The sequence below is a fragment of the Lolium rigidum genome, chromosome 5, assembly GCF_022539505.1.
Source record: "Lolium rigidum isolate FL_2022 chromosome 5, APGP_CSIRO_Lrig_0.1, whole genome shotgun sequence".
NCBI classification, from domain to species: domain Eukaryota; kingdom Viridiplantae; phylum Streptophyta; class Magnoliopsida; order Poales; family Poaceae; genus Lolium; species Lolium rigidum.
Genome location: NC_061512.1, coordinates 235,368,096 through 235,427,680, shown reverse-complemented (window position 1 = coordinate 235,427,680; position 59,585 = coordinate 235,368,096). Strand labels below are relative to the sequence as shown.

Sequence of the window (59,585 nt, the reverse complement as noted above, 5' to 3'; positions counted from 1 at the left end):
ATTGGAGTATTGACTTATACAAAGGAGGTACAACCCAAATTTGCACATTTTAATCCTAAAACCTCCAGGGCAAGTTCTTCTGTCACTTCACTTGGTCTTCCAGGGCTGAAATAACCACTTTATATACATTGGTCGGTAAACATAAGTCGAGTACTCATCCAAGTTGGTAGCTGCACAACTAATGGGTACATTACGGCAGCACCATACCTCAAACGGGGTTTTGCCGTGGCACAAAAATCAACCCATCTTCCCCTAAAATCTCTTGCTAGTCCCGTCCACTAACATAAGAGAGGGCCGCATCACCTGCATGCGAAAAAATAAAGAATGAGATCGATCAGAAGAAGAAGGCCACAACAATGGGCTCGCATGACACATGAGCATTTGAGGTAATTAAAGTAGGCACCATGGACCAACGTGAGAAGAATCGATGGAAATATCCATCCAGGAAAAAGGTCCTCAATTCCAGCACACTGACCAAGCCCGCGACATACACTCCAAGTCCGTACCAATAGTAAGAAGACTGGGTAAAGAAAATCCCAACAAGTAGAGGTAGGCTCATGAAATATGACGATTTGGAACAAGCATATTAACCGCCAACAAATTCTCATGCCCACCTGAACCTAGACCAACGCGACACAAAACACACATCTAGCTACCACTCTGAATCTTTCCATGACAACGACAATATACACCATGATATCCTGCACATCATGTATAAAACAACTGCATGTTAAGCAGTGACTTCAAAATCACAACATTAAGCACAAGAGACTACCCCATAGCAGACCGCAGCTCCACGTACTTATGGAACGAACTCTGCAGGTTCTCGTCGAGGTTGCTACATAAGACAAAGAACAAGTAGGGTACATCATCAACAAAGCAGTTGTTAACTAATTAGTAGGCGTTCTTTTTACAACATCGGCAATTAGTGAACAATCAAAGAGTTTGGTTACAACATCAGTTGTTAAGTGTGAAAATTAAAACGGCCAAGCCATGGATTTGTGAACTTACTTGACATCAGAACCCTCGTATGCAATCATCTCCGGCCTCCAAGTCGTTCGCCACCAGCTTCCTAACGGACAAGGTGTCGATCATGATCTCGTCAGGTAGGCGATGCAGGTGAACTCGAGGCTTGGGACGTCATTCTTGGAGATTGTGACTCTTGAGGAGAATGCTGGACTTTGTGGGGCCTTCCCGCCATCTTCCTGGTCATCGTCTTTCTCATCATCATCCTTGTCCTGGTCATGCTCTGCCTAACATCTAGTGATTAGGATCGGCATGGAAACCAGAATTGTGCCACTTCTTGTCGGTGATTTTGAAAGGGAAATTCTTTCGGATCTCCTCAACCTGTTTAAGATGGAAAAAAGAGATTGCGAAAATATTTCAAAAATACTAGCATGAACAGTACAATTGCTCAAAGAAAATTCAAGCGAATTTACCAACAACTCGACACTCCTAAAATCAACAAGCAACTTTCTCAATGTAAACTTGGAAGTAAGAAAGTGTGACAAGGCCAGACAACCCAATTATTTTCATACTCTCATATTTTCTCTCTAAAAATGAGAGTGCACTATTTTACACTAAATCATGCCAAGTTAAATGGATTAGACAACAATTGAAACAAATTCCTAAGTTTCCTACACCTTTAAGGACTTGAAGTTTACATTGTTGCATAAATCACTTTACATGACTAGAAAAAACAATGCTTAAGCAAGAGGAGTGAATTACAAAAACCAATGACCCACCTAAAGTGAAATCTATCGTGACCATAAAAAAACTGCAGTTTCATGACATGTGACTTCAGTTGTTTGAATTTACTTTAAGCAAAACAGGAATATGCTATCCCTATATGCATCTTCAGCACAGAGAAACACATTATACGTCTTAAGAGGATTTTTTGCTTCAGCACCTTTCTACATGCCAAAGTATTAGAGTATTGAATAATACAAAGTAGAAAGAACCCAAATTCGCACATTTTAATCCTAACAACTCCATGAAAAGTTCTTCCATCACTTCACTTGGTCTTCCAGGGCTGAAATAACCACTTCATATACATTGGGTCGGTAAACATAATTCGAGTACTCGTCCAAGTTAGTAGCTGCAAAACTGATGGATACATCACATCAGCACGAGACCTCAAACGGGGTTTTGCAGTAGCACAAATCGACCCATATTCGCCTACAATCTCTTGCCAGTCTCATCCACTAACATAAGAGAGGACTGCAGCACCTACATGCGAAAAAAAAAATCATAATGAGATTGATCAGAAGAAGGCCACAACACGGGGCTCGCATCGACACATGAGCATTTGAGGTAATTAAATTAGGCACCATGGACCAACGTGAGAAGAATCGATGGAAACATTCACCCAAAAAGGTCCCCAATTCTAGCACACTGACCAGGCCAGTACTAGGCTCAAAGTCGGTACTAATAGTAACAAGACTCGGGTAAAGAAAATCCGAACAAGTAGAACTAGGCTCATGAAATCTGAACATTTGGAACAAGCATGTGTACCACCAGCAACAGGCATGAAACAAAAATAGTAATGCCCACCTAAATCTTTCCAGGACATAAAACACACAGCTAGCTACCACTCTAAATCTTTCCAGGACGGTGACCAAATATAAGATGCTGAAGTGTGATGATACATGGCTACTAAGCACCAAAATTAATAATGTATGTCATTCTCGTTTGAGCTCTTACAAGATAGCATGCCAAATCAGTTTCTCAAATCACCATCAGTACCAACCATACCAAAACACTAGGGTTGGAGAGAGTGACATCACCTCAATGCAGCACTCGCAGGACCTAGTCATCCACAGCTGGGCAGCAGGACGTCGGTGGCAGCAGCGAGGTCTGGACGTCTTCTTCAGGCCCATCAGAGTCGTGGTACACTGGGATAATGACAAACCATTTGTCGGCAACTTTCCTGTAATGCCATCAAGACAAACAATAATAAGTATCACGAGCAAAGATTCAGAACAAGAATAATTTGGATATCTAGCACTGTGCATAGCCGATGCATAAACATCTGGGAAATTGGTATAAACCCAAAAACATGTCACTGAAATCGCAAGACGGAAATCATCGTATAAAACGTGGCTTCAAAATCAACACTGAAAGAGCAAGAGACTACCTCATAGCAGACCGCAGCTCCAGGTACTTGTGGAACACCCTTCGTCGAGGTCACTGCAGAAGACCAAGACCAAGTGGGGTACCAGCATCAGAAAAGCAGTTCTTAACCAATCAGTAGGTGTTCTTTGTTAAGACAGAGGAATGTACAACATCAGCAAGCAGTGAACAATCAACGAGTTTGGTTTCAACATTAGCTAAAACAGTCAAGCCATGGATTTGTGTTCTTACTTGAAATAAGGATCCTCGTATGCAATCAGATCCTCCTAGTCATTCCCCACTGGCTGCCTAACGGACAAGATGCCTATCATGATCTCGTCGGGGTAGGTGGTGCATGTGAACTTGAGGCTTGAGACGTCATTCTTGGAGATAGTGACTGTGAGGGGGAATCCTCGACTTTGTGTTGCCTTCTCGCCATCTTCCTGGTAATCATCTTTCTCTTTGTCATCCTCGTCCTGGTCATGCTCCGCTTAATCTCCAGTGATTAGGCTGGGCATGGAAACCAGAACCTCAACCTTCTCACCCTGATAAGTTCTTGTGAGGGTGATCTCGTTGTGCCCCATCTTGTTGGTCATTTTGAAAAAGAAGTTCTTTGGGATCACCTCAACCTGTTTAAGATGGAATAATGAGATTCTGAAAAACAATTCGAAAATCCTAGCATGAATAGTACAATTGGTCATAGTGAATTTAAATGAAGTTTTGGTCAACAACTCAACACTCATAAAATCAACAGGTGACTTTCTCAAAGTAAATTTAGAAGAAAGGAAGTGTGACCAGTAGGCCAGACAGCCCATTTAATTTCCTCTCTCAAACTCTCACATTGAGAGTGCACTATTTTACACTAAATCATGCCAAGTTAATGGATTAGACACCAATCAAAAGAAAATTGGTCACTACACCTTTGAGAAGGACTTGAAGTTTACATTGCTGCATCACGGTCATCTAGATGACCAGACAAAACAATGCATAAGCAAGAGGAGTGAATTATAAAAACTAATAACCCACCACTAAGTTGTTTATAGCAACTGCAGAATCGTCAACAACAGAAGTGAAGTACGTCATGAAAATAAAAAAAATTGAAGTTTCCATGACATGTTCTTCAATCGTTTTAATTTACTTTAATTAAAACAGGAATATGATATCACTTTATGCATCTTTAGCACAAATTTCAACTGCCCCACGCCAACAATAAGCATATGGGCAAAACTAACGTCGCTTATATATGCCAAAATAGCGTGGCTTCTCTATGCCAAGTTTGAACCTGGCAAAAATATACACATTCATCAGCTCAATCTGAGAGGAACTCGGTACAATCACAACTAGATGACCGTGGCATCACACAACAGACAAGATAAAGGAGTGGAACAAGAAACTTACAAAAAAAGCCATGTAGTCAAAGAACGAGGCCACCCTCTAGTCATGCATCAAAAAGAATAGGGGAGCAAACAGTAAAGCTCACATATGTATGTAATTCAGACATAATATTTACACTAGGCACAAAAACATACATGGATAATTACACCAAACGGTCCAAGAATCAAGGAGAGCTAGGAATACAATCAAACAGTGCCAGAACTCGTATATTAGGAATCAATTATATCCAGGGACAATGGTAGATCAAGTTGTTCCAAGCTAAAAGTTTCCTCATGCATCAGGCAGTAAAGTTAGATTAAAAAAATTGGCAACAAAACGGAAAACCAAACAGAGATAGCAAGCCAAATCAGTTTCTCAACTTATAAGGTGCAGATAGATACTGTTGTTCAAGATACAAAATCCTTGCAGATTAAGGAAGGGACAAGCACACATTATATCTGCAACAAGATTCTCGTCCGAAAAGCAAGATAGTTGCAGCAAGCCAATTATACAGTGATCTAAATCAATCAAATATCAAAGCCAAACAATACCAAACAGTGCTATTCACAACTAAATGACAACATTTTCAGCCTACAACACAAAATCATCTATTACTAGAAAATACTAGCACCAGGACAATAACCATGCCCAGATGTTGACATCTTCGCTTAGAAAATAGGTGGCCATTGATCATCATCACCATAATTAAAATCGGTTCATCACAGAGCAGATGCGAACCAGAGATCGAAAGGGTAAACCAGTAGCTCACCAGAGAAGTTGTAGACGAGACCGAGCATCATCACCACCACTATTGCGGCATGAACTCGTCGCACAAATTGACGGCCTCGAATCCCACTGTTCGAGAAGAGAAGCTATTTGATGAAAAAGACCCTCGCATGTCTCAAAACTGATCTGCAATGGAATACCATCCATGTCAGTGTAGCAAAAACAGTACTACACATCAAACAAAGTTAAGACAACGAGCGAAGCCCTTAAACACTTTAATTTTATTGTCATTAATCTCATCTATTGGCTAGCACTACCAATACGTAAAGCACACAACCGACATAGGAGCTCAACACAAAAGCGACAAGATCTACTATGTTAAAACCAACAACAATATCGTAAGCAACAGCATTACGTTTTTTTTTAAAGCAAGCTGATGTTGCAGATGCACATCTTCAGTTTAAGAAAAATTGAAGACCTCAAATATTGCACGCCATATAAATTGCATCATCGACAACACATTCTAGTACAAGAAAAGCTCCACAAATAGTTCAACGCCATGGCCAGACAAAGGGCATCTCAATTCTCAGTACAAGACATCAAAGACAAAATGATTGCAACATGTGTCTACGAGAAAGAAATATCTATCTGTAGCATGGAATGGACTCAATAGTAATGACACATGCCATTCATATTTTCTGCCCAGCTTAAGCATGGTTTGTAGGAAATTTTCGACACCTTAGCATTACAAGGAAAGACATGAAATTCCTGAAATGGTAGGTGTTGTTGGGGATCTACAGGGAGGGATATGATGCATGCCATTCATATTTTCTGCCCAGCTTAAGCATGGTTTGCAGGAAAGTTCCAACAACTTAGCATTACATGGAAAAACATGAAATTCCTCAAATGGTAGGAGATGTTGGGGATCTACAGGTCTTGGGATAGGTGGAGCTGACCAAGCTCAGAGAGGAGCCGAGCATCAATGCCATCATTTGTAGCTTTGGTCATCAGTCTACAGAAATTCAAGAACATTTAATATATGTTCAATTACCAAATATGGAATAACTAAGTGCATGTATTGCAGAAGCACCATCATAATCAGTACACCATATAGTCGGGTTGAAAAATAAGTAATAAAAAACAAATGGACTGCTCACGGAAAATGTGATTACCTAGGACAGTACCCTCCTTAACAACAGCTCTTCCAACATTTAGAGCATCTGTGACCCTATCTTTTTTCTCACCAACTTCAGCTTCACTAGCTCCACCAATCTGCAATATAAGTGTGTATGTTGGGAAGACAGAAGAACATAGAAAAAATGGACTTGACAGTTAAACAATACTTCAAAACTAACAAATCTTGAGGACAACAACACTCGAGATAACTTTTCTGAATGCTCTTAAGACTTTTCTTTGTCAAAAATGGGGGTGTAAGCTATCAAGGAAATCCACACATAAAAGGATGTAACTTGTATTGAAACAACAACTTGAGAATGATATCCATGTTGTCTTAACTTAAGCTGAGAGTCAATATGATGATTCTTATGAGTACCTCTCTTCTATATGTAGGTTGCCAACAACAAGAGCTATCACCAAGCTAGTAATAGAACTGGTAGGCATAAATGCAACTAACATCATATATCATAGTTGAATACAAACCTACATGTCATGCAAACATGCCAGGATCCAAACAGAAACCAAAGATCACTGACATGCATCATCAACTAATTAACTGGTACCCGATTGAATCACCCTAACCATAAAAAAAAGTAGAGCAAACCGCCGCGGTAACACCAGATTGAACATGACAACACACAGGTACACTGAGAATATTCTAACTCAAATGACGTTCACAAGCACACATTTATGATTCATCAATATCATGGTACAATTGCTCGCACAACACGAGAGAGGCAGCGCGGCGAATTGAGATATACCAGATCGTAATCATGAGGATGCAAAGCTTCATGGAGTCGTTATAGAGTGCGAGGAGCAAGATAGGTGTCTAACATCTGCACACAAATGCCAGGGGATACCATCAGTTAAGGCTACATGGGAGGGGAGAAGCTGGGGTCTTCAGCTATGGGACCTCGAAACTGTAGTGGAAGAGTACCTGCTGCGACACAGGCGATGTAGAGAGTTTCATGGGCATCCTCGAGGACTACATCGGAGAGCCAAACCCTGCATGTAGCAATAGTATTATGTCAGCGCATGTTTATGTCCATAGCTCCGATGTGTCACACAAGAACAAATATATACATGAGAATTCAAGAAAAAAATCCAATGAAGATATTCGTTAAATAAATAAAAATTGAATTATGCTGGAATGTATATCAGTATATGATCCTTGCAATTCGTGTGAACAATATATATGTGAGGGAAATGCTCCCATGAGACCTCTCTGGTTCATCTAACGTAGCAAATTATATCCTAAAACCTAGAAATGATTCATGACAAGACGGTACCAAAGAAAGACATTGGCTATCATTAATATTACCTGGTGGAAGGCTTGAACTAAACAAGCGTCACGGTCCAGTTGTCCCTCCACCTTCCCCCGGAAGACACCTACTTTTGCTCCTGGAAGACCACCACCAGGAGCTTAAGGGAGGTCGGTGTTGATGTCATTCAACGTTTTCTGCACAGGGCGCAAGCATGAGCATGAGTACTATGAGCAAATAAAATAGGATTATTTGCCTACATAACATTCTACGCATGAGGAAAATACTATATGTTTTGAACCAGGAAACGTACAAGATTCGAATAGGCACGGCCAAGATAGATTGTGTAAGTTTTCTTTTCTCCTCTTAATAGTAATGTGAAAATTACACTCAACAGTTGATCTGTAAATTTTGTGTTATTGTTTTACAGAGAAATAACTCGTATTAATAATATATTATACTCTTGATGCAATAGAGAACAAAACATAGCACTATCAGTAAAAGGCCGCTTTCAATGACAAGAATACTATTTTCACCTAGCATGAAAGCAACAACGTTAACTTGAGTATTTGACCATAGCAAGTGTAGATTTCCCGGCCAATTAAGAGCAATTTATTTCGACTTAGCAGGTGTACTATGCCAAAATAACCCTAACTTGGCTATCACTTCACATGTGTGTAGCATTTTAGAATATTTTATAGTAATTAAATTTAGATTTAAATATCCATGCGATTCTATCAATCTAATCTCTTAGATCAGGCTGATCAAAACTCAATTTAATGGTGTGGGGATGGTCTATTACTTCCAAAACACATCCATTTCATCAAGCATGAAAAACGTATGACAATAATAACTCACGAACAACACCAGCTTACTTGAGTCCGCGCAAGATACTATACCATCTAGGTACACTTGCTATGTTGAATGCTTACTCGGTCAATTGACTAACTTAATGAAAGATAATACAATTTATCTAATGCCAATTTAGAGGTCAATTTGCATATTATTCTAATCTACATATGAAAGTCAAGATCACAAGGCCGGGATTTTAAGATGATCCGAATCTACAAAATCATGCCAAGGATTCAAAAAATGTGAGTAGATCACATGGCAAGTGACCAGATTAAAACTAAACTTCAGAACGAACGCAGGTTCAAGAAACAAGTGATCATATTTAGACACAACATTGCATCTATGAACACTTAAAGTCATACAGCTAATTGCAAAAATCGGACCATCAATAATCCTAGACGGGCTTGTTTTCACTGCAGCTATTGAGATGTAAATGCGTCAGAAAAAGATCGAATAGTAGAGAACAATATCCAATGGAACCAGTCACGAAAAAAAATGATGGCTAGCTTTACAGGAATATTAAAATGCCCGGTCCCCGTTGTCTCAAAGACTGAAGCCTGAAGCTAGCATTTTGAAAAGGTCAACTAGAAAAGCAAATTACAGTCATATCAGGTTCAATTACACAGAGAACATTTTCAAATTATAAACTAGAAAAGTAACATAACTAACAATGAGAATTGGACGCCATATCAGGTTAAATTATATAGACAAGGGGCAGTGCAAAAGAATCCAAGAGCTCTGACTACAAAACTATGCTAGCAAACACATATCTCTAGAAATTCCAAGAGCTCTGACTACAAAACTAAAATTTCCCAGTACCACATAGAAGCACTACCTCACGGTGCAACAAGCACTGCCAACACACAGTTTAACACATGAACCCTTTCAGAATTCAAGATGAACAATTCAATGCAAGATTCAGTTAAGTATGCCTGCATATTTAATGATTAATACCAAGATGCCAAACCTTTTTAACAAGTTTGTTAGAAGAATCAAAATCACCTACAACGGTTCGCCATTCGTCCTGTTCGCATACCGAGCCCTCTTCCAGGCCATTGCTTACGAGAAGTACCCATCCTCTAATCAGGCAGGCATGGCACCTCCTCCGAGACACACACCTCTCACCAAATTTATCATCCATGTTCCTCTTCGTCACCACACGTTGTTGCCATGCTCCCTCTATGCTGAAAGGTGTTGCAGAAAAATTCAGTCAGTACACAACCAACTGGATACAAGGCAGAGGGTATGATGATTAACTCTCAGCGGCAACAAACAAACACAATAAATGGCACCATCAACTAACACAGTGTAAAATATGGACATGTGCTATTATGTTGTACAAACATGTACATACATCCAGACTTGCATATCGTTTCACAAAAAATCCAGGCAAGATTTTTTTTACGGAACTCTTACTATTTCTTAGCCTATTCCTTGCATTTGGCAAGGAACAAAAGGCGGATCACCATCTGTAGCAACCATACATAGCAAACCGTAAGGGTTAGAGAGATTGGGATTACCTCGCCGCCGTAGTTGCCATCGAGCAACAGGACACGAGGACGGCGGCATCCTCTTCGGCGACACCAGCAACGGCCCACATCAGCTGCCAATGTCAAGACAAAAACCCGAGGTTACGGTAGGAAGGAAGCCACGTCCAAGGGTAGCTGCAGCACGTTAGTTCTCAAACCTTAGTGAAAACTGAAAACAGATATGACTAGTAATAGCTTCAGACAAGATAGAAGTTCCATCTCTGGATGAGCGTGATGTAAGCAGAAAAAAACAAATTAATCTGTTGCCTATGCAGACCAAGTTTTCAAGTTAAATAGATATCCCGACTCATATTTCATCAATAGGGGAAAAAAGCAACAAACATAAACTATGCGTGCAATCAGGAGTCCAAGACGTACTTCAATACCTTGGGAATAAAATAAACCTCACTTCAAACTTGAAGCTATGTACAAGTAAGAATCTGGTTGCAAAAAAAATGAATCTTTTCGGGGGCGACTTAAACGACACAGGTTAGAGTTTTTTCCTGCAAATTCGTGGCCTAACTCAAGTAATCGCCTGCAGGCCGTACAGGACGAAACCCAAACACCATGGCACAAGAGAATTGTGCATAATTTACGCTGCTACCAAGTTCAGTCAACATGATAAAAAAGCGGAAATGACAGACATAAAGATAAAAAAAGATACTGAATTTCAAAGGAATGCCAGTCGATGGGTAGGAGGAGGAGAGGGAGCTCACCACGAGCAACACCTGTTTGGGGAGGCAGCAGCGGACGAAGTGGTGGTCGGCCTGAGGAGCAGCAGTTCGGGTTCGTGGCGCGTCGGCATCAGCACCTCAGGAAGGCGACCACCGGCCTACTGTCGCCATTCCTGCGCCACTCCCGCCGGCAAGAGGAACGGTCGCGTCACGCAGGTCGTCCCCGACGGCGAGGCACCAGGTCCGCCCGTGGAGTTCCACGGCTCGGTCGGCCACCACCAGGTCTCCTCCTCCGTGGGGCGCTGCAGGAGAGGAGGCGCCGGTTCGATTTGAGTCCATGGCGTCCTTGCCGGAGGTCGAAGCGAAGGACGGCGGTGGGGGAAGCCTGCGCCGGCGGGTCGACCTGCTGCGGGAAGGAATGGGGTGGATGCTGAGGGCCGTGCCGGAGCTTGAAGTTGAAGGGGAGGGCGGCGGCACAGGTAGGGATTGGCGACGGCGTCAGGGAGATTGGAGGGGGTCGCGCCATGGAGATTTTAGGGAAGGCGCTGCAATTATGGGGAGAAAACAGCCCGGTTTGCTGCTAGTCATGAGTCATGACGATGCAATTTTGTTTTGTTTTGTTTTTGTTTTGAGAACAAGTACTCCATAGGATTAGCATTACTTCATCATTTACGGCTATTTCAAAGGGATCCATGGCTTAGGCCATTGCTTCGCATTCTCTCATTAATTGCCTAACTAAACAAAGGACACCCACTAAATTAGGGAGGAAAATATTTCTTTCCAATGCATGCTACTCGTCTATCCATAATTACACATCAGAATTAAGTGACAGATAATTATGGCCAGCAATTTGCGGGGAAGATAAATCGATTGAAATCCCACTTTTTCATTCACCAGTGTTCCATCCATGCATGAGATGAAAAGGCTCTCGGAGGCACCGCACACACCTTCACTTGTAGATCCAGATAAGGTACCACATATCTTGGACGCATGATTTCCATATAATCCGCTCTGTGGCTCGCTATATCTCGTTGTTAACTTTCTAATCTAATAACGAGCCCATGGCAAAGAGAATGGAGTTTGGACGCAAAAAAAGTGCGCATCTTAGCACATGGTCTAGGCTCCAGCGGTCCTCCCACCCAAACTCGTCGCTCCGGCTGTGCTCCTGCCCAAATTTGGACGGTGACGATGGCACACGTACTTTCTAGGGTTTTCCCGCCGAAACTTGCCCTAGCTAGTGTTGTGAGTTGTAGCTTCCGCATGTGGGTTGCGGTGGAGGCGACTCCGGGGGCTAGGGTTTTACAACATGCATGCAACATGAATCTACACATTGTCATAGAAAGAGAGACAAAGAGTGTGTGTGTGTATTAATATCTACCTATGCTATGTTATCGCCGTTATTTTATGCTAGCTGGCACGCATGAAATAAAATGGCTACCGGAGGTATGAAGCCTATAACCGTCACGTGTGTCGACGATCATGTTTCACGTGAGATGACCGGAATGAAATCCGCATGTCATGAGATAAGGGCTACCAAAGGAAGGCGACATAAAAACAATAGGGATGCCACCTCATGTGTCGTCATTGTAGTCTCCTTCCATCCAACATATATGAAGTATTTAATATTTAAAATTATTGATCATTGTCGATATCAGGTAATCCGAAGATGCACCAAGTTTGGGGTCGCCCAAGCGCCTGTGTTGTTGTCGCCTTGCACCGACTACACAACTGATTATATAATAGCAACACAACAACACACGGCGGAAACAAAAAATTCACAAGCAAACTCAAGGTCATTAGCCAACTTTATAATATGCATATAATTACTTCATACTACCAGATAAAGCACTAGTGGTATAGCTCAACGTACACAATCAAGAAACAACTTCATAAGTCGCGCCAGTACTCATGTACTTTGTAACGGAGCTTAAGACTAACAAATCAGGGGAGCTCTCACTGGATTTGATGGTATAGAGCTTAATATACACGAAGAAAAAGAATATCAATACAAGGGGCACTTGTGCATGCACTGGTGATGGGATGGAGGCTTGGAAGTCTCAAAGGAAATGGATAGGCTTTAGACCATGCCAAAGTAACAATTGGACAAGCAAACAAGTAGCTACTGCTCGGGTACATGCAGCAACAGCCAAAGTGTAGGCAATGGTTGAAGAAAAAATCAAATGAAGACCAAATGACTGCTAAGCTATCTACGAGGTCCACTACCTAAATTTATACAAGTCCAGATCATGTGATTAAGAAAATGACATGCAAAATAGGGTATTGCAACAATTTAAACAAAAACCCAGCTACCATCATTAATACCAAATTGTCATATCAAACCCACAAGATCCCAAATTTCCATATGAAGCTAGATGGTCGTGCTATCACATAGAACCTAGAGTACGAAGGAGAGGAGCCAGAAACATTAGCTAAAAACATGGAGTCATAGTACAAGAAGAGCACCGCTGCCATTGCAAGTCATGGTGAGCTCATCGACATCTCACGAATAGATTTGCACCCTTGCAATCGACACCTAAAGTGAACTTACATGCAAAACCAGCTCAACTTTCTCTAGGTGCAAAAAAAAATATCTTTGGATGGATGTATACAAGGGAAATTTGAACCATGGAGTACTATTATGAAAATCTAGAGTAATATAGAACAATGTAGCCTGCAGTAGCAACTCGGAAAGTATGCGCTAATACAAATTTGTAGTGAGCATGGGGTCGGTTCTAGCGCATGAGAAATGGGGGGATTTTAGACCTGTGGGTGGCGATAGGTTCTAGCCTGGAATAAGTTTAATCCAAGCATCAATGCGGAGTTCAACATCGAAACACGAAACGATCTAGCTAGGAGATCACATAGTACCAATTGGTATAAGAGGATTACACGATAATCTTTTTGGTACTTTATAGTATGATATAGCTACTATCTAGCAACATTAACCATTGTAGGTAGGCAGATCTGGAAGCATACATAGAAGTACCACAAATTTACCATCGCAATTCTGCAGTACATATATACCATACCAAATGAGCATAAGTGTGAACAAAACAGTATAAGTCAGAGGGAAACAAACCTGGTACCTTGGTGGTGGACTCGTAAGCTCATTGTATTATCTAAGAGGCCGTAAGAACTTGTCCACTACGATGCCCGACTCACCCTGCCTCTCCACATCGCACTCAAAGAGCAGCCTCCAACCAACATCACCGCTCCCTTGGTACATCTCCAGTCACTCTACTATGGAGACTACTCCCAGCCACAAAAACTAAGGTTAAAATCAATACTTAAGAAGATGGATAGCAATTTATCACAAACGAGTAGGATATAATCGATATTATCTAGAAGTCTGGGACTAACACAATGGTGAAAAGAACAACATGAAAAAATATTTTACGCATGAAAAACATTACACAACTCTAAAGTGGCACATACTTGTTTTACAAACATGCATGACTATCCCGTAGGGAGATTCGACACTTATAGCGAAAACTCCCACTTCAAGGATACCGACCCCAACTTTCAATATGCATTAAGGTTAGGGTTTCCAATATGGTAATTAAAATGCATGCATCTACAACCGTGATCACCCCGGAGTCGACTTGACGGTGCCGCTGTATTCATGGAGTCAATGCAAGGATATGGTTTTTCCCATATTCATGCGTGGAACGTAAGGAACAAGTTAGAGTTTTTCTTCCACAAAATAGAATAGTTAATGACTCGACAAAATCCTATCTCACATCTATGATATTCATCCGGAGTTCCAAGGGGTTGGATATTTCACATTTGCACAAGCAATGGTACATGCAATCCTAGCTAGGGATTTCATGTCCCCTAATGTGGGGCTTTCAAAAACCTAGTGTCGTCATGGTTCATGCCGCCATCTCCAAAAACTCCCATTTTGGCGGACCAAGATGCCTCGGTTCAAACCCTCACATGACCAGAATGGTATCTATACCATGATTCCATTTGGGCGATCAATCGCTTGATTCACCGGCCACAACCTCGTGTTATCTACATCTAGTGAAGCTCAGGTCGAAACTTTTGTACTCTTGTTCGCCGCGCTCCCGACACTCCTTCTGTATATCTCGTCGGACTTCTAGACAAGGTCTTTTATTACCAATTTCATGCGTGTTCCATGGACTGATGGCGCCTTGCTAATACATCAGTTGCCGGACCCGCATGCCTCAATTGACGATCAGATCGGTCCCCCCGTCGCCTGCGCCTATTCGCCCTTTCGATGTTAACTCCGACGACCTGACCTAGTGACGCCTTCGTCGTGATTCCTTGACCATTTCAAGGCATCTTCGTGTCATAAAATTAGGTCGTTGAGTTGTCCGTCACATGCAAATATAGCATATCCCTCAAGAGGGAGAAAAAGAGAGATGAATATGGCATACGGGTACACGGTTTTCTCTTACCAACTTAATTTATGTACTCCCTCCAATTCAAATTAATCGACTTCACTTTGTTTAAATATGGATGTATCTAGTCACCAAACGCATCTAGATACATTCGTATCTAAACAAAGTGGAGTTAATTTATTTTTTTATGGGAGGGAGTAGAATGTGTAGACACGCACAGCTAATACAAGAGAGAAATTATTTGATCAAAGACGCGTAGAGGACAAAATCAAGTCGTGTCGGTAGGAGTGGTAGCGAAATATTTCCCGCCCAGGATTTGGCCCGAAAATTATTGCTTTGGGCCGAGACCAAAATGTGGCCCATTTTTCTTTTAGCTCTGAACAAAGCTACCGAACGAGACGCCCATTCTCCTGACCGAAACCCAAACGCCGCCGCCCCGTCTCCCCCTTACCACGAACCTCCTCCCATCCTCCGCCCCCACCTTCCTCCGTCCCAGTTCCGCCCGCTCGCGAACCCCTCGTACCAGATCGACCGGCGCCTCCCAAGACTCGCCGACTGGAGCAACGGCGCCGCACGGGATGGGCGTCTCCTCGGAGGAGGGGAACGGAAGTGGTCTCCGCCCGGGACGCCGCTGCTCACCGGAATCCTCCGCCGCTGATGAAGTCCCCGACGCCCGGCGTCTCTGCGGTAGGCGCATGATCTGAAGTGACCGGGTGCAGGAGGCATCCACGTCGTCCACAGGGTCTCCCCCAAGCACCACCGCTGCTACCTCGACACCTCCATCGTTCAGGACCTCGCCACATCCAAAGGTCGATTTTTTGTTCTCTGTTCCTCTGCATTATGCCTCCATTAGAATCGTGTTTATCACCAGGGCTTAATCAGAGTCCTGTAAGCGTTAGGCTTAATTTAGCAGCTGCGGCTTAATCATCGTTAGGCCTCCATTAGAGTCCCCTGAAACATCATGTATGCATGATGAAAGGGACCACTGAAACATCATATCTGAGAGATAAATTTCCTGGATTGACATTTTGATTCATGCTACTGCCTGTAACGTATTTGAATCTTTTTGGCACCAACAAATGTCAAATCTTTCTGTATGCGTGAAATGGTGAGGAAACTTGGTAACCTGTAGATGTTGGAGTGCTGCCATGGTTACAGTAGAATCTATACTTTTTTTTTTTGCCAAACTAATGACAGCAGCAACCATTAAATTGTTTCTAGTGTCCCACTAGAAGCAAGTTGGTTTTGCTGGCAGCGTCATATATTGGCTCCACGAAGCAAAGCTAGTTGTGCATTGTATGTTGATTATAGGTGTAGGGCGGTTGCAATCGGCGCTGAAAATGCACAAAGTACCCTGTTGCCAATGCCAGTTGCTTGTATATCATTTCGTAGATGGACATGTTTCTGTTTGTGCCATTTTCCAGTATGTGTTTATGTGTATGTGCTGTGCGCGGTGCTGGATATATACAAACCAGTAGCTTAATCGATCTTAGTTGTGTGCAGTTCATTTGTGTTGTACATTAAAACACCAGTGTCGTGTATTTGAGCAAGCAGATTACGCGAAAGGTGCTCTAATATAGCGAAAAGCGATTGATAGTATTAGTGATGTGTCAAGCAAGCAGCTAGCTCACATTATTTCTACTCAATCCAGATGCAGTTTATGGTCGGGATGAATAACGTTTCTTCTCCTTTTTTCCAATTGCAACCTGTAGTAGCATGGAATGATTGATACATTCAGTCATGATAGCATTCATGTGATTTTGATGTGCATTTTTTCTGTCAACTAGCAAGAAGATCATTGCCCTGTGGATGCCACCAGTTTACAGTTGAAATTCTCTCCCTTTATTGTTCTGGTTTGGCCAAACCAGGATTCCATGACCGCGAATTACTTGTATGCGTGATGAAAGGAACCACTGAAACATCATGATATCTGAGAGATAAATTTCCTGGGTTGGCTTTTAGATTCATGCTACTGCCTGTAACGTGTATTTGAACCTGTTTCGCAGCAACAAAGGTCACTTTTTTCTGTATGCTTGACATGGTGAGGGAACTTGGTAACCTGTAGGTGTCGGATTGCTGCCTTGTTTACAGTAGAAGCTCTACGTTAAACTCTTGCCAAAAATCACAGCAACCATTACATTATTTGTGGTGTACTACTAGAAGTAAGTTGGTTACGCTGGCATGTTCATATTTGGTTCTGCGAAGCAAAGCTAGTTGTGCATTGTATGTTGATTATAGGTGCAGGGAGGTTCCAGTCGGTGCTGAAAATGCGGAAAGTACCCTGTTGTCATTGCCAATTGCTTGTATATCATTTGCTGGATGACATGTTTTTCTGTTTCTGCCATTTCCCAATATGTGTTTATGTGTATCTGCTGTGCACGACTGCACGGTGCTTAATTGATCTTAGTGTTGTACATTGAAACACCAGTGTTTTGTATCTGAGGAAGCAGATTATGTGGTGTGCTATTTGTGAAGGTGCTCTCTGATATAGCGATGGATAGCATTGGTAATTGTTAAGCAAGCCGGTAGCTCACATGATTTCCACTCAATCCATGCAGTTTATGATCTGCATGGATAATTGGTGCAGTGCATTTGTGTTGTACATTAAAACACCAGAGTTGTGTATTTGAGGAAGCATAGTACCTGTTTGTGAAGGTGCTCTAGTATAGTGAAAATCGTTGGATAGTATTGGACTATTGGTAATGTGTTAAGCAAGCTGCTAGCTCACAGGATTTCTACTCAATCCATGCAGTTTATGATGTGGATCAATACTGTTTCTTCTCTATTTGCCAATTGCAACTTGTAGTAGGAGTAGTGTATAATGCTTGATATATTGTTTATGTTGATTGATGCATTCAGTCATGGTAGCATATCTTGTGATTTTGATGTGTACTTTTCTGTTAGCTAGCAAAAAGAGATTCTTATACTGTGAGTGCTGCCATTTTAAGGTTGAAATTCTCTCTTTTTGGGAGCCAAACTAAGACTCCCATGACAGCAAATTACTTGGGTAGTTTGCCAACAGCAGTAATTTGGTGGTGTTGCTCAGCGAAGCAGAAAAAAATGTAGTTGAGGTGGTTTGTGCGATTTAGAGCACATCTTGTATAGATAAACTAGATCTTATCTTTGCTGTTGTGCTGGTTCTGGTTATAGAATATGTAGATAAGAAGAGAGCATGCTCCTATACTAAGCATGAACTGTTCTTCAAGGGCAAAGAGGAGGACTAAAATGGCAGGCAAGCTGGAACCAGTGTGGAAACTCACAGCTTAGCGACAGTTTGGTACCAAATATCCATGGTGTGTTGTGAATGAAATTGTCTGTTTGGTGTGTGCATACATATATGTGTGTGTTTCCCTGGGACTAGTAGTATCTTTCGAGTTACAATAAAAAAAAAGTTGTAGCTTGAGCTCCTACGTTATTGGTGAATCTTGAGATTCCAGTATTGGGTAAACCTTGTTGTTGCGTTTGATGTTGTACTAGCAGCATATTACATCAGGTGTAGCATGTAGTAGTAGTTATCTTTTTTGTTTTACATGGTGGACACAAATGGCATAGTGGTTGGCTCAAGTATTTTGGATGCATGAGAAGTATTCCCTCTCGATACAAGGTTTAGGCTAGCAAGGCTATTTGAAACAAACACAAGGATGAACGGTACAGCAAAACTCACATAAAAGACATATGGTAAACATTATAAGACTCCATACCGTCTTCCTTGTTGTTCAAAACTCAATACTAGATGTTATCTAGACTCTAGAGAAACCAAATATGCAAACCAAATTAGCAAGCTCTAAGTATTTCTTCATTAATGGGTGCAAAGTATATGATGAAAGAGTTTAAACATGAGCACAACAATTGCCAAGTATCTCAACTTACAAATAGCCACTTCTCATTGAACGTAGAAACCCTTCTGTATGTTTCACACAAATCTTATTATTCAAATCATAAGATTTACTTACAAATAACCATATTTCAGTCACGCTAGAAATGACAAAATCAGCAGCAGAAAAGAAAAGGGCAAAGTCTGGCTATCTTACTACTCGTGGTACATCATTATCACTCGGCGTCTTCTACCATGTCCACGATGATCTTACCGGTGGCATGGCCGCTCATGCTTTTGGCCCAGCCCTCGTGCGCCATGCTTACCGGGTAACGCGAGTCGACCACCGCCCGGATCTTCCCCTGCACCACCAATCCCAGCAGTGCGTCCATGTCCTGCTTCTTCGGCGATACGATAAGCGGCACCAGCCTCTTCTTGGAGAAGCACAGCCAGTGCAGCACCGCGACGGCGACAGACGCGATGCGCGGGGTGAGGTCCACCACAACGCCGCCTTTATCAGCCAGAACTGGCTTGAATGCCGACCATGGGAACCCCTCCGCGCAGTGCACCACCGCATCGTGCTTCCGTTCGGACGGCCCACGCAGCGACGCTCCCTCCGGCGTGCCGTAGTCCAGCGTCTCGTCGGCGCCGAGGCCCCGAACGAGGTCCAGGTTGCGCGCGCCACAGGTAGCCGTGACGTGGTGGTGGCCCGCGAGGCTGGCCAGCTGCACGGCGAAGGTGCCAACGCCGCCGGAGGCCGCGGTTACCAGCACGTTCTTGGCGGGGCCGTCGCCGGCGTTGAGGCCGACCCCGGCCGTCCTGAGCGCCATGAGCGCGGTGGCCGCCGCGATAGGAATGCATGCGCCTTCGACTGCCGACACCTCTGGCGGCCTCAGCGCCGCGTTCGATGCCGACACCACCGCGTACTCGGCCAGGCCGCCGCTACCCTGAGAGCGCCAAACAACATCAGTAAACAACCAAACCGGAGCAGGCGAACAAGCCACCTCACATTGCATACTTGCGTTTTCTTACCGGGAAGTTGACGGCGATGATCTTGTCGCCTGGCCTGAAGCCGCTCACCCCAGCGCCCAACTCCGCTACCTCGCCGGCGAGCTCGCAGACCGGGGTGAAGGGGAACTTGCTGGGCAGGAAGGGCCGCCCGACGCCCTTCTGGAACCTCCAGTCCAGCGGGTTGATGCTGGCGGCCTCCACCCGAACCAGCAGCTCGCCTTTCTTCGGCGACGGCACCGGCACCTCCACGTGCTTGAGGCCCTCGGCTCCTCCGCCGTACTTGTCGTACTGTACGGTCCTCATCGTCCTCGAAGAAGATGGTGATGACATGGCCGCTCGCCGGAACAGAGTAGGTGCTGCTGCCGGCTACAGATTATCTATCTCCGGTAATGGAAGTGTCCAAGTGCCGTGATGATTGTCAATGTTGCGGGTGCGCGGACGTACTTGTACATGGCGCCGGTCGAATCGATCGAAGGCCGTGTACTAGTACGTCGCTTGATTTGTTTGACATGGCGACCCCCGATTGACGACGCGTCCCTGAAGAAAGCGTACGTGGCCGGGCTCCTCGCCGCACGCCGGTCGCCGGCGTTGGATCGCAGCGCGGTCAGGCAGTGACAAGTCCGTGTGATCGAACGCCACAGCACAGCATCTGGACAGAGGAAAATTCACCCCGGCCGATCAACCACTACACCGCGCGCATTCGCACCTGCGAAATCGCCGGCCGCCGAATTTTCCTCCGTGGCTGACCATCTCCGTCACTACTGGTACCTACAGGCCAAGAGCGGCTTTGCATCCAAATCCAATATGTCAGCCCAACCCTTCTCCTGCATGGTTGCAGCTTCTCCTCGACCAATGGACATTATAAGAGCATCTCCACCAGTCCGCCTCGTCAGTCCGCCTCGGCACGGTTGATATGGCGCATGAGGCGGCGTGGGCGTACGACGCCGTCGCCTGGCGACTGTGCCGCTCCCGCCGGACCATCAACTTTCATGATGTCTTCACGCGGGAGCAGGCGGAGATGCTCGCGCCGCCGCCGCCGGTGGTCACGCGCGAGTAGCACCGCCGACAGCGGGAGCTGGAGCAGCGCCTCCTCATCGCCGAGCGCGACAAGGCGATGCGCCTCTAGTGGGCACGCCGCTTCCCCGAAGACGTCGCCGCCACGGAAGCCTTCTACGCGCAGAAGGAGGAGGAGAAGGCGGCAGCGAAGGCGAAGAAGAAAGCCAGCCGCGACAAGCGCCGTGCCGAGTCCGCGGCGAGGAAGGAGGCGAGGGCCGAGAAGGCGGCGAGGAAGGAGGAGGAAAAGAAGAATGGCGCAGGGCCGTCCACCATCATCCTCTCCTCCTCCTCCTCCTCCTCCTCCTCCTTCGAGTGGACGACGACGCCGGTGTCGGAGACGACTCCGAGCACCCACTCCTCGGACTTCGACTGAGAATCGGACTAGTAGTTAAAAAATTAGTCAAATTTCATATTTTCGTCCTCTATGTCGCGCTGTATCGTTGAACTTTTAAAATATTCGTATTTTCGATCAAATTTTCATAATTTGTTTGATTAATTTTGAAATGAACGGCCGAATTTAACAGTTTGCGCCGCGCCGCGCGCTGCAAAATAGTGCCTCCGGCGGAGGTGCTTTTTCTCCGCACCAACGCGCGCTGCAAAATGAAGCATCCGGTGGGGTAAAATTCGGTATCACGCACGCCAGCGGTTTACAGCGCGGCGAAAAGGAGGTTTAGCGCGCCGGCTTTTTGCGCGCCTTTTGGAGATGCTCTAATTCAACCAAAAAAATTTAAACAAGCGTACTGACGAAGGCTCATCTACAGAACGGATTCATCCAGCTTGACCTCTCCCATCTATGCGTCCCAAACCTTTTTTTTAATCCGGCGTGTTCGGTCCCGAGCCCATTCCGGCTACATAGGGGACATGGCGGTCACTCCCTCCTTCTCCGCACATAGAAGGTGTTCGATCGTTTGTCTGGTAAGCGCCGCTAGTTGTTGTTCGTTGTCCCATTGCCACCATGTATTTATAACTATTTATTTTGCCTCATAGACATGGATAGCGGCGACAATGATGACACAGCCTGCAACGATGACGTTGGCGAGCACTTGACGATCATCGCTTACCTTCAAAAAATGCTTGATGACGCCGAGGAGGAGAAGAAGAAGATGTCGTGTTGTGGAGGTTAAAGGACGGCAAGAAGAAAGTCAAAGCCCACACAAAGGTTGGAGGGACGTGCTATGTGGCACAACGACTACTTCTTCAACACTGCAACACATGCCGACAATTTTTGGCGACGCTATAGGATGAGCAGGGACTTGTTCATGGATATCCTTCATGGCGTGAGAGAGTTCGACCCTACTTCAGGCTGAAGCATGCCGCCGTTGTCACGGTTGGCTTCTCGTTGATCCAGAAATGCACCACCGTCATCATGAGGATGGTTGCATATGAAGCACATGCTGATGCACAATACGACTACCTTCGTATGAGTGAGTTCAAGTGTACGTACAAGTTTCGCCGGGCCATTATGGGAAAGTATGATACATGTTGTTATAGCTACATAGTTTTAATTCCGACAATCCATGCTTCCTAGGTCTCCTTTATGTTGTGACAGGCCCATATATTTGGGTCCGAGCATCCACGCCTCACTTGCCTCATATATGCATCCATTTTTTTCTACCAAGAGATAGTTGCAGGTCGTTGATGAGCTCCCTCAGATCTTCGTCGACACCTTCCTTGCTACTCGCAGATGTTGCATGGTCTCGTCGATGCTCCTTCTCGAAAACATTTGTCTACACATCGGTGCCCATGTTCAAGCATACGTCATTCGTGACCTCTCTATGAACCATTGTTGTATATGGAAGCAAATTCTGATGTCGCTAGAGGCAAATACTATTTACTATGGATGCAAATTTGATTCTTTTTGTACTAAGCAATAACGATATAGAAACATGTATTTGTTTCTTTGGAAGTAAATAATATTTTCTTTTGAAGTACATTCTATGTTTTCAATAAATACTGACAGATATTTGTTTCATTTGGAAGCAAATTGATGATACATTGAAATAATTCTCTGATCTTTCAAACGATATATTTCCAATGCCAGAAATAATAATTAGGAAAGCAATCACCGGTTGCCTTTGAAGCAAATATTCTTGGTAGAAATCAAAATTTAGTTGCACAGGAAATAAAGTTTACCAAAACTGGAAACGTTTTTTTACATGACTAGAAATATTTTTCTCCATATAAATTAAGGAAAATGCTTTGGATCCGTCGGAGGCTGCTCGCCGCACGACGGTCGCCGGCGTTGGATCGCAGCGCGGTCAGGCAGTGACAAGTCCGCGTGATCGAACGCCACAGCACAGCATCTGGACTGAGGAAAATTCACCCCGGCCGATCAACCACTACACCGCGCGCATTCGCACCTGCGAAATCGCCGGACGCCGAATTTTCCTCCGTGGCTGACCATCTCCGTCACTACTGGTACCTTTTTTTTTTAGATAAAAGGCCAGAGGTGGTCCGACTTTAAATTAATAAAGCCAGCGAGGTTCCAGGTAGCATACAAACGGCTGCGGCATACAGCTTAGCCAATAGTGCAAAACATAAACACACACCCCGGGGGCGGCACCCCATAAAGACCGCTCTAAGAATGACTGGAGAGATTACGCCGCGGTCTTGGGCTTTGACTTCTTGGTCTCACGGACGCGTAGAGCTCCCTCAGCTCGCTTGTCAGCTGTCTGAGATCCTCCATGTCTCCTGGTTTTGCCTTGACGGTCCAGAGCTGCAGGAATATACAAATTTTGTAAATCAGGTTAGCGGAGTTGTTTATCAGCTTCTTCTCAATGGTAAGCTTATTGCGCACAGTCCAAAGGGCCCAAGACTGAGCCAGGAAGAGGATCCAGAGAAGTCTCCTGGCCCTCCCAGAGAAACTAGAAAGGATGGCGTGGAACTGGGAAAAGTTGGCTGGGCACCAATTGCAACCCAAGACACTGCGCAGCGCGCTCCAAGAAAATCTTGCCATCGAACAGGAAAAGAGGATGTGGGATGAGTCCTCCGGGGCGCCGCAGAGTGCACACGCCCCCGAAGCAGAGCCGTTTCTGCCCGCCACCAAGAGACTGGAGGGGAGCCTGTCAAGGATGAGCAGCCAAGAAAAGATCTTGATTTTGAGCGGAACCTTGGCCTCCCACACGTCCTTGTGGTATGCAACTGTCGCCCCTTGCGAAAGTTTGTAGTACATCGACTGGACAGAGTAGAGACCCGAAGGGGACAGGTGCCAAACCACCTTGTCTTGCACGTCAGAGGCTGAAAAAGTCTGGAGTTGGGAGGTGAGCAAGTTCCATTGATTCATGCCCTCTCGGTCCAAGGAACGACGGAACCTGATGTGTGGGCCGCCCGGGGCACACGCGGAGGCAACCGATTGGTTTGTGTCCTCGCAGACAGAGAATAAGTAAGGGAAGGAGTCTTTCAAGGGTTCCCGCCCTATCCACCAGTCCGACCAGAAGCGAGTGCGGCGGCCATCGCCAACAGCATGCTTGGCTCCGAGCTTGAAATAGTGTTTGATCTTGTGGATACTCTTCCAGAACTGGGAACCACCTTGGCCAGAGCCTGAGAAGAGATCAGACGCATCCGGATACTTGGCCTTGATGATTTTGGACCAGATGGTGTCATCCTCGTTGTACAGCTTCCAAACCCATTTGAGGAGCAGCGCAATGTTCATTTTCCTCGTACTGAGGAGGCCCAAGCCCCACATGGCCTTGGGCCGGCACACCGTGGGCCAGTTAACCAAGTGATACTTGCGCTTTGCCCCTGTACCTTCCCAGAAGAACTTGGAGCGATGAGAGTCGAAGCGGGCGTGGATCCCCTCGTGGAGAAGAAACAGGCCCATGGCAAAGATAGGCGTGTTGTCAAGGCAGGTATTGGAGAGGATGAGTCTCCCACCCGAGGTGAGTAACCTACTCATCCAGGGTTCAATACGGTCAGCCAGCTTCCTAACAAGATAAAGCCATTGTTCGAGGCGCAGTTTCCGATCAGAGATGGGCAAACCAAGGTAGAGGAAGGGGAAGGACCCCAGCTTGCAGTTCAACTTGTTGGCAACCCTGATCTGTTCGTCTCTAGGTTGGCCCATGACTATGACTTCACTTTTGTGGTAGTTAATCTTGATACCAGACATGTCTTCAAAGCACATCAGAAGGAACTTGAGGTTGGCAATGTCTTCCTCCGTGTTTTGGATCAGGATGAGGGTGTCGTCCGCGTATTGGAGATGAGAGATGCCTCCAGGGAGTAAGTGAGGGACTACTCCGTGGATGTGGCCCGCCGAGCCAGCAGCAGATAGAATGCCGGACAGCGCCTCCCCAATGAGGTTGAACAGCAGCGGCGAGAGAGGGTCCCCTTGACGCACTCCCCGTTTGTTTCTAAAGTACGGACCGATCACTCCATTGATAGAAATCGCAGTCTGGCCCCCGGACACAAGCTGCAAAATCCTGTGAATGTAACCTTGGTTGAAGCCTTTGGCGCGGAGCACTTCCTCTAGGAAGCCCCAGTTGACCCTGTCGTATGCTTTCTCAAAGTCAAGCTTTAGCAAAATCCCTCCTAACTTTTTGACGCGCAGCTCATGGACAATCTCGATAAGGGCGAGCGGGCCTTCCAGAATATTCCTTCCCCGAATGAAGGCCGTTTGGAAAGGGATTGTGATTTTGTTGGCGACGGGATCAAGGCGGGAAGCATAGGCTTTGGAGACTATCTTGAACACCACATTGATGAGAGCAATTGGTCGGAACTGGGACACCAAGTCAGCACCAGGGACCTTGGGGATCAGCGCTAGGATCCCGAAATTCAGTCTTGAGATGTCAATGCGCCCCATCACAAAGTCGTTAAGGATGTGGAGGACTCCAAGCTTGAGCCAAGGCCACATGCGCTTGAAGAAGATTGGAGGGAATCCGTCTGGGCCCGGGGCCGTGTTGGATTTCATGTCAGCCACAATGTCCTCGAGCTCCTTCTCCGAGAAGGTTAACATGAGCTGCTCGTTGCCTACAGGCCAAGAGCGGCTTTGCATCCAAATCCAATCTGTCAGCCCAACCCTTCTCCTGCATGGCTGCAGCTCCTCCTCGAGCAATGGACATCATAAATCAACCAAAAAAATTAAACAAGCGGACTGACGAGGCTCCCAGCTATGCGTCCCAAACCTTTTTTTTAATCCGGCGTGTTTGGCCCCGAGCCCATCCCCGCTACATAGGGGACGTGGCGGTCACTCCCTCCTCCTCCGCACATAGAAGGTGTTCGATCGTTTGTCTGGTAAGCGCCGCTAGTCGTTGTTCGTTGTCCCCATTGCCACCATGGATTTATAACTATTTATTTTTGCCTCATAGACATGGATAGCGGCGACAATGATGACACAGCCTGCAACGATGACGTTGGCGAGCACTTGGCGATCATCGCTTACCTTCAAAAAATGCTTGATGACGCCGAGGAGGAGAAGAAGAAGAGGTCGTGCTGTGGAGGGTAAAGGACGGCAAGAAGAAAGTCAAGCCCAGACAAAGGTTGGAGGGACGTGCTATGTGGCACAACGACTACTTCTCCAACACTGCAACACATGACGACAATTTTTGGCGGTGCTATAGGATGAACAAGGACTTGTTCATGGATATCCTTCATGGCGTGAGAGAGTTCGACCCTACTTCAGGCTGAAGCATGCCGCCGTTGTCACGGTTGGCTTCTCGTTGATCCAGAAATGCACCGTCGTCATCATGAGGATGTTGGCATGTGAAGCACATGCCGATGCACAATACGACTACCTTCGCATGAGTGAGTCCACTGCCATTAAGTGCACGTACAAGTTTCACCGAGCCATGGTGGGAAAGTTTGGCACATACACATCTTCATATTTCCAGTTAGTATGATACATGTTGTTATAGCTACATAGTTTTACTTCCGACAATCCATGCTTCCTAAGTCTCCTTTATGTTGTGACGGGACCATATGTTTGGGTCCGAGCATCCACGCCTCACTTGCCTCATATATGCATCCATTTTTTTTCTACCAAGAGATAGTTGCAGGTCGTTGATGAGCTCCCTCAGATCTTCGTCGACACCTTCCTTGCTACTCGCAGATGTTGCATGGTCTCGTCGATGCTCCTTCTCGAAAACATTTGTCTACACATCGGTGCCCATGTTCAAGCATACGTCATTCGTGACCTCTCTATGAACCATTGTTGTATATGGAAGCAAATTCTGATGTCGCTAGAGGCAAATACTATTTACTATGGATGCAAATTTGATTCTTTTTGTACTAAGAAATAACGATATAGAAACATGTATTTGTTTCTTTGGAAGTAAATAATATTTTCTTTTGAAGTACATTCTATGTTTTCAATAAATACTGACAGATATTTGTTTCATTTGGAAGCAAATTGATGATACATTGAAATAATTCTCTGATCTTTCAAACGATATATTTCCAATGCCAGAAATAATAATTAGGAAAGCAATCACCGGTTGCCTTTGAAGCAAATATTCTTGGTAGAAATCAAAATTTAGTTGCACAGGAAATAAAGTTTACCAAAACTGGAAACGTTTTTTTACATGACTAGAAATATTTTTCTCCATATAAATTAAGGAAAATGCTTTGGATCCGTCGGAGGCTGCTCGCTCCGCAACCTCCGGATCCTGGAACGTCCAATCGATCATCAGGAGACAGCCGTGGGAGGGCCCACCACCGCACGACCTTATCCCTTCGTCGCCCTCCTCGTCCACTCATTCTTCCCCATCTTTTTCTCTTCCATCTCCCGACATCACCACGCCGCCTAGTCGGCATGGGCTCCCTCCACCACAGCGAGGCGCGCCGCTGCTGCCAGGCGCCACCGTGATGCGAGGCGGCGGAGCTCCGATGAGTAGGGCTGCAGAGCTCCCAGCTATGCAGCGGCAGCGATCCGAGCAGCGTGTCGGCGGAGCCCGAGCAGTGAGCCAGGCGGTGGGACCTGCAAGCCACAGCCGCCGTGCAGCTCCTCGCCGGAGCTGCAGCGGGCGGAAGTCCTAGCTGCAATGGTTTACCGTCGTAGCTGCAAAGCTGTGCTGGTGGTGCTGCAAGCGGTGCCGGGAAGCTGCAAGCGATTCCAGCGGTGCTTCAAACCGTCGCCGCCCGAGCTGCAAATAGACGCCGTGTGAGCTGCAACCGATTCCGGCGGTGCAGCAAGCGGCACCGGGAAGCTGCAGGTGATTCCAGCGGTGCTGCAAACGGCCGCCACACAAGCTGCAAATGGACGCCGCGAGAGCTGCAAGCGATTCCGGCGGTGCTGCAAAGGGACGCCGCTTGGGTTGCAATCAACGTCGCTGGGAGCTGCCAAGGCCGCGGACGAGGTCCAGGTTGCGCGCGCCACAGGTAGCCGTGACGTGGTGGTGGCCCGCTAGGCTGGCCAGCTGCACGGCGAATGTGCCGACGCCGCCGGAGGCCGCGGTGACCAGCACGTTCTTGGCGGGGCCGTCGCCGGCGTCGAGGCTGACCCCGGCCGTCCTGAGCGCCATGAGCGCGGTGGCCGCCGCGATGGGAATGCACGCGCCTTCAACTGCCGACACTTCCGGCGGCCTCAGCGCCGCGTTCGACGCCGACACCACGGCGTACTCGGCTAGGCCGCCGCTACCCTGAGACCACCAAAAAAACATCAGTAAACAACCAAACCGGAGCAGCTGAACAAGCGACCTCACGTCGTCCCGTGCGTGCGTTTTCTTACCGGGAAGTTGACGGCGATGATCTTGTCGCCCGGCCTGAAGCCAGTGGCCCCGGCGTCCAGCTCGACGACCTCACCGGCGAGCTCGCAGACCGGGGTGAAGGGGAACTTGCTGGGCAAGAAGGGCCGCCCGACGCCCTTCTGGAACCTCCAGTCCAGCGGGTTGATGCTGGCGGCCTCCACCCGAACCAGCAGCTCGCCTTTCTTCGGCGACGGGACCGGCACCTCCACGTGCTTGAGGCCCTCGGCTCCTCCGTCATATTTGTCGTACTGTACGGCCCTCATCGTCCTCGAAGAAGATGGCGAAGGCATGTTGCCGACTACAAATTATCTGCCGTGATGAACTGATGATTGTTAATGTTGCGGGCGCGCGGACGTACATATACATGGCGCCGGTCGAACCGACGGCGCGCCCCTGAAGAAAGCATACGCGGCCGGGTTCTTCGCCACACGGCGGTCGCCGGTGTTGGATCGCATCGCGGTGCCGTGGTCGCGCAAGACGGCTGTTTCCATCACTTGCGCCAGGAGGCAGTGACAAGTCCGGGTGATCGCGCGGCATAGAATCTGGACTGAAGAAAATTCACCCCCATCGACCACTGCGCATTCGCACGTGCGAAATCGCCGGACGTAGACTTTTCCTCCGTGGTTGGCCATCTCCGTCGCCACGGACGTCGATCCCCACGGTGCCCGTGTTGCCGCTCCTTCAGTTCACCCCAGGACATGTCAATGAATCCCGCTGGCTGGTCGTCTGAGTCATGTTTATCACAGTTCGGCTCATGGGTCCACATGAACCTATCGTTTTAAAACATATGTTAAAATGTCAAAAAAATATCAGAGCAAAAAAAATGTGGCATTTACATCCAGACATTCTTGCACACAAGTTTATGAAAAATAGAACATTTTTTTGTGTCACATGCATAAAAGACAGATGTCGATGCTCCAACATGACTATTAACGGCAGATTTTCATTTTTTACACATGCCACATATAATTTTCATATTCGCCGAATATTTGCTTGCCAGCATAGAACATCTTGATGTACATGCAATTTTTTCTGAAAACTTCTAACATTCTGGAAAAAAAATCTTATGATTTTGTCATAATGGGTTCATATACACCTAGCAGCCGAAACACCACCTTCGGCGGGCTCTTCTATTTTGCGGTGGTTCTCTCTTTACATAATCCACTTCATGAATGTTAGATGTTTTCCGAATCTGCAAATTCATCTTGTTTGCTTCAGCTTATTAACCGATTGGTCTGATCTTCTCGAGATTTCACAATATTTTTTATGAAAATAAGCACATATCTTCGCTAGGAAATATGCACAAAAATTGGTGTTGCTATGAATCATAAATAAACATCAAAACCACAATAATAAGTTATACCATCTACCTCATCTTCTGTTGTCCCCTCGTCCTTCACATAGGTTAATTGGGTCTAGCATTGCTAAATATCACAAACGAACATCTAATTTTATGCTCTCACGGTAAGGAAATCCGCCCTATCCCTAGCCCCTTGTTCTATACCTCATACCGTGGCTCGATATCTATCTGCATTGCCATTGTAAAATTTCTCATGTTGACGTATACCCAAGCTACAAAAAAGAGAAAGTGTAAGCCATGCAATTCTAAGGATATCACGGTTTACACTCATGCATCTACCCACAATATGTTTTATAATTTTATTTAACAAACTTTCATTGATCATACCGCTGACTAAATCCAATCTATCACCTAAATCATCGCTAGTGGTTAGATGCGATGTCATGTTCCATCATTTGATAGTCTTCATGTGGTAAAGAATTTGGAAGAATACTAAAATAAACTAAATATATGGATGTCATGTTCCATCATTTGATAGTCTTCATGAGATTGGCATGACTTGACATCTCCTCCTCAGCATTTGTCCACCGGGCGCTGCTCCTCAAAGATGCTCTCAAGAGAGAAAAGACACCATCGTGTTGCCATCGTCCGGTCAGGAAAACAAATCCTAGGGTTCCCCCCGGAGCAGCACGAGTAGGTCGACAGTCCTTGCTCAACGATGCCTTCATCAAGGTAACGGCGCAGAACACCGCCATCCCCGCTAGCCGGCTCGGTTTTCGCCGGCAACTATGTATTCTCAACTCGCACCCAAGACTAGATGACGAATCTCGCGAGCCGACAACCCAACCTTAGGCTGACCACCTCTGTCGAAGGAGATGGACACCACCACGTCAGATCTCGATCATCCTTAGTGATGCGGAGGTAGCCTAGTGGATACCCACGCCACCTACGGAGAACCAGTGGGAGAAGCCCTCCTAGGCCCATGCAGACCCAAGATTGGGGTTGTGCCACCCACCACTGCCACCGAAGCCCCACCCCAGTCGCATCTACCATGCCTCACCATCGCTTGGAAGGAAGGGCCGGTCACCGACATGCCCCTAATTGGCGACACAAGAAGACCACCGTCGCGCCACACGGGCTTTGCCCAATGAAGCCATGGCGGTGGCGGCGGGAGAGGGGGTTGGGACGCGGGAGGTCGAGGGAGGGAGGAGTGCTGGCCGCCCGGCACGACACGACGCCGCGCCGCCTTGCGGGTGCGGGAGTTGTCTAGGGTTGGCGCAAATAAATATATGGTGACATGAGATACTTATCTTGATCATCTATTGGTCCTACTTGAAATATGTAGGCAATGATTTGTATATGTAGTATTATTGTTGAATAAAATGACCGACTTTGCCAAACTCTTGGCGAGCACCTTTGCCCTCGCTTCAGAAGCCGTCACCATAAGGTCCATCTTCTAGGCAGAGATCCGCATAGTCCTTGCATGTCCTGCTATTGATAACACCATGGAAGATTTGTCGTGTGTGGCACATGCTGAACAGGCATGACTCAGCGTAGCACTTGTCAGTCAGGCGTGACTTGACATCTTCTCCTCCAGCATATGTCCACCGGCGCTACTCCTCAAATGATGCTCTCAAGAGAGAAAAGACACCACCGTGCCGCCATCATCTGGTTTGGAAAAAAAATCCTAGGGTTTCCCCCGGAGCAACATGAGTAGGTCGATAGTCGTTGCTCAACGATGCCTTCATCAAGGTAATGACACAGAACACCGCCATCGCCCACAAGCCGGCTTGGTTTTCACCGGAAACTATGTCTTCCCCACTCTCAGCCGAGACTAGATGACGGATCTCCCGATCCGACAACCCAGCCTTAGGACGACCACCTCTAGCGAAGGAAATGGACACCACCGCGTCAGATCTCGGTCGTCCTCAGTGATGCGGACGTAGCCTAGGGGAGGCCCACGCCACCGACGGAAAACCAGTGGGAGAAGCCGCCTAGGCCCAAGCAGATCCAAGATTAGGGTTGCGCCACCCACCAGTGCTGCCGAAGCCCCGCCCCGGTCGCCTCTACCATGCCTCACCATCGCTTGGAAGGAAGGGCCGATCGCTGCCATGCCCCTGATCGGCGACACAAGAAGACCGTCGCCGCGCCACATGGGCTTTGCCCGATGAAGCCGTGGGCGGTGGCGGCGGGAGAGGAGGTTGGGGCGCGGAAGGTCGAGGGAGGGAGGAGTGGTGGCAGCCACGCACGGCGCGACATCGCGCCGCCTCGCAGCTGCAGGAGGTGTCTAGTGTTGGCGTAAATAAAAATGTGGTGACATGAGATACTTATCTTGATCATCTATCGGTCGTACTTGGAATATGTAGGCAATGATTTGTACATGTATTATTATTATTGTTGAAGAAAATGATTGACTTTGCCAATGTTGGGCTTAAACAGTATTCTTTTTTCTTTAGGGAAGACATACTGAGATCCATCCTTGTTTGGAGAGTGGATATTCCGCAACTAGTTGCGCCCGCATCCCATTTTTTGTTGGCACACTTTCAAGTTTCCAAAAAATACAAACTAAAAATCTAGACATACATTGTGTTGTACACATCCTCCCTGGTCTTCTCCCTGGTCGCACGCGCATGCGACTCCGGAGGCCAAACCCTAGCCACACAGGCCACGCCCCCGTGCTCCCACTGGCCGCCACCGACGCCGGCGGTGGTGGCGGCGCCTGGCCGTCGAAGGCGGCAGGAGAGGAGGGCGCGCCCTGATGGGCCTCCTGCGCGCGCGGGAGAGGCGTCATCAAGGGCGGTGCAGGGAAGCGGAGGGAGAGCGGTGGCGCACAGCGGCTGAGAGCGGAAGGAGTGGCGGAGCTCAGCCGGGAGGCGCAGTAGAGGGCCTGCGTGCAGCGTGCGGTCTGGAGGCGGCGGCGCTTGAGGCGGCGGTGCGAGATCTGCGAGGCAGCGTGGACCGACCTGGGTCATGGAGGAGGAGGTGGTGGCGCCACGATGGGCCTGCCGACACCGGTCTCCTGGAGGCGGCATGGAGGTTGCAGAGGCGGTAGGGAGGCTGCCGGCGCCGGTGGTCCTGGAGGTGGCGTTACGGGCCAGATCTAGGGTCATTCTGGGCTCGATCTGGGTCTTAGGGCCGCGATCGTGGAGTGCTGTCGGAGCGATGGCGATGGTTTGTCGTGCCCTGGACTGTGCCGAAGGTGGGAGATGGCACGGGTCGCGGTGCCTTGGCCGTGCTGTAGGTGGAAGACGAAGGTGGGAAGTTCGTGCGAGTCGCTGGAGACCACGACTTCACGACTACAACAGCAAAGAGCTGCGGTGGCGGCGGTGCGAGTCCACATGGACAATGCTATCCCAATACTTGAAGGCTAGGTGATGGTGACAATACGAATGAAAGTCCTGCCTGACCTTGGTCGGGCCAGCGGCGACAACGCCCGTGGGTGGCGTGTTCCTCCTTGGAGGCGTCGCCGAGTAGTGTCCCTCGCTCTTTTGTGGTTTTGGGAGTTGTCTCCGGGCGAAAGCTTAGATCCGGAGTTGGATCGGCATGATGGTGGCGTCCTCGACGTCGTTTCTCTAGTTGGAGCATCGTGTTTGGAGAGAAGGCTTGGAGGTCTTTGTGGCGCTCCTCCGGTGTTCGCCGCTGTTCATGGCTAGTCTTCGACGACGCAATGTACGTCGTCGCCGGTTAGTCCAAGACGGTGTCTTTCTTAGGTCTAACCAAGTCCCGCCATCCACTTAGCCACCTCCTTTAGGCATAGAGTGGGTGGTGCGTCGGCAGGGGAAGCCAGTGGGAGCTACTGTTCTTTGGAGGTGACCAGTGTCGATCGAGACGCGGCGTTTTTTATTAGTGTAGGACATGCTTTTCTTGTTTTGTATTAGTGCTGTTGGTGGTGGCTGTCTTCGGACTGGCCGGAGTGGAGTTTGTACTACGCTCGTTGTCCGCAGCGAGTTGTAGTCTTCTTGTATTTTAAATTCTGCCTTCCATAAAGATATGACACGTCTTTAGCGTGCTCTCGAAAAAAAAATTTCATCCAAAAAAATGTCAAAATGTGACCTACACAAAAAGAACAAATGATGTGTAAATAGTATGTGGCACTATTTACGTATGTTTTCTCTTTTTTACACAGGTCACATTCTGATATATTTTTGAATATACAACACAATGTTCTAGAGTTTTAGTTTGCATTTTTTTGGAAACTTGAAAGTGTCACAAAAAAATGGATTGCCTGTGCAACTAGTTTCAAATGAGAGTTTCACCCTTGTTTTGGACCTTCTCTAAACATTTTTTTTGGGTTTTGGCATTTCAGCCCAGCCCAACCGCCGCCCCCACCACTCCACACACAACACTCCACCCGACACACACACACACTTTCGTTCCTCGTCTAGCCCGCCGCCGCCACCGGTTCCTTTGTTCCGGCCGCCGTCTCTGTCCCCGCAGTTCGCCGCATCCTTCCGATTTAATATCAGGGATGGAGCTGCGGTCGGGTCGTCGCCTCAGCCCGCAGTCACTGCTAGGATCTCGCCGTCGTTCCCAGCCGCGCCGCTGCCCAGACGGCGGCGGAGAGGACCGGATCAGCGCCCTTCCAGATGACATGCTGCTCCAGGTCCTCGTTCGCCTCCGCTGCGCCCGCGCCGCCGCCCTCACGAGCTCTCTCTCCCGCCGGTGGCGCGACCTCTGGAAGCACCTCTTCGCACTCTCATTCCGCGAGATCCCCTTGGACGCAGTCGACGCCGCCCTCCAACAGGTCGCATGCCCCGCTCTGTCCCGCCTCGAAATAGAGATCCCCGAGAGACACAGGATTCTGGACCCTGCTCACGTCTCGGCGCTGCTCAATGCCGCCGCGGGGCTCGCCCCGGCGGATCTCGTCATAGATGTCTGTGGGCACTGTAAAGATCGTGAAATTCCTATCGAGATTCCCTCCTTCCAACGCACCACCTCGATCAAGCTACGCATAGACAATCTCTATCTAATACCACCACCAGGGGGCGTTGAGTTCCCCGTGCTAGAGAGGCTGTATGTCGCCCACTTCCGCTTCGACAACATGAACATGGTTGAGCTGATCAGCCGGTGCCCTCACCTGCGCGTGCTAGAAGTGGACCACTGCTGGGGTCTCAACACGCTCAAAGTTCACTCAGCGACCATTGAAGAGCTTGTCGTGGACGACTGGCTGACCAACGTTGATATCGTGGCCCCCGTGCTTAAGAAGTTCAGGTTGAAAGCCACCATGGAGAGATGCTTCAGCGTGTCCTTCTCAGCACCAATGGTGGAATATCTCTCGTGGTCATTCTCGTTTCACCATCAAAACGTCGGGATCGGCGATATGCGGCTATGGTGTGTGCGTGGCCTGAGTCTACAGACAAAACAGAGAGCCCACGTCCTACTGTTGGACATAGATTTTGCGGTGCGTATTCTCTCCTGTTCAATTTACCTTGCCTTATTGTCTTAGTTTGGTATTACATGACTGTTTTCTTTATAAATGATCGAACCTCGAAATGCTAAGCTGATGCACATTCTAAATGGATTTATACTTTTGGATACCATGCCTTGGAGTAGGTTGTTATAAATTGATGAAATAAGATCAGTATCAAATTTGGGTAACGTTGAGTCATAATATGTCCCAATAAAGGCCCAGTATGAGATGAGTATCGCAAGTTACAGATCGAAGCATAAAAGCTGTTTATCTAGGTAAGTACAATAAAAAGGTACTCGTATTTTAGTTTTGCAAGTCTAAAGCTAAGCTACTCTATATTCAACTAAGAAAGAACCAAACAATGAAAAGTGGTGAAATAGTTTAGTGTTGCTGTTCGGTGCATCTTCCTCTCCTGCTCAATTCATCCTGTGGTACAGTCTTCATGCCAGGTTCTCTTAATGCATGACTAAGATAAGCAGTACAACTTCGTATCCAAGTATAAACGACCTTTTATCTAAGTAAGCACACAGAAAGAATTATTGTTGTATTATTGTTGTATTTATGTACTCTACAGGTAGGCAACTTTTTTCCAAAACCCCTGGTGTCGGGCCGATATACTTATATGCAACAAACTACTGACTATTAACTATTAAGTTTTGAAAACGCCATTCCAAAACACAACCATGCATTGGTAGCGAAAAGTCACTGCTACGGCTACTACTACTGCATAGATATTGTTGCCAAGAATAGCTTATTGCTTACTAGCTATTGCCCCACCACCTCGTGTTAAACCAATCAATGCCAGCTGCTACCCTTCTCTGCCATGTCAACTGCCATGGCCTCCATTCGGACAGCACATTGCTTTTGTGCTTCTATTTGTTAGATATAGTATTAGCTTAGGTCTTAAGCTAACTATGTAGTTATTGTTTGGCCAAAGCCGTACAGGCGTCACGCCCCTTCAAGCGGACGCGAACCTTGTAGTTACCGCCTCATTGGCACCTGTTCAGATTGTATATATACCCAAGTTCTTGATCAATAAAGCAGATATTTCATTCTCACTTCTTTTACATCAAACATGTTTGACCTTGAACACTGGTGTAGCCTCCAAGGAACCACTTTTCCATGGGTATGGTAGAGGTGTCATTCATGATTTTAAAGGCGTCTAAGAGGGGTTTGGGGGCGCTCTGACGCCTAGTCGCCTAAAGCGATCGATTTTTCAAGGCAGACGGGGTGGGGGGTGGGGGGCCTTGATTCATAAGCGCCACCTAGGCACCACTTTTAAAACCATGGTGTCATTTAGAGTAAGTGCTGATCAGAAGAATAGTACAGTACCCAAATTGAAACCAGAGCAACAGATGATAGTGAATTGAGTGAGTTTGGAATTTTAAATCAGGAAAGAGAAACCAAGGTTTGATTATAAATTTTGTATGGTTGTAAATGGAGCCAAAGTCGGCAAAAGAATTAAACAAGAATCGAAGGATTTGGTAGTGCGAAGCCAGATCTGGAAATTGTATTTTGTGTTTTAAGCTTATGCATGTGCTTCTATAGCATTGTAGATTTCGTCGAGTAAATAGAATTTTATTTAGCTACCAAGCCCATAAGCCCAAGACCACCTTACCAGCTGTAAGCCTGTCAGGCTCATAATGCTAACCTGCCCACACATGGGGTGTCACCTGAGCTACCACAGATCACCACCACACAACGTAGTAATTGTTGTTACATCACATATCAATTGTTTCGCTCAATGTTCATAAGGGCTGAACAATATAGCGACATTTTGTTTTCAAGTTATCTGGAAGAGGTTAGATACATTTTAATTTGGCCAATGACTTTGGCCATGTTTGAATTGCAGTACCCGTCCCTGAAAAAGTAACAATATCTGATGCGGGGTGGCCTTCGGACACCTACGCCTCAAGACCGTCAAGGGCAGCCCCGCCTATCGTCGACGCTACACCATGGCCAAGGAGTCCCCCAAGTGGACCAACAACACAAATCCCCCACCATTTGTGTCAAGGTGAACTCTTTCCTCTCGACACCCGACCTCGTCCATACCTTGGATGGAATGCTACCTCATATCGGTGTGCTACATATCATTAGGTACAAGAATCATCGAGGAACCGGAGAGGAGGAACTCCCATGGTGCAAGGAAGAAGGAAGAAGAAGAAGAAGGAAGGAAGAAGGAAGGAAGAGGAAGAAGAGGCGAGAGGAGGAAGGCCGGCCGGTCCCAGGGCCGGTCAACCGGGCCACAGGCCGGCCCACCCGGCCCCAGGGCCGGTCTGACCGGGCCCCTGACCGGCCTGGCCGGTTTCGACCGGAATCTCCGCTTGTGCCATCCGGGCGCAGTCCCGGGGCTTCGGAAGCCTCGCCCGGTCACCGGCCGGCCCAGAATCCGGTTTGGACCGGATGGCCCGGTCCCAGGCCCGGTCGGACCGGCCCCTGGACCGGATTTCACGGGTTTGACCCACCAACTTGTACCCGTTCGACCCGAGCTGCCTTGTATGCCTATATAAGCACCCCGGTCACCCCTTACCTCTTTAGACAAGATTTAGGCTTAAACATGAATTTGAGCTTTGTCTCCCTAGGGTTTCATCCCCTTTGTATCAAGGCTACCCTTGTTGGATGATTGGATTTGGTGTGTGAGATTCTAGTGCTACCACTCTCTCTCCCACTCCTAGATTCATCTCCCTCACCAATCTCTCACACGGAATTCTACTTCGCGTCTCTTCCGGGTGATTCTATTGGCGTGGTCCATCGAGCCACGGAGGTAAGTATCGATTGTATCGGGTAGGTGTGCGTGCGTGAGTTCCTCGTGTTCTTCGTGTTCTTCGTGTTCTTCACGCTCTTCCTCTCTTTCCCCTTTGGATTTCGGGTCAATCGCGAGATCGGGCCACACACGGGGTCTTAGACCTCATCATATGGTATCAGCAGCCTTTGGTTTCCGCGGATTTGACCCTCCACCCACCGGATTTGCCCTCTAAATTTTTTCCAAAAAATCCCCAAAAAATAGCCCTAATTTGCCTTTGGACCGATCTGTGATTTGGTTGCGTTTTGAGTGGTTTTGGTCCATGGATTTGGTGTTGGAGTGCTTGATCTACTATCTCCCCAACTTTTAGCCCCCAATTCCATCGTTTTCCCTCCGTTTTGGTCAATTTGGTCGATTTTCGTGAAGAACAGGAGAGAGAAACTGCGTCCCGGTTGAGAAATCCGGTCAACCGGGCTGCAGACCGGCCGGGCCAGCCCAGGACCCGGTCGACCGGCCGTGTGACCGGCCAGGCCGGCCCCAGGTCCGGCCCAACCGGCCCCTTGACCGGGCGCCACCCCTCCACCTCCACCGCCGACCACCGCCACTCCTCTCCTCCGCCGGCAAGCACCGCCATCATCCCCAACCACCGGCAAACACCACCGTGGCCCCAACAAACACCGCCGCATCCGCAAGAGCATCGACACCACCACCACCGCCACCACCGCCAAGCTACTTTGACCCATCTTCCGCTAACTTGTGTTTGCTTGTTCCGGTTTGAGTGCCTTGTGTGTGAAACTAACCCGCAGCTCCGAAGCAAGCGACGACATCCTCGGCACCCCGGACTTGCAACCGTACTCTTGACATCACCGCCTTCATCGCAAGTTGTGTGTTCCGACACCGCCTAACATCTAGGTATAACTTGCACCCCACCTTGTAACCCCTTTTCTTTTGCGATCTATCCTATCGAGCATTGCTTATCTAGTGTTGCGAGACATTGCACGTGGCCCCGATTGTGAGGTGTGTGTGTAGTGTGGAGTCAAGCTTCTAAGCAAAACTCGTGTGGCAAGATAGCAAGAGCGAGCTAACGCTAACATAGAGCGTGAAAAAGAAAGAAAAGCACAAAAAGAGTGCAAGTGCCATCATACATACAAAAGTGTACAAAGTGCCACCACATATACAAAAGAGTGTCAAGTGCCACCAAATACAAAAGAGAAAAAGCTTTTAAGCAAAAGAGAGATAAGAGAAGAGAGGCCGCGTGTGAATCTTGTTGTCTCTTCTTTTGCAACCGAAGCTTTGATCTCTTCTTGTGTTAGTGTGACACCGAGCACCCTTGCTTAAGGGCTTCTTACACTTTTCCGCTCATTCCTTGGTCGCACTAACCTCGTTCATCTCGTGTGTGCGTTTCACATCTTTTCCGTGTTTATAGTGATCATCGCTTTGACATTTGAATTTTTGGACTTCACCCACTCTTGACAATACACTTGATTTCGGATTTCGTCTTTTGGCTTTACACCATACTCACCTAACACCATATTTGCTAGTTTTTGCGTATGTTTTTGTGTGAGTGCCCGATACAATTGACTTTGACCTCGGCTTGTTGGATCGCCCCGATCTTATCATACCACGGTAAGATTGCGAGGTAGTGTTCTTCCACTAACATACACCATATACATACCATCGTGCTAACATGGATAGCAAAGATGAGGATACGGAGGAGTACACGGAGCACTTCGAGGAGGATACCTCTTCAAGCACCACGGATGTGGAGGAACATGTGGAGCTCGACACCGACTATGGCTCCGCGAGCATCACCGACATGACCGACATCGACGAGCTCTACATCGACAATGGCTCACCACTCATGGACGACATGGTGGAGCAACACCACGACTACGACATCGACGACATGGTGGAGCAACACCATGAGTACGACATCGACGACTTGGTGGAGCAACGCCACGCCTACGACATCGACACCATGGCGGAACCTCACCTAGTCTCCACAAGGAGCAACGACGATGCTCCCAAGTACCACCACTTGGCCATTGGAGCTACATATGAAGATGGAGGACCTCCACGATGGCACCATCATATGGATCATCAAGAGCGTCCTCATCATGATCGTCATCGACACTCGTCTACGAGCTCCACAAGGCGCCACCATGAGAGTGCTTATGCACAAGATCGTCGACCTCAAGTACACCATATGGAGCATCAAGAGCGTCCCCATCATGAGCGTCATCGACACTCTTCTCCAAGCTCCACAAGGCGCCGCAAGCAACATGCCAAGTCGCATGAGCCATCATCTAGGCATGGCAAGGACCGTCATCGACATACGTCACCACATGAGCTTCGCCGCCACAAGCCACTTCATGATCGCCATCGACCAACATCTTCCACGAGTCTTCGACGACACCACTCAAGCCATGGTGATGATGCACGAAGACGAGAGCCTCACCATGAAGGCGACAAACACCATGATAGGATGCCTACCACTCCAAGGATGGCAAGTGCACATCGAACATACCTTCCTCATAAGGCGACTTCCACCTCTTGTGCCACCACCACAATGGCCTCTACCTCGTCACGTGCCTATGGACTCCGATGCTACAAGTGCAAGCAACAAGGCCACCCTCCACGGGAATGTCCCAATCTCCTATGTGAGGTGTGCAAGGCCAAGGGTCACGTGGCATGGCAATGCACAACATCAAGTGCCAAGACGCTCTACTTCGACAAGCTACAAGCACAAGTCCCCAAGATGCCTATTGCGCCAACACTTGAAGATGAAGATCGCCAAGACGAACTCAAGGGTGAAGTTGAGCCGAGCCTAGCTCTCATCAACACCATGGCGCCACCGCTTGAGGATGACTTGGGAGGCGATGGAGTTGAGCATGGTGACCATGGGATTCTCCCTTCACCTATGGAGGCGCATGGAGTTGAGATGGTTGAGCATGGGAATTTCCCTTCAACCAAGGAGGCGCATGGAGATGAGAAAGTCGAGCCTACTCCCCTATGCTTCATTGATGAGTTGGTACCAATCCCATGTGAGCGTGAGAGCCACTTAGCCCACTTGAGTGAGAGTGATAGTGAGTTGAGTGACTTCCACCCCATATGCGAGTTTGAGTGCTTCCATTTGGAGGACATGAGTGATACACAAAGTGAGTTGCGAGAGGTAGATGATAGGTCCATGGAGGACATCGCTTTTGCTAACACATTAACCTCTCCCTCGTTTATGTCTTCTTATGTTGCACTAGGTTCCACGGAGGATGAGTTCCCGCTCATGGAGACGATGTACATGGTGCATGAAGATGATGATATCTCACCATGCTTGCTCCAAGATGGACATGTCGACCACATGGATCCTCCTACTTCCACAACACCTACCTCAAACGAGTCGGCCTACAAAGGTAACAACATAGGTGTTGATGATGCCATGATCCCACTAGTGGACATGATGACTTATGAGTGCATGCATGATCTCGATGATCCATTTGCTACTTCACATGCTACTTTCATATTCCCATGCGATGCTTTGCTTGATAACATGGTTGATCATGTGGAATTGATTGCGTGTGATACGATGACCATGCCATGCTATGAGAGCTTCACTTTTTCCTCGCTTGCTTGCAATGATAATGATTATGATCATGCTTGTGTTGTGACACCCTTGATGAACACTTGCTCTTTACATAGGGTTGTCGACAACAATGATAACATGTTGAACATGCTTTGCCCAACATGTTTGCACCATTCCATGATCCTTGCATCCAAGATTGTGAACAATTGCTCTTTCTTATGCTTGGTATGCAAGAATGCTTATTTCATTGTCCACGAGATGGCCCCCATAGCCTTCTCACTTTTTGATGATCATGAGTTACCACATGCCATGAATGCACCTTCTTGCCATATGCACCATCGCCATGCATTTCATACTATCTTGATTGACACTAATGGTGATGTGCACAAGACATGGAACATCATGATGGATGATGTGTTCCTCTACCATGCACATACGCTCTTTGTTTTGCTCATTCCATGTGTAGGTACCCGACCATCAACTTCCACCGCTACGGAGCATGAGCTCACGAAACGCGCAATTGAGAGCTACCCCAACAAGGACGAGATACATGACCCGACCCATGGGATTCACGCCAAAGGGTATGTTCCCAAACGCTTTCGCCCTCGTGTGTTTCCGGCTTGCCTTGTCGAGTTTCCGGTTTGGTCCAACTCCTCGTCACCTCTTTTGCCTCTTATGCAACGTATCTTGACACATCTTGTTGGCACAATGATTGTTGTATGTCTTGATGTTTTCATCATACACTTCGAGAATCTCAAGGACCATGTAATACATGTGAGAGACACCTTATGCATCTTGTGCCACATGTCATACAAAAAGTTGCTCTTCTTTGGATTTTTCATTTCATCTTTGGCATTTGCAATGGATTCTTTCACATTTGAGGAGGCTCATACTCGGCTCACGCCAACCATACTATTCCAAGCTCGAAGTCTCCATCGTTTTGCCATTGCACATAACAATTTTGCCCCAAATTTTGCCGCCGATACTTGCCTTTTGTTTGTTCCATTTGCTTGGGACAAGGCCACAACACACATTCTTCACACCATACAACTCTTACATGCACAAACTTTTGATCTTCCACATTTTGGATACACCCACACACTTTTGTTTCCCATTTTTGCCTATTGCCTCTTTGAGAAACGACTTGTTGCTTCGTATTTGCTTGAGAGCTTCATGTTCGCCGATCACAAAATTGGCATCCACAAGCTTTCCATTTGCAAGTTGTTTTTTCCCAAGTTCTTCTTCGACCGCGACTTTTTCCCTCTACCACAACATGGGAGAACCGTCTTGGACTACACCGTCGGTGAGAAGGAACAAGAGTCGAGGACGACTCTTCCCCAAGGGGGGGAGATGATGCGGGGTGGCCTTCGGACACCTACGCCTCAAGACCATCAAGGGAAGCCCCGCCTATCGTCGACGCTACACCATGGCCAAGGAGTCCCCCAAGTGGACCAACAACACAAATCCCCCACCATTTGTGTCAAGGTGAACTCTTTCCTCTCGACACCCGACCTCGTCCATACCTTGGATGGAATGCTACCTCATATCGGTGTGCTACATATCATTAGGTACAAGAATCATCGAGGAACCGGAGAGGAGGAACTCCCATGGTGCAAGGAAGAAGGAAGAAGAAGAAGAAGGAAGGAAGAAGGAAGGAAGAGGAAGAAGAGGCGAGAGGAGGAAGGCCGGCCGGTCCCAGGGCCGGTCAACCGGGCCACGAGGCCGGCCCACCCGGCCCCGGGGCCGGTCCTGACCGGGCCCCCGACCGGCCTGGCCGGTTTCGACCGGAATCTCCGCTTGTGCCATCCGGACGCAGTCCCGGGCTTCGGAAGCCTCGCCCGGTCACCGGCCGGCCCGTGAATCCGGTTTGGACCGGATGGTCCGGTCCCAGGCCCGGTCGGACCGGCCCCTGGACCGGATTTCACGGGTTTGACCCACCAACTTGTACCCGTTCGACCCGAGCTGCCTTGTATGCCTATATAAGCACCCCGGTCACCCCCTTACCTCTTTAGACAAGATTTAGGCTTAAACATGAATTTGAGCTTTGTCTCCCTAGGGTTTCATCCCCTTTGTATCAAGGCTACCCTTGTTGGATGATTGGATTTGGTGTGTGAGATTCTAGTGCTACCACTCTCTCTCCCACTCCTAGATTCATCTCCCTCACCAATCTCTCACACAGAATTCTACTTCGCGTCTCTTCCGGGTGATTCTATTGGCGTGGTCCATCGAGCCACGGAGGTAAGTATCGATTGTATCGGGTAGGTGTGCGTGCGTGAGTTCCTCGTGTTCTTCGTGTTCATCGTGTTCTTCACGCTCTTCCTCTCTTTCCCCTTTGGATTTCGGGTCAATCGCGAGATCGGGCCACACACGGGGTCTTAGACCTCATCAATATCGCTAGGGGAGCTTCCTAGGCTGATGTCAGGAAAGGCTTGCAGGGCGATGGATCGGCTTGATCGAAGTCAAAATTTTAGCAGTCTTTTATAAGTTATGATCTTCAAAACGACAAAGTATTGAGAACATGCAGGCTGAGGTAGTCTGGGAACATTGTGATGTAGCTTTGCTATGCTCCTGCTTATACATTTCTTCTAGTCATGTCTGTCGAATGCATGCATAATAGGTTATTGACCTTGGATCAAAAGTCACACATTCAATTACTTCTGCTTCACATCATCAAATTGCTTTAATAGTACTCTGAGTTGATCTTTTTTAAATTTCCTTTTCATGGACCTTCTATGCATTAGCACGAGGAATTTCTTGTGGACAGTGACTTGTTCCAGCAGATATCACCGCTTCCTGAATTTTCTTTTTTGGAGATGTATTTGGGATCATATGGACATGTTTTTGGAGCAATGATGTTGGATCTTCTTGGGACTTGCAACACTATAACCAGGCTTAAAGTCACCATGCGAAGCTCACCGGTAATTCGTCAATCTGGGCACCATGGTATATAATGCATTTAAGAGACCTGATTTTATATACTCTTCAGATGATTGTATAACTTGATACTCCTGTATGAGTAGGTTTTTCGGATTCATAATCAACAACACTTCACGATTTTTTTAGAGAACACAAGCATGCCCACCAGAATGTCTTTGTGATGAATTCCCAAACTGGAGAAGTCAAACTATCCCGCTGATGTCTCTTGAAGAAATAGATATAGATGGGTTTTTGGGACTGGGCCACCAAGTTGATTTCTTGAAACTTCTGTTCAGATCCGCAACTTTGATGAAAACAATGGTCGTCAGGTTATCCTGTAAGCTTTTCCCAAGTGATGGGGGATATAAGGAAATGTGCAGCATCTTCGAGGCGAATCCATCTGTGAAATGCTATGTTTATCGCAGCTCTGGATGGTATTAAGCAGGTTATTGAACCATGACTATCTTATGATTCTAGTTGTAACTTTATATGATAGCCCCTACTAAACTTGAGCTACTGCCCTATCTTCATTTGTCTTCTTCATGTTTTGCGGAAGATTTACGTCAGTACTGCAAACTTCTCTGTTGTCTTGGATTTTTTCCATTAAAATAGCATGAACCCATTGCTGAGAGCTCCCGCACAGCGGAGTCTGGAGAAGGTGTTAGTGGAAAGTTTTACCCTCACGAAGTCCAATGTGATTTGTGAGGAGACCGCGACTCGAACCTGGGCAAGTTGATGTATGCACAACAAATTATGTTTAAAAATAGGGTGACATGAGATACTTATCCCGATCATCTTTTGGTCCTACTTGAAATATGTAGGCAATGATCTGTATATATATTGTATTATTATTGTTGAAGAAAATGCTTGACTTCAACAATGTTAGGCGTAACCAGTTTATTGTTTTTTTACCGGAAGATATAATGAGATTGATTAAAAATTACATCCTTGTTTTGGACTGGTAATGCTACACCTACGGAAGAAATTGGCTATGGAACGCTACGCGCTGACGTGCCGAAGGGACGTGGAGCCAGCGTGGGTAACTTCTCGCTCACAGGCGAAAGAAAATCAGTTACGAAAAATATCCCCCATCTTCCCAGTAGAGCTCCACTACTTCATGGGCGGTGAGGCGGCCTAGACCTGGTCGGCGGCGGCGCGGCGACCTAGCCCTCATCCTTGGCGGCACGGTGACCTAGCGCTCTTCGGCGGTGGCGCCGTGATCTCTCCATCGTCATCGGCAGCGCGGCGACCTAGCCCTCGGCGGTGGTGGCGGCAGCGCAGCTCCCCCTGTTCTGAAGCTGGACGGTGATTCCCCTCTCTTGCAGACCCATCTCGTCAGAGTTGGTCGTTAAAACTACAAGTTTCATAAGTACCAATGCAAGTTTGGCATATTGCTAAAGAATTTTGTCTCTCTTAATGCTGGTCTCTTACAATTTCATTTCGTGGGTATGCCACGGCCGGATGGATGAGGCTAATGTGGTCTGCACTGAGATCAAGGCGAGACGATTGCTGCCAGATTGCTACTGGATTCTTTTCTGCAGGAGCATACAATTTTATCTAGTGGATAGTCCTGGGGATAATGGATTGTATTGCAGCCTGTAGTAGAGTTAATGAATGTAGAAACAGGGCTGGGTTGTATGATTTCTTCTCAGGGTAAAAGTTGTGTGACACAGCTTAGTTGTGCACTTCCATGTGTTATCTTTGTACCATACTAGTACTTTGTATAAGCTTCACGTTTATATTTACATGAATACAGATTGTTCAGATGTACCGGCACTTTGGTTTCTGTCGTTGTGCCATGTTGTACTGCTGCTAGCTCATGGTCTGACTACCAATTAGCTCCACTACCTGGTTCTTGTTTGTGGTTCTGGGGTACATTTGGATGTTGTTTCGACAGTTTTCTAGCTGATAACATTCTGGACTCAAACGCATGCCAGACAATTGCTCTTCTGAACTCAAACGAGTTCAGTTGTACATTACTCTTTCTGTTGGCATGTCCAAGGGAAAAGAATGTGACGTGTACAGCATTGGATGGTACAGGCCTGAGATTCTGTGAACTACTGTTGCTGGTAGCTTGTATGCTATACAATGTGATATGTTGTATGATAAGATAATAAATAATAAACTCTTTTGATGATAAATTCATTATGATATCTTTCTATTCCAATACTGAAAATTGCAATCGCATATAATTCAATAATCAGTTCAAATACACTGTGGAGAATCCAGATTCCGAAACATAAATTCGTTTACTTTCTACTACCCTGTGCCTATTAGCTATTACATTAAAATTTCCAAGTGCATAAAAGATTATAACAAAGGTCTGCATCCAACATCCTTAAATTACACAATTCATCTCTAACTTTGATCCATCGTATTGTTGGACTTCTCCAGTTCCATCAAAGCGTAATTGCAGAGAACTGGACACAGGAGCGGAGCTTTGCTGAACTTGATACAACATGCTTGTATATTTTCCTAGAATTGGAGGCATAACGACAGACGATGAACCTCCATATGGTGATGCAGCTGTCATTGCTGGATTTATGTTGCTAACACTAAAGTCAAACGGTTCCTGCACCAAGCAAGTTTAGAAGGTACTTGCTATAGAAATAAATAAAGAGACAAAAATATATACATGAATTGCTCCATATGGTATTGTGGCTGTCATCGAGGTCAATGTTGGCACACCTTATGGGCACTACGGAGCTCTTGAGGAAGTTTGTGCATAGCCCGGTAACCTTTCCGAAGTCATTGAGGATGTGGGCGAGGTTTTGAATGTCTTCTTTAATAGGGGCTACAAAACCGCCGCATCATCCGCATAAAGAGATGTGCGGAGGATGGTACCCCGCCCTCGGATCTTATTGAGAAGCCCATGTCCCGTTGCCTTTTCCAACGCATGAGCCAAAGTATCGATAGTCCAACACCTTTTTTTTCTTGTAAAACTTCTCCTTGATTAATAGAAAGGGCAAAGCTTTTGCCCGCGTTTCAAAAAGAAAAACTAATGTCCAAGAAAAAAGATTCCTGGTCCAGATAAAGTGGTAAAAGACATATGTGCTCAGGTATGTAGTGAAAATAAAGAGATAACAAACAAAGATACTTGAATTGTGCTGTAACTAAAGAAATAGCTACCTCATATTTCGTCTCCTCTTGTTGTAGGCTGTCTCTCTCGGATGATTTTCTTTTTGCATTTGATCTTTTATTTTTCATTTTCATGGAGTGAGCCTGAAATAAATACTAAATTAGTGGACTTAAAGTGTAGAGCTTTTCAAAGAATCAAAGTATTTGTTAGAAATGTCTCTTGTTCAGCTTTCTTCTTCTCCTTTTGTGCAGATTTCTTCTTCTCCCATCTCCCATTTCTGTACATCATGATAATATTATAAGAATATATATAAGAAGTTAATTAAACAAAGAACATATTAGTCAAACCAACTGAACACTAATACTACTGCCGCTCGAGGTAATGGACTACTACTTGTGTGCACCGTGACCAGTGTTATCCCCTAAAACAGGTGCTGATTAGCTAGTGATCAAATTTTAAAAAGCTTGACGAGAGACTTTTTTTTTTTGACATAGCAGAGTACGAAGATTGAGTACCTGCAAACGCAGATGGATAAGGATCAGGCAAGCTGAACTGGGTTTGATCAATTTACTTGAACCTGTTCCTCTGCCATAGAATGATCGATCAACAGCTTGGCGTGGTCAATCTGAACCTACAGTGCAGTTTGTTGCATAATTAGCAGAATGTCTGGCGGCCGCCAACGGTCAAAATGGCGAGGTCTATCTACGGGTTGAGGACGATGGTGAGGTACCTGCCTGAAGCCCGGCCATTCACCACGGCGCGATGGAGGAAGCGGGACGGTGGCGGCGGCCCTGCACGGCGGCGCGATGGAGGAAGGTCGCCGTGATCGATCTGAATAAGGGCAAAACGTATTAGGCACGTCCTGTTGGTTGCATAATTAGCGGCACGTCATGTTTGTTGCATAATTAGCGGTGCGCTTTTTTTCCTTCCGTGCAGCAGCCACGTACAATTCCATCCGCGTCACCGCGTAGCTATTCCGTAAGTCTCCGTAGGTCTAGCATTTTCGGTTTTGGACCTTCTCCTCTAAACACTTTCTTTGGGTTTTGCCATTTCAGCCCAACCGCCACCCCCACCACTCCAAAAATTCCATCCTTGTTGTTACCTGTCGGTGGCAGGGGCACGGCGAGTACGGGAGCAGAAACCGTCGGGCTCCCGGCACCCTCGGTGGAGGAGGTCCCCGTCCGCTTGGCGGGTGGCGCAGACGGCGCATTCAGAACCTTGCCTTCCTCTTTCTATTGCTAGAAAATGGTGGTTCTCCTTTCCCTGGCATACAACTCTCATAGGTTGGGACTGATGTGGTACTTAAATCCATGTTCAGGATTTAAATCCATGTTCACGACTAGCTACATTTGAAAAACAGAACTGTCAATAGAAGCTACCTGGATTGGTGTGCCTGTGATTAGGAGACGAGAGCCACTTTTATAAGTTCTCACGAGTTCCGATAAATCAGAATGTTCATTATTTAATTTTATCTTCATCAATAATAATGTAGCCCTAGTGGATACCCTTTAACTTTCTCTTTTCTATATTTGTCATCTCATAACTAGTCAGGCACACATCAAATTCCTGCGCTGCGATGAGTCCCATATAGCTTTCTAACATAGAAAAAGAAAGAGAAGGTCACTAATAGTATAAGTTGAATCAATGAATAAAGAACAGACTTTTGAGAGAACTAACCCGCTCTTTTTTATCCCCCCAGGAACTTCACAAAAAGTAAGTTAGAGAAAATAATGTTGAATGCCTTCATCCAGTTGTCAATAGTCTACTTCGGAACAACAAGCATGTGACGATCAGTTTTTTCTTCTTCTTTTTTAGGATCAGTTGTGTCTCTACTTTTTTTTTGTGGGTTTAGTCTCATGCTTGAGATACCCCTGCAATGCTTGAGATACCCCATGCTTGAGACTAAACCAACAAAAGAAAAAAAAGTAGAGGCACAACTGATCCTAAAAAAGAAGAAGAAAAAACTAATCATCACATACTTGTTATTCCGAAGTGAACTATTGACAACTGGATGAAGGCATTCAACAGTATTTGCTCTAGCTTACGTGTTGTGAAGTTCCTGGGGATAAAAAAGAGCAGGTTAGTTGTCTCAAAAGTCTATTCTTTATTCATTGATTTAACTTATACTATTAGTGACCTTCTCTTTCTTTTTCTATGTTAGAAAGCTATATGGGACTCACCGCAGGCGCAGGAATTTGATGTGTGCGTGACTAGTTATGAGACGGCAAATATAGAAAAGAGAAAGTTAAAGGGTATCCACTGGGGCTACATTATTATTGATAAAGCTGAAAATTTAAAGAATGAACATTCTGATTTATCAGAACTCATGAGAACTTACAAAAGTGACTCTCATCTCCTAATCACAGACACATCAATCCAAGTAGCTTCCATTGATAGTTTTGTTTTTCAAATGTAGCTAGTCCTGAACATGGATTGAAGTACCACTGGCTAGTAACTGATGTGTGTTGTTTCATATTTGTTTTTGGTTTAATATTATTAATGTTTACCAGCTACGTGGCAGAATGATTTGCATGAGCTTTGGCTCTCCTACACTTCGTGGTACCTAAGGTCTTTACGTCTATGTCTTCAGAGACCTTTGATATGTGGTCTCAAATTTTGGGTTGCCCTTATAAAAAATCGGATTCGTATTCCGCCTTCAAGGATTGTTTACAACATTCTGGTTCCGATTCGGATTCAGAATCCAATATCTTGGATCAGCGAGGAGGTGGTGGTGGAGGTTCACAAGGTTGGGATTCTCGTCATCACCAATTTCAGTATTTTAAAATGAAGTCTATTTATAATTCTTTATTACAACTTTCTCTTCTGTTCAGCTGTCAATAAGGATGACCTTCCAAAAATGACATTGTTGGGTGGTGGAAAGGTTTTCAGTTCTGAGGACAGCACAGTAACGGATAAGGATATTGAAGATATTCTAGATAAAAGAGAGAAGACAACGACACAACCTAAAGCAAAAATACAAAAAATCACTAAGGATAGCATTAAATTTAGTTGGAACAAGCGTATGTGCCTGTATACCTGCAGCAGCCCTCTGTCTTTTGTCCACCTACCTAACACCTTCTTCTATGTAGATAATTGTTATTGGGATGAACATCGCAGCATGTCAGAGAAGGTAATAATTCATACATTCGATTCATGTGCTGTAATTGTTTTCTAAAGTGTCTTGCTTATCACCAACTGAATTCTCCTCCGTGTCTGCTTGTGGTCTTGGTGCTAACATCAGAAATTTTTGATACAGAAAGTAAAAAATAAGAAAGATACCATTGAGGGGGAAGCCGAAGGTATTACTCGCTCTTGGTTTTCCAAGGTTGTATTACAGCATGCAAGCAAGTGGATCGTGCTAACTTTATTATTCTTATGTGATGCTCAGATTAGCGGGATCCTTTGATGCCCGAGGAGACAGAATGGAAGGGACGTAGCCCATGTTGTTATTTAGTTGACTACATGGATACTGAAGCTCAAAGAGAAGATGAAATACAGAATGAGGAACAAGAACCTGGCTTCGGTGATTTAGTTGGAGTGATAGCCAATAGAACATCAGTCCCAACCTATGAGAGTTGTATGCCAGGGAAAGGAGAACCACCATTTTCTAGCAATAGAAAGAGGAAGGCAAGGCTCTGGATGCGCCGTCTGCGCCACCCGCCAAGCGGACGGGGACCTCCTCCACCGAGGGTGCTGGGAGCCCGACGGTTTCTGCTCCCGTACTCGCTCGTGCCCCTGCCACCGACAGGTAACACAACACTCCACCCGACACACACACACACACACACACACACTTCCGTTACTCGTCTAACCCGCCGCCGCCGCCGGTTCCTTTGTTCCGACCGCCGTCTCTGTCCCGCAGTTCGCCGCATCCTTCCGATTTGTATCAGGGATGGAGCTGCGGTAAGGTCGTCATCTCAGGTCGCAGTCGCTGATAGGATCTCGCCGTCGTTCCCAGCCGCGCCGCTGCCCAGACGGCGGCGGAGACGACCGGATCAGCGCCCTTCCGAACAAAATGCTACTCCAAATCGTCATTCACCTCCGCTGCGCCCGCGCCACCGCCCACACAAGCTCTCTCTCCCGCAGGTGGCACGGTCTCTGGAGGCACCTCTTCGAGCTCTCCTTTTGTGACATGCCCTTGGACGCAGTCGACGCCGCCCTCCAACAGGTCGCTTGCCCCGCCCTGTCCCGCCTCGAAATAGAGATCCCCGAGAGACACAGGATTCTGGACCCTGCTCGCGTCTCCGCCCTGCTCAATGCTGCCGCGGGGCTCGCCCCGGCGGATCTCGTCATAGATGTCTAGGGGCACTGTAAAGATCGCGACTTTCCTATCCAGATTCCCTCCTTCGAAAGCGCTGCCTCGATCAAGCTACGTGTGGTCAACCTCTACCTGACTTTACCGGCGGGCGACAACATCGAGTTCCCTGCGCTGGAGAGAGTGTCTGTCGCCGGCTGCCGCGTCGACAACATAGCTGAGCTGATCAGGCGGTGCCCTAACCTGCGCGTGCTAGAGGTATGCGGGTGTTGGGGCCTCGACACGGTCAAAATCCACTCGTCGTCGATCGAGGAGCTTGTCTTGGACAACAGCGGTGTACTGGGTAACCTTGACATCGTAGCCCCAGTGCTTGAGCAGTTCAGGTTGCAGGCCACCATGGGCAGGGACTTCAATGTGCTGTTCTCAGAGCCGATGGTACAATATCTCTGGTGGTGGTGCTCGTGTGAGCAGCGTAATGTCGGAATTGGCGAAGCATGGTACCTAAGAAGCCTGGATCTATGGACAGAGGAGAGTGCCTACATCTTACAGCTCAACATAGATTTCTCGGTGTGTCTTCTCACCTCCTCAATCTACCTTACCTTGTACTAGTATTCATGCTAGGTTGTCTTAGCTGGCATACATGTCTATTCTTTTCTGTATAAATTGTCAAACCTAGAAACGTTGAGCTTATGCAACTTCTAAAAGGACTTACATTTTGGATTTGAGATAGTATGCCGCAAATAGCAGGTTGTTATAAACTGATGAAATAAGATCAATGTCAAATGTGGATAAGGCCGAGACTAAATATATTGCTGAAGATCCAGAACGACATGAGTACAAAAACTTTGTTTCTAACTATAGAAACATTTTATTTAAGTAAGAATGATGAAAAGAAGTATTTTAGTTATGTTACTCTACACCTAAGCTAAATAGCTAATCTATATTCAACTAGGAGAAAAACAATGAGAAATGGTGAAAATTTTGATGCTGCTGTTCGGTGCTTCTTGTCTCCTGCTCAATTCACTTTGCGGTATTGTCTTCATGCTAGGTTGTCTTATTAGATTACTAACTTGGACTTACATGTTTGATCGAGGACAGTATTGCTGCAGTAGGTTGCTGTAAACTGATGAAAAAAATCATCCACATATCAGCTAGATAGCAAATTGGACAAGGTTGAGTCCAAATAGAGTGTCCAGCTAAGATCTACTACCAGATAGGAATTGCAATTTTGTATCTAATCTGGACCTATACTTTATTATGTTGTGCAAAAATGTACATACATTCACACTTGCCTACCATTTCACAAAACTTTCCCAGCAAGAATTTCTTAAAGAACTCTTACTACTTTCAAGCCTATTCCTTGCATTTTGCAAGGAACAAAACCCGGATCGCCATCTGTAGCAACCACACATAGCAAACAGGAAGGGTTAGAGAGAGACAGGGATTACCTCGTCACCGTAGTTGTCGTCGAGCAGCAGGACACAAGGACGGTGGCATCCTCTCCGGCGACACCAGCAGCGGCCCACATCCGCCACCAATGTCAAAGCCAGGACAAAAAAAACCCATGTTACGGTAGGAAGAGCAAGAAGCCATGTCCAAGGGTAGCTGCAACAAATTAGTTATCAAACCTTAGTGAAAACTGAAAACGGATTTGACTAATAATAGCTCCAGACAAGACACAAGTTTCATCAGTGTTTGTGCATCATGAGAAAAAAAATCAAAAGAATCTAATGCCTATGCAGGCCAAGTTTTTAGTTAAGTTAAATTAAACAGACTTTCTGCTTCCATATTTCAGGAATAGGGAAAAAAGTAACAGATATAAAGTGTGCATGCAACCAGGAGTCCGGGACGTACTCCAATCCCTTGGGAATCAACTTCACTTCACACTTGAAGCTATGTACTAGTGAGAAATGAATGCGAAGACGGTTGGAAAAGAACTACGGTTTCGAGGATGGCTCCGCACGATTCTAGACGCAGCCTGAGCTCTCCCACCCCCAACCTGTAGCCCCGCCGCCGACGAGCCCCGACGGTAGGTCCTCTCCCTGCGCCCTAACCCAGCCTAACCTCCACCAGCCTCGCCGTCGTCGAGTCCATCGCCGGCAGCCCTCAGATAAGCCCCTCCCCTCCGCCCATGGCGTCCAGCTCCAACTCCGGCGCGTCCGCCGCCGGCGACGGCCTCCGCTGGCTCGAGTCCGCCGGCGAATCCTCGAGTGAGCGCTCCTACCGCGATGTCGCGGCCACCCCCCCCCCTCCCCCCGCTGCTGCACCTGCCCCCGCGGCCAGTCAGAGGGCTGTGCCTGCGAGCAGGTCGCCGGCGAGGGAAAGGGTGCCGGCCTCTGCCCGCATCGGCCCGCGCTCGGAGATCCACAGACCTGGGGGCACCGCCCAAGTCGACGCGGACGGCTTTCAACGCCCCCGCCGCCGGAACCGTCAGCGCCGCGCCTCGCCACGCCACATGCCGAGCCCCCGCCGCCGCAGCACCTCCCCGGGAAGTGACGAGCTTTGCTTCCGCTGCCTCGACCCCGGCCACCGCGTGCGTGACTGCACCAACAGGGTCAGATGCCGCACCTGCCTCATCTTAGGCCACTCCTCCGGCGACCGGGAAACCTGCCTGCGCGAGCAAAGGCTCCGCCGCCTCAACGACGACCGCACGCGGCCACCTCGCGGCGGCAACCTGTCGCGCCCGCGCTTGTCGCCGGCGCCTGCACCTGCGCCCCAGCCTGCCCCATTGCCCCCGCCTGCCCCCACGGCCACGGCTGCACGGCCGGCCCCGACGCCTCCACAACCCAGCCATGCGCCGGTGCGTGTCCTTCTCTCGCGCTCCGTCGAGATCGATGAGGCTGAGCTCACCCTGCGACGCGCCATGGTGGCCTCCATCACCGGGACCAGGCCTAGCGTGCGAGCGGGCGATATGGAACAGGCCCTCTACGCCATGTTTGACCTGGCGCCGGGGGATTTCAGCGTCCACCTCCACCACCCTGAAGACTTCCTCATCCTCTTCACGGCCAAGCAAACCATGGACCGCCTTGCCGGAGAACACCTCGTCAACACCGCCAACTTCTCCTTCCTCCTGCGACCGTGGAGCAAGCTCGCCCACGCCGGCCAAGGCAGGTTGGATCAACGCGTCGAGCTCGAGCTCCGCGGCATCCCCGCCCAGGCCTGGCATGCAGCCACGGCAGAGCACATCCTAGGCTCGGACTGCTGGATCGAGCGGCTTCACCCAAGCACCAGGTCCCGCGCTGACATGGCCGTGTTCCGTGCTACGGCGCGCTCCGACAACCCATCCGCGATTCGCCGCCGCGCCATCCTGGAGATCGTCGAGCTTCTGCCATCGCACATCCCGACCGCGCCGCCAACGCTAAGGACCCTCACCTACCCCATCACCATCGAGGTCATCCCCGGCGAGGGGGCTACAAGTGACACGGCGCGCGCCTCCCAAGCCGGCGGCCACGACGGCGCGGGTGGCAACGCCGGTAATGGCCGGCAAGATGATGCTCAAGGACGTTCCCGGCGCAGAGGTCGGAAGAGGCGGCGCACCGGAGGGTCGTGCTGATGGCATGGCCGTGGACTCCCTTGGCTGGACCGCGCCCCGCACATCCCGCGCCGACGGCGTCGACGTTGATCCTGGTTGGGGCTCCGACGGCCACAACGCGGCGGCACCACCAGTTCTGGAAAGGGCAGTGGACCCCTGGCCGGACAGCTACAGGGCCAGCCATCCTCGTCGCCACGCCAAAAAGAGAAGGGCCAAGGCTGGCCGCTGTGCACAACCTGCCAAAGTCTGGAGGGCCAAATCTGCTGCAGCTGCACAAGCGACACCGGGCCAGCCTGCTGCGCAGACCACGAACGACCCAATCGCGTCGCAGCTATGTGCTGGCCAGGAATGCAGTGGGGACCCCAACGAAGCCATGGCCAAGGAGCGTGAGGCTGGAGATCAGCGCGCGTCCCCGACCGGGTCGCTTTTGCAAAGTGAAGTCCCTGATTCAGCGTTGGAGGCTAGCGGCTCGGCACCCGACACTGATCCTCTGTCGGGGCAAAGCAGTGCTTCACCTCTGGCTGCTAGTGGAGGCAGTTTGGACGCTTGCTGCGACCGGTCAGCGCCGCACGACGGTGACACCGGAAGCCATGCAAAACCACCTTCTCCCGCCACCTCGCCAGCCAAGACTCCGGAAGCTTCCCCCAAGATGGATGCTGGACCGGCCCACAAAGCCCACGAGGCCTCCAACACGACCTCAGAGGCCCAGGAGACCCAGGATGAGGCAAACCAGGCCCAGCTGACCATGGACTTGGCCTGCGCCAGCGCCGTGCCAAACACGCCAAGACCCGCCGCGACTGCTGCTGCAGACCCCACGCCGACACCACCTGCTCCGGCCAGCCGCTTCGCCTCGCCGCCGATCACGCTCAGGAGAAGGCCGCGGCCTGCGCAGCCGCCTACCACGTGGACGCTCGGCGACTTCCTAACGGCTGCCACCAAGGAGCTGGGCTCTGCCCTGCCTACCCCGGGGAGAAGAACGCGCCGCCACCCACCCAATTTTGCGCCACGACGTGGACGCTCGGCTTCCTCCGCAAAAACGGTCAATGCGCCGCCCACTGCTGAGCGACGTGCCCACATACAGATCCTGCGCACGCTCGGCATCATCGACACGGATCAGGCCATCACGGCGGAGGCCATGAAAGCCTACGACGACGTCTTCGCAGCACCAATCCCACTCGTCATCCTCACTGCGATCGCAGCTCTGGTGGACCGCCAACTACCCGCCCATCTACTGACCCCGAATGGCAGCGCGACGCTGGATGGCCGGCCGGTCGTTGTTTAGGCTACGCGCCCGTTTTGTGCTTCATCGATCCTGTTTCTATGGATTACGGACTCAAAATTGTAATTTGGAATGTACGTGGGCTCAACGCACGTGCGCGCCGCATCGCCATCCGCTCGCTGTTGGCCATCACAGACGCCTCGATTATCTGCCTCCAAGAAAAAAAGATGGAATTGCTCTACTCGTCCATTGTCCTTGAAACGCTTGCCTCAGAGTTCGACGATTTCACTTACCTACCGGCGGTCGATACTCGCGGCGGCATCTTGCTTGCATGGAGGAGCCGGATGGTGACCGTCACCGACCCAGAGTTCACCAAGAACACGATCACCGCCAAGGTCCGCACCCAGTCGAGCGCCGGCCCATGGTGGATCACGGTGGTGTACGGCCCGCAGGAGGACGCCGAGAAAATCGCCTTCCTGCAAGAGCTACGCGACATCCGCAGGGACTGCGAGGGTCCGTGGATGATCTGCGGTGACTTCAATCTGATCTATCAGGACGAGGATAAGAACAACAGTAACTTAGACCGGAGGATGATGGGGCGGTTTCGACGCGTCATCAACGACCTCGCACTCAAAGAGGTGTATCTCAACGGGCGTCGCTATACTTGGTCCAACGCGCAGTCGCCGCCCACCCTCGTCCGCTTGGATCGCGTCTTGTGCACGGGGAAGAGCAGCATTGTCACTGTCATCTTCGCTGCATCGCCTCCGTCGTCTCGGACCACAGTCCCTTGCTGCTTGACTGTTCACCCCTGCCTCCTGCGCACCGGCGTTTTCACTTCCAGGATTTTTGGATTCGCATGCCCGGGTTCCAGGAGACGGTGGCGTCGGCCTGGCAATCCATTCACCAAGCCGATCCCTTCCTGCGCCTGCTCCTAAAGATGCAGGCCACGGCGCGAAGACTGACAAGTTGGAGCGCGCTCTCCGTGGGCAACGTGCGGCACAAACTTGCCCTCTCGCGCGTGCTTTTGCTGAGTTTTGACAAGGCACAAGAGGGGAGGGTGTTATCTGCCCAGGAGGAATGGCTGCGCAAGGACATCAAGCGGAAGTACCTGGGCCTTGCATCGCTCGAACGGACCATGGCTAGGCAGCGAGCTCGCGTCGCCTCGCTCAAGGACGGCGACGCCAACACTTCGTTCTTTCATCGACAATGCTCCTACCGCAAGCAAAAGAACACGATCCACAGCCTATCGGCTGACGGACGCACGCTCACGGACCCTGCAGAGATCGCGGAAGCCGCCTTCCTCCATTACGAGGGGCTGCTGGGCACGGAGGAGCCGCGCGACTGCACGCTCAACTTCGACGACCTCATCACGCGCCACGAGGACCTGCTTGACCTTGATGCACCGTTCAGCGAGGAGATATGGCAGGCAGTACGGCGCATGCTCGCAAGGAAGGCGCCAGGCCCGGACGGCTTCACTGCCGAATTCCTGCGCGCATGCTGGCCTCTGGTTAAGCACGATGTCGTCGACATGTTCCAACAACTATACGAGCTACGAGGCCGCGGTTTCTCCAAGCTGAACCAAGCGTTCCTCACCCTGCTGCCAAAACATGCCGGCGCGTCCACCTTGCGCGACTTCAGGCCGATAAGCCTGATCCACCTCTTGGCCAAGCTGTTTGCCAAGGTGCTGTCCCTGCGTCTCGCGCTGAAGCTTGATGGCATTGTCAGCCCGGTCCAGAATGCATTCATCGGCGGCCGAAGCCTCCACGACAACTTTGTCCTTGTCCGGCAATCGGCTAGGCTCCTACACCAGCTGGGCGCGCCGCGCATCCTCCTCAAACTCGACCTGGCACGGGCGTTCGACTCCATCGCCTGGCCGTTCCTCTTTGAGGCTCTACGCCAGTATGGCTTCGGCAATCGCTTCCTCGAGTGGCTAGCCATCCTGCTGTCCTCCGCGAGTACGCGGGTGCTCATCAATGGCGCGCCCGGCCCAGCTATTTGGCACAGAAGAGGGCTTAGGCAGGGCGACCCCCTTTCACCGCAGCTCTTCGTCCTCGCAGTTGATACCTTGAGGAAGTTATTCAAGCGCGCCATCGAGCTTCGCGTCCTGGGGCAGCTACACCCGCGGAAAGAGATGCCCACGATCTCGCTATATGCTGACGACGTGATCCTCTTTTGCCACCCCACACCTGAGGAGGTTGTGGCTGTCAAGGAAACGCTGAACCTGTTCGGCCGCGCCTCCGGCCTCCGCGTCAATTACACCAAGAGCACCGCGACTCTGATTCGTTGCGTTCCCGAGGATGTCCAGGCAGCCGTCCAGCAGCTGAGCTGCCCGATCGTCGAGCTGCCAATCACTTACCTTGGCATACCCCTAACTGTGAGGAAACCCACTGCTGCGCAACTGCAGCCCGTGGTCGATAGGGTCGCGGTGAAGCTCCCCACCTGGAAGGTAGGGCTCATGGACAAGGCTGGCCGCCTGGCTATGGTCAAATCTGTTCTAGGCGCCATCCCGATCCACCAACTGCTGGTGATAGCCCCTGACAAAAAAACCATCAAGCTGATCGTCAAAATCCAGCGTGGCTTCCTCTGGGCTGGGCGCGCCGATGCCAAGGGTGGCCATTGTCACGTGAATTGGCAGCGGGTGGCGAGGCCGATCTCCCTTGGGGGCCTGGGCGTGCGCGACCTGGAGCGCACGGGCCTCTCCCTGCGCTTGCGTTGGCTATGGCTCAGTCGCACTGATCCTCGCCGCGCCTGGCATGATCTGGACCTACAGTTCACCGCAGATGAGCGCGCCCTGTTCTTCGCATCCACCACGATGCAGATCGGGGACGGACGCAAGGCCTTGTTCTGGGAGGACAGATGGCTCAATGGACGGTCCATCGGCGAGATCGCGCCGCTGTTGCATGCTTGCATACCCAAGCGGAGAAGGAAG

The 59,585-nt window shown here is 48.4% G+C and overlaps 2 protein-coding genes and 2 long non-coding RNA genes across 5 annotated transcripts; all 4 read right to left on the bottom strand.

The window, feature by feature from the left end:
• Positions 1 to 544: 544 nt before the first annotated feature.
• Positions 545 to 3,176, bottom strand: LOC124652124. 2 transcript variants are annotated; one of them, XR_006987583.1, is made up of 6 exons: positions 3,137 to 3,176; positions 2,787 to 2,929; positions 1,974 to 2,229; positions 1,012 to 1,347; positions 803 to 838; positions 545 to 701 (listed from the first exon to the last, which is right to left on the bottom strand). It is a non-coding gene; the product is annotated as an uncharacterized LOC124652124 (long non-coding RNA). The 2 variants fall into 2 exon arrangements; XR_006987582.1 differs by having other exon boundaries at positions 545 to 838.
• Positions 3,177 to 19,118: 15,942 nt separating this feature from the next.
• LOC124652120 (quinone-oxidoreductase QR1, chloroplastic-like) lies at positions 19,119 to 20,223 on the bottom strand. The gene is made up of 2 exons (XM_047191149.1): positions 19,915 to 20,223; positions 19,119 to 19,829 (listed from the first exon to the last, which is right to left on the bottom strand). The coding sequence occupies exons 1-2, from the start codon at positions 20,221 to 20,223 to the stop codon at positions 19,119 to 19,121; spliced, it is 1,020 nt and encodes a 339-aa protein (XP_047047105.1).
• Positions 20,224 to 28,199: 7,976 nt separating this feature from the next.
• Positions 28,200 to 28,915, bottom strand: LOC124657266 (quinone-oxidoreductase QR1, chloroplastic-like). Its single transcript, XM_047195846.1, has 2 exons — positions 28,607 to 28,915; positions 28,200 to 28,517 (listed from the first exon to the last, which is right to left on the bottom strand). The coding sequence occupies exons 1-2, from the start codon at positions 28,913 to 28,915 to the stop codon at positions 28,200 to 28,202; spliced, it is 627 nt and encodes a 208-aa protein (XP_047051802.1).
• A 17,824-nt stretch (positions 28,916 to 46,739) lies between these two features.
• LOC124652121 lies at positions 46,740 to 48,277 on the bottom strand. The gene is made up of 3 exons (XR_006987580.1): positions 48,166 to 48,277; positions 47,701 to 47,927; positions 46,740 to 47,592 (listed from the first exon to the last, which is right to left on the bottom strand). It is a non-coding gene; the product is annotated as an uncharacterized LOC124652121 (long non-coding RNA).
• Positions 48,278 to 59,585: the final 11,308 nt, after the last annotated feature.

What these genes read in the sequence shown, in the direction of transcription:
- LOC124652120 (XM_047191149.1), bottom strand. Translation starts at nt 20,223, where the DNA reads ATGTCATCACCATCTTCTTCGAGGACGATGAGGACCGTACAGTACGAC. An exon ending in TCATCGCCGTCAACTTCCCG is followed by an intron (nt 19,830 to 19,914) that starts GTAAGAAAACGC and finishes TGGCGCTCTCAG; the next exon opens with GGTAGCGGCGGCCTGGCCGA.
- LOC124657266 (XM_047195846.1), bottom strand. Translation starts at nt 28,915, where the DNA reads ATGCCTTCGCCATCTTCTTCGAGGACGATGAGGGCCGTACAGTACGAC. An exon ending in TCATCGCCGTCAACTTCCCG is followed by an intron (nt 28,518 to 28,606) that starts GTAAGAAAACGC and finishes TGGTGGTCTCAG; the next exon opens with GGTAGCGGCGGCCTAGCCGA.